This window comes from Pinus tabuliformis, chromosome Q, assembly GCF_031772625.1.
Source record: "Pinus tabuliformis cultivar Carrire ecotype Pingquan chromosome Q, CPIR1, whole genome shotgun sequence".
Taxonomy (NCBI): Eukaryota; Viridiplantae; Streptophyta; class Pinopsida; order Pinales; family Pinaceae; genus Pinus; species Pinus tabuliformis.
The window spans coordinates 7,503,998-7,576,086 of NC_142296.1; positions in this window are offsets into that span (position 1 = coordinate 7,503,998).

A 72,089-nucleotide genomic window follows, 5' to 3' on the forward strand; every position below is an offset into this window, starting at 1 on the left:
ACACCAGTTTCGCCGCCTCCAAACCCTCGGCCGCCGACGGGGCTCTGATCGTCCAAGCAACGAAGAGACTCGAGAGATCTAGGCTGAGAACCAAAAACGTCCATTCCGCTGCAAGATGGCAAGACGGTCACACTTGGCTTGACGGCGCCGCAGGCACAAAAGCACTCGCAGAACTCTCGGCTGAGAGATCTAAGGCAGCATGGTCCCGATCCCCTGCTTCCACAACGCCTTCACACAGCCCTCGTCGGATCCACGGAGCAGAGACCAAGATTGTCAATACAGACCCCTTAGTTATTTTTCCTCAGGCCGTAGCGCGCGGGAAAGAAGGGCTTGTACAGAATGGCTGCATCAATCAATGCATTCGTCGGCCCTCTCCTCAGATCTACAGGGGAAAGGGGCTTTCGGCACCCTCCTCATCATTCCAGATACAAGTCAAGCCCATTACAGGCAAAACTCTGTTACTATGGGTAAGCCAGATGGATCTAGTGCAGCATCTTAAGCAGACACTGAATATCAAGCTGGGTATCCCCTCTGCAGCGCAACGGCTTCTCCACGAAGGTAAACATCTTGAGGATCTCTACCCCATTTCTTTTTACGGCATTAAGAAAGATGCAACTATTATTTTGACCCTTCGTTTGAGAGGTGGAGCTGCTGGAGAGCCATCCTCAGCTAAAGCTTTCTCATATAAAGATGCAGTCCATGCTAATAAGCCTGACAAGACAGAGCCAACAGCTCAGGCTTTACCCAAGCCTTTCTTGGTTGACAAAGTGGAGGAGGTTCCCTCGGTTGAGGTCTCCTACCCTAAGCTAGCAGACGAAACCCAAAAGTTCGCTGAAAGGGCCATCATATGCAGATTCAATGGGCTTTGGCCACGCTCAAAAGATCTTCAGGACTGGATCCATGACAACTGGACACACAGTTGCAAGATCTACTTCTGTGCAAAAGGGTACTTTATAGTGTTGTTTGATAATCTCGAGCACTACGAAACGGCGTTAGAGGAAGGCCCTTGGTTCATGGGGACGGCAGGCCTCTTCCTAACTCCATGGTTCCCAGACTTTGACCCAGCCTCTGCTGTTATTACGAAAGCCCCGGTTTGGATCAGACTTCCAAATCTCCCAATACATCTGTGGAGAACAGAAGTATACAGGCAAATAGGCAACGCTTTGGGCAGCTTTCTGATGGGAGATTATCGGAGGGAAATACAAGGCCTCTACACATACGCCAGAATTTGTGTAGAGCTAGATCTAAGCAAGGGTCTGCCAGAGCAAATCAATCTCAAGAACAATGACACTATCTGGACCCAGTTTCTAGATTACGAGAATACTGCCTTCCGATGCCGTCACTGTCACCTAACAGGGCACCTTCAGTCCTCCTGCCCATCGCTGACAGCAAGAGCGAAAAAAGGAATCTTTGCAAAGTCCAAACCCAAGCGTTGGGCTCCATGTACTCCGCAGCCAGCTCGAAACTCCAGCCCTCCAAGTTCGGAGGACGGGGAAAGTGATTCAGAACCGGAACAGGTGCCTCAGCCGGTGGATTCTCCCATAAACACTGTGGGGCGCTCCTTCGACTCAGCTACAGTCCAGAAACGTGCCCATGAGACCTCCTCAGAATCAGAAAAGGAACTCCCGTTGAAAGAAAATTCCAGTCTTCAAGTTGTCCTAGCCCATTCCCCCGAGGATGGCTGGACAAAAGTTAGCAAAAGGAAAGGGAAAAAACAATGTGTTGTAGTTTCTGCCCCAATGGGGTAATCAGGCAATCTGTGATTTCTAGTCTTCTGATGTGACTATGAGTTTGTTTCTTTCTTCCGGAACCGAGGTTGATGGGTCCATCATTTCCGGTCTGCCGGTTTTTTTGCTTATCCTGATTGTACCATATATTTCACCTAATAGAATTAGTCTTTACCGAGAAAAAATATTTTCCAACATGGGAAGGGTAGAGTTTTTAAGGTAACCTATTTTATTTCTTCCTATGATCCTCTTAACCCAAGTTTTATTTTTGATTTAATTAGCTCGGTTTCTAACCTCATCTACCCTTGATGTAAATTTACCTAGTTTTCATTTCTTGATTATATTTATCAATTAATTTATTTTTAATGATTCCAAGGTTGCCAAGTTTTGTTGTGCCCTTCAAGAACTTCCCTTGAAATTCCAAGGGTGCCACGCCTAATCATTTATTTGTGATGCCAAGGGTGCCAAGTTGGTCATGCCCTTCAAGAAATTTCCTTGAAGTTCCAAGGGTGCCACACCACTTGCCCTTCAAGCATTCAGTGACTACAAGGGGAAAGTATAGGTGCAACGTCATAGACCACTATCATCTCTTATGTTTCCTGCTATAGTGAGACTAATGGTGTCAGGGATCAAGGAATCCACCTTGATGCTTGCCCCCCAGTAAAATCCTCATGAGTGACCCAAATTTGGGACTTGCCCTCATGACATCGTGATCTTCGAGGCGAAGGTGTTTCAACCTTTCCAGCCCAAGTCACAGCGCGAGTGCTAGTGGGTGAGATCAAGGACACTATCCCACCCCTCCCATGTAGTTCCATCCACTTGTACAACCCATCACCCATATGTGAGTCATTTGGCCATGCAACTAACATGTGCCTGCAACCACTAACATCTCATCAGAATATAGATAAACATATATAGCAGGTTTCAAAATTGACTTTGAATTTCAAAGATAAAATAATATTATTATTTTTCATCAAACCAGTTGTCATCAACTCGTCATATGTGAGTGCATCTGGTGGTTTCCTGCCATACTCGATAATCATCAGTAACAAGGTTTCTCAGTGTTAGTCATTGTCATAATAGCATCATTAACAACACCTAGTCACTCACATCATTGTTCATAGTAAGCCTGAACTAATGAAAGTAGGTAACATAGGGGACACATCCATCATAGCTATCATCATCAAAACATCAATGGAAACATACCTATCCATCAAGATATCAACATCGTAACATTGATAGAAATATGCCTATTTATCAAATTAATCATCATCATGATTTGAATATAGAGCATACATATCCTTTACTGCCATCATCATCATAAATTCAATAAAGACCAAACTTAACCATTTGATGTTACAATCATCATAATACCAATAGGTAATATACATAAACATCACAACCATGAATATCTCAATCCCTAATAATAATAGCGTCATGTGCCCGGATCCTCAACCTGAGGTCCTCAAAGAATAATGTGTGGGCCTTAGGGCTAAATAACTATTAGTGTCATATCACTGTCAGTCAACTAGAGTGGGCACTACAATGAGGGTAAAATCTAATTCGAACTGAGAGGCCAGTACCTCACCTTTTGATCCTTTCGAGGATCCCTTCTTGGATTTCTTCAATGGAAAATTAGTTGCATAATGGCCCACTTCATGACAATTAAAGAATCTCACTTTAGATTTTTCAATCTTCTTCCCTCCATAGGAAGAACTTGATTTGGAATGGGAAGCCTTCCCTTTCCCTTTCCTTGCCTTACTTGCTAAGGCTAGATTTTCTTCATCATCATGCTTAGATGAAGAACCATCTTTGATGATCCTCCTGATCTCCTCCTGCATCAGATCCGACCACAGTCGTTCCCAATCTGGCAATTTCTCTCTTCCATTCACTGAGTCTTGGTAGCTATGCTATCTCTTAGGAAGACTGAGGAGAGAAATACTCACCATATCATCATTAGCTGTTGTTATTCCTACACTTCCAAGCTCATCTCTGCAGGTGGTGAGCTTGTTCAAATATGTAGAAATCGTGTCACCCTTTTCACACTTGATTTTCCGAAGCTTGTCCTTCAGCGCCAACTTCCTCTAGTCGTTGTTGTTCTGATATAGGTCCTTCAATGTCTTCCACATTGAAAATGGAGTCTCCTTCCCATGGAGACTCGAGACAATATGGTCTTGAACTCCCTCCAGAAGAATCCTCCTCACTTTCACCACACACTTCTTCCATTCAACCAATTCTTGGGCATTAGCTACTGCTGGCTAGCAGATTTCTTGATCAATGAAATCCTTCAAACCATTGTCTTCTAATACCGCTTCCATGAAATCCTTCCATGCTATGTAATTCGAGCTACCGTCCAGGGCATACTCGAGTCTCAAGCCATTAAACGCCATTGGTGAACTTTGAGATGTGATAAGAATTCGATTTTGTACCTGCAATCAAGAACTTCAAACATCAAACTTTTCCCTTCTCAATATGTTGTTCATAGCTCTAATCACCTTTTCTCTGATACCATGTAGAAATTATCACCATAGATTAATCTGATTATGCAATGTACTTAAGGAAAATACTTAATCTACTTCTACAATCAAACTTGCGGAAGCTTAATCGATTTGAGAAAGATCAAACAGAACACATATAATAGAGGAGAAGAATCAACACACATGAAACACAGAAGAATACTCTGGGGAAAGCCTCAGCTAAAAACCCCGATATTTGTATTATCATACAAGTGGAAAAATATCAGGATTACACAAAGCTTTAGCTCTCAAGCCATCCATCTCTCAGTACAATCCCTCACTACTGCCCATAGGTAAACAAAGCTTCTCACAAACCTTCTCCTCTGCCCTCCAAGCCTCATATTTCCTTGCGATGTTCCTCTGGGATGATTCACCTTCAACCAAGTGGAACACTGCTCTCACACACTGTAAAAATGCATAATCCTCAAGGAATGAATTCCTTCTACATGCAAGAGATTTTCTCATAGGAATATTCTTGCAACTGATAGCACATTGTCCCTACCTTTAATCTCAATTGGGTCTTTGTCTGAACTGACATGCATGAATTATTTATGATAGAATATTCAGTTATCTGGAGAACACTAGTTGCATGCATGCATGCATTAACTGACTAAACTCACAATTAGTTCCACAAACTGTTTGGAACTAATTTAACCGGACTTAACTCAGTTAACTAACCTAACTAATTACAAGTCAAATAAAACTCATCCTTACCTCCTTAATTAAGGGATAACTTCCTCAATCAAAGGGATAACTGTTGCATGACTTCACAAAGACTTCATGTTTGAATTTCTCCAACTAATTAACTCAAGATGAATTAATTAATTATTTTTCAAACAGCTGGTGAGACTAAATTCGATTTTTAATTCTCAATTTTAATTCAAGGACAAATAAAAATTGGAATATATCCTGAAATGCTATCTATAGCAATGCTATTTTTAGCATTTATTGTTTCTATTTTCAACATAGACCTAGGGATGCCAAGAATGACATCTTTAAAATTCATCAGACTAAAGAAGAAAGGTTATAAGACTACCTAGAAGGTTCCTTTACAACTACCGAAAATCCAAGCAAGTTTCTCTTGACCTAATCACGGTTAGAACCTTTTTTCTAAAGGAGTAAGGGATGACTGCATGGAAGTATTTAATCTCATGAGCTATGGCAATGTTTATCAAAAATCATTTGCTAAAATTGTCGAATACTGCAAGAATTACTCTCGTAGTCAAGCTAAAGTTGGGAAAATCCCAAGAGAACTTACAAGTTGTGTTGGAAAACCCACTACAAGTGGTGTAACCAGAATAGAGTTGGGAAATCTATTGGAAAACCTTAAAACTAATATCCTTAGCACAAACCAGTTAGATACCCTTAATAGTACGAGGAAAACATTGCTTTAGCTATCTTTTGCCCTTGTTGTAGGAAGAAGCATCCTAAAAAAGAATGCCCTTTTAATGCCATAGAGGTCTATGGAATTTGCACAGATAAACACCCAACTAATGAATGCCCATCATTACCTAAGTTGCAAGCCATTTACAAAGGGGTGACAAAACCACAAGATCCATCTTATCCCCCTAGGAGACCATGGAGGCAACAAAACCCCTCCATGTTCCAAGACCCTTCCATGCAGTTTGCAAAACCACAATGGGCCCCTAAAATGCCTTACTCCCAATGGGGGCCTAAACCATCACAAGGAAATGTTTGGCAACAAGGTTGGAGGGGGACTCACTATGGGAATATTCCTCCGTAAACATACCAAACAACTTCTTACCCAATCTGCACACAATATCCTCCAAATATTTCTCAGCTATTTCCAAGGTTTAAACCACCTCTATTACCTTCATTTCTTCAACAACAGTTTCCTATTAACTCAAGTTCACAACAACCCGCTATGCCCATGAATCCAAATCAACAACAACTACCTATGAATTCAATTCCATAAAAACTTTCTCTGGCTATGAATTTGAATCAACAACAAATTCCATCAAACCATAATCCTCCTCGAACTACTCAATTACTTGCACAACTCATTCCAAACTCTAATAATAGGTCAGCTCAACCTATACAGAATATGGAGCTTCAAACCTTCCCTACCTATACTATCACTTCAGTTCTAATCAGTGAAATTCAACTAAGATCCGGGAAGGTCTTAAATAAAATAGGAGTTGTAGTGATCATTCAAGAAAAACAGTCAACAGAATCACCTCCTAAAGATGAGGACATATGGAGTCAAGAGGAAGATTCTCCTCCTGATGAAGAGAAAAACCCTCCCTCAGCACCCATCAATTCTACCATACAACCTGTTGTCGCATCCATTGTCCTTTTAATTTTATTTTCAATTTTATTGCAAAAAGGAAAAAAATCAAATATTATGTTATAACAGAAATAAGAGAAAATGTGGAAATTTAAAAGAAATGAGTTGTTTTATTTTATTGATGGCTTTTGAATGTGAGAAACTTGGTAGAAGGTCTGATTCGTCTGATCGACAGGCAACAGATCCAACGGTGGTCGTGTGGTTAACAAGCACGAGGGTTAATTCTAAATCGGACGCGAGAAATTATAAAATGGAGTTAAAACCTCAATTGATCAGGGTCGTCCGCTTGAAGAATGCAGATCCGACAGTAGTCGCGCGGTTAACATGGACAATGTTTAATTAGGAAAACGAACATGATGGATTATAGAATGTGATTTAATCCGTTAAAGTCCAGATTAATCACAACCGCTCATCAAGAAGCAACGAGATCCGACGGATATCACGTCGAAAATTGTACGAAATTTATTATAAATTTCGAACCCGAGAAATCTTTAAATTATAGTTTTGTTTCCATATCGGGTTTGTGGGGAAGGCAAAGGTCTATGGAAAAGGTGGACACGATAAGTTTATGAACCAGACTCTAAATTCTTTTCAGTTCCGTGGTAAGTCATATTCCGCATAAATCAGTCAATTCCATTGTTTTAGCAGAATAACAAGAATTAGAGGTGGATGACCAAAACTCCAAAGGAACGATGATTGGTCGGGTTTCTTTGTGTTTCCACCAATCGGAGCACTCCCGATATATATATATATATATATATATATATATATATATATATATATATATATATATATATATATATATAGATATATATATATATGTGGGCCATAAGGGTTTATTTATGTTTTAGCCAATCAAAACATTTCCGATACATACGTGGGCCCAAGTCCACGCACGGAGTTTTGTAAAGATGTAGTTTGTTGTGTTAAAACAATTTAATTATTATCAGAACATCTACAGAGAAACTTCATCAGCAGTCAAGCCACAGATCCGAACAACGAGCAACCATCATCAGTTTTCTAATTCCTGTTACTTCTTGTTATATTATTCTCTTGAGAATGAGGTGTCTTTTACCCTTCAATGTAATATTATGTAATGAATTTTACTTTAGATAGTTAGGAGATAGTTAAGCAGTTTGACAGTTTTGGTGATTACCAACTGTCTCGTAATGTATAAAAGAGGAAAAATTATAGAAAAAAGGTTTGAATTTTGAAGAACTTTGGGACTATGCCACTGTACTCTTGATAAAATTGTTGATTAATGAAAGAATCAAAAGTTTTCCACACATTGTTGGGTATGATTTTGTAACTTTTCTTTTATGTGTCATCATATGTCTTCTTTCCTTTAAGTATGGTAATGAAGCTGCAGGTCTTTGTTTGCTTATGTGAATGAAGTTAAATTTCCTTAAAAGAGTGCTCCTATACTTGAAGTTCCTACCTCTGCAATTCTTCTAAGTTACAGATAGTAGTTTCTATGTAAAACATCATATTGACTTTAACTTCCCTAAGTGTCACAAATAATAGTTTATATGTAAAATAGCATATTGTCTTTGACTTCTCCAACCATTCTTCATCCAACATTTATATTCAACAATCAAATGGCATTATGAGACTTTCATATCACCTAAGTATTAAGGGTTTAAAACTAGGTCTTTCAGGTCCTTCATTTGAGAATACAACATACAACTAAGTGACATAAACAATAAACATTAATGTCTTAAGCACAATTTCTACACAGCCAAGAAATTGGTTTCTTAAGGGACAACATTAATTGGCGTCGTTGCTAGGGAGAGAAGTCAAGAAACACTTTTCCCTAGGTTTTTAATTTTTTCCTCTGTTTTTTTTTTAGGAGGAAATATTAGGTTGTATTGAACAGAAAACAATAACTATAGCTTCAAAGAGGCCTCATACGAGGTCAGATACCTCATAGCAAAAATTTCAATCCCTTTTGTTGACATAGATTGTCATTGATGTCAATATGGCAATATTCGAGGAGCCAGAGGAAGCAAAAAGATCCATCGGAGCAATGGAGGAAGCAAACAGAGCTATTCAGAGCTATCGGAGGAGCAAAGATAAAAACAGAGCTATCGGAGAGCATATATGCATGCATTAACTCTATCGGAGGCCAAAACCCATATATATGCATTTAACACTATCGGAGGCAAAAACATATATATATAGGCTATATACACTATCGGTGGCAAAAACCTATACATATATGCAAATACACTATCGAAGCGGAAAGGCAGAGTTTATATATGTGTGCACAGAATACACTATCGGCGGCAAAAACATATATATATAGGCTATATACACTATCGGCAGCAAATACCTATACATATATGCAAATACACAATTGGAGCAGAAAGGCAGAATTTATATATGTGTGCGCAGAATACACTATTGGAAGTGAAAATCACAGTTGCATTGGAATACACTATTGGAGCGGGCATATATATATATATATATATATATATATATATATATCGGCAACAGTGAAATCGGTGGTTCAGCTATGTGCCATCACCCCAAACCCCCGACAGCGACATATATATATATATATATATATATGTCGCTGTCGGGGGTTTGGGGTGATGGCACATAGCTGAACCACCGATTTCACTGTTGCCGATATATATATATATATATATATATATATATATATATATATATATATATATATAGATAGATAGATATATATATATATATATATATATATATATATATATATATATATATATGTATGTATGTATGTATGTATGTATGTATGTATGTATGTATGTATGTATATGTATGTATGTATGTATATATATATAGATGTATGTATATAGATAGATATATATATATATATATATATATATATGTATGTATGTATGTATGTATGTATGTATGTATATATATGTATGTATGTATGTATGTATGTATGTATATATATATACATACATACATACATACATACATACATACATACATACATATATATACATACATACATACATACATACATACATACATATATATATATATATATATATATATATATATATATATATCTATATATATATATATATATATATATATATATATATATATATATATATATATCGGTGATATGACAATCGGCATTTCAGCTATGCGCGATCACCCCAAACCCCCGATTGCGATATATACGTTGCAGACCCGACGACAACACTATGGAAGGTTTAATGTTATATCGCATCCGCAGGAGGATCAGCCGTCGGCCATCGGCGATGCCATGGGCTCGATGTATAAAGGACCCCGAAAGCCTTGATTGCCGATTGTGATATATGTAGTGGACCCGATACAATATAGATGTGGGTGTAATAATTCTTGAAGTCCGCCCTTTAACATTTTCACCTGTTTTTTTCTCATATTTCCTGTGTATTTGAATATTTGCCTTCCATGGGGTTTGGAGGCAAAAATACACTAAGGAATGCTCTCGATAATTTAGGAGGCTGAACTAAAGCCGATTGGGATTGCGATTGGGATGTGGCATGTCCGTTAAACAATGATGTCTCTATGTATGCATGTTATCATTGAAAAAAACGAGGCTCTGTTTACAATTTTAACACATAGCGACCGAAAAGCCAGGAAGTTGAATGGAAAGCCAGCGCAGAGTAAACCAAAAAGCCAAATCAATGGAGAAGAGGGAATCCAAAGGACAAGCCAACGCAGAGGAAGCTAAAGCAAGCATGGAAGAAGCCGAAGAGCCAGTGGAAAGCGAAAACGAACAGTCAGAGGCATCAGGCATACATAAAAACAAAAACAAAAACAAAAACAAGGTGAGATGCGTGTTGGTGTGGATAATCAGAGTGAGAGGAAGTCGAGGTTCAAATAGAGGCAGGAGAAGCAGGAGAAGTAGGAGAAGCAAGAGAACAGGATTGAAGCAGAAGCTTAGCAAGCTTGGGAGTAGAGAACTACAGCAAAACAGCTTATACCAGATTTGGGTTGGAGCCCACGAGGTTGGAGCCTCATAACTAAAAGGTTTGAAATCCTTGGGAGTTGGCGCTCCTAAGTGTAGAACTATTTATTGCCTTGGCAAAATAGAGTTGGTGCTATGGAGGTTGGAGCCTCACAAAAGTCCAAGTTGGAGCTTGGCAACTGACTACAACCAGTTATATATTGTACTTATTTCATTGCTTTGTTTGTGTTAATAAAAGCATTTATTCTAGCTATCTATTTTCTGTGTTCCATATATGTGTGTGTGTGTGTGTGTGTGTGTTTTGGTGATAAAAAGAACAATTAAAAAGGAATACTTATTCACCCCCCCTCAGTATTTCCAACAATTGGTATCGGAACTGGCTTCTTCATACTAGCCTAACAGCTTGAAGAAGGATCCGTAGCCATGATGAGAAATCACGAAGCATCAGGAAGACCTCCTTTGTTCGATGGCACTAATTTTGGGTTCTAGAAAAAGAGAATGTTCCTACTACTTAATGTCCCTTGGACCTGAAGTCTGGCATTCGGTTCTGAATGAGTATCCAATCCCTTCCACTCTTCCAACAGATCAAGACGAGAGGAAAACCTACATTGCTAATGCAAAAGCCCTTAACTCCATCACTAGTGGAATCACTAATTCTGAGTTTACAAAAGTCATGAATTGTAACTTTGCCAAAGAGATGTGGGATAAGCTAGTTAGCTTATATGATGGGGACTCAAAAGTCAAAAAGGAAAAGCTTCAAACTCACAAAAGGCAATTTGAAAGTCTGAAAATGGAAGATGAAGAAGATATTGCAACATACTTTCTTCGAGTAGCTAAAGTGGTCAAATCTCTTAAAGGGTTGGGCGAAAACATTGAAGAAAGTACCATTGTTCAAAAGGTATTAAGATCTCTTCCAGACAGATTTGACTCCAAAATAAGCGCCATAGAAGAAATAAAGGATTTAGATACTCTCAAGATGGATGAACTCCATGGAATCCTCACTGCCTATGAGATGAGAAAAGGTGGCCCAAGCTCCAAAGATGCAACATTCAAGGCTTCAAAATCAAAGAAGGGGAAAGAAAGAAATGACTGTAGTGATGAATCTGATGTGGAATCTGAATTGGCTCAATTCGTATGAAAGCTAAAGAAAGGATCTAAGCTAAAAGGTAAGTACCCTCTTATCTGTTTCAAATGTGGAAAAATAGGTCAGTATGCTGCAAAATGTCCTCATAAACATGACAATGATGATGAAGGGAATTCTAAAAGAATGGTATACAAAAAGAAAGAGATCAATAAGAAGAACTTGTTCTCTAAGCAAGATGAGTCTGATGAGGATGAATTTGTAGTCATCAAAAAGAAATCAGATGAGGAAAGTGACCATGCTGAAAGCCAAGAAACATTATTCATGGCATTCACAAATGATGATGACTCGGGGCTAGAAGGAAATGTAGATGAACTAATAATAAGTGCCATTAAAGAAAATGAAAAATTACGGAATAAAATAACTTCTATCAAGGTAGAAAACGAGGAAACAAGAAGAAGAGAAGAGCTCTTGGAAACAAAGCTAAAAGAAAAAGAAGGAACTTGCAAAGAACTTGAAGCCGAAATAGTATCTCTAAGGAAGGAATTGGAACAAGTTAAAAAGGGTTGGAAAAGCTGTCAAATACTTGAGACTATCCTAAAGGGTCAAAAACCCCAACATGACAAATTTGGAATAGGCTTTAAAGGAGAATCATCAAGCACTAAGAATAGTGCAAAAAGCTAGGCCAATGCACTTTCCAACAACCCAAAAGAAGAAAAAATAAGTCATCAAAGGCGCATCCCAGATCCAAAGAATGAAGAGAGAATAACTCCAAAGAAGAATGTGGATTCGAATCATGGAAACTACATCAAATACAAACCAGTATTCCATCAAAGGCCCATCTCAAATCCAAAGAATGAAGCGGGAGTAATTCCAAGGAAGGAAATTGGCTCAAACTGTGGCTACTACAATAGATACAAAACTATCTTTCTTGGACATTGTTTTCATTGTAAAAACTTTGGTCATCAAGCCAGACATTGCATGGCTCATAAGAGTGAAACACCAAAGCTAAAGGATCAAATAATCAAACCATATGGCCTCAAAGGGCAGGGACAAATCAAAACCTTCAATTCATTTGATCCCTTGACCAAATTTGATCTGATTTTCTCATTATGCTACAATAATGGACACTATGAGCAAAACTGCCCACTCAAAAGAGGAAAATCAAATAGTGATAATCCCAACATGGATAAATGTGGTCTGTCTCTATATGCTCAAAATAAGGAAAATCATTGGTTTATGGACAATGGGTGCTCCAGACACATGACAGGTGGCAAAAGGAAGTTTGTCTCATTGAGAAAAAATGAAGGAAATGTATCCTTTGTAAGTGGATCTACCATAATTGTGGGAAAAGGAATTGTTACTGTTATCAATGGAAAAGGAAAAGCTCAAGATTCTCTACTAGTAGACGGGCTCAAACACAACCTTCTGAGTGTCAGCCAAATCTGTGATCAAGGACATAATGTTGTCTTCAGCACCAAAGACTGTGCAATAAGGAACTCTTCCTCAGGGGAACTTGTGGTGAAAGGGGTTAGAACACCAGACAACATTTACATTCTGAAAAAGATTCAAGAAAATAAATGCTACCTGACTCAGACAAATGAAATTTGGTTGTGGCACAAGCGACTTGGACATACAAGCTTCGAAAATCTGATCAATATCAGCAAGATTGAAGTTGTACGAGACATCCCAAGGCTGTTCAAACCAAATCAAGGAGTATGTTGTCCATGTCAACATGGAAAGAAAATCAGAACCAGCCACAAAACCAAGGAGCTCTCTACATCAAAGCCCTTGGATATCATCCATGCTGATTTATGTGGACCAACTAGAAATCAGGCGCTCCAAGGAGAAAGGTACTTTGTTTTATTTGTTGATGAATGTACTAGAATGATGTGGATACATTTCATAAAATATAAATCCGAAACATTTGAGTGTTTTAAGAATCTAAAATCTCTTATAGAAAATGAAAAGGACTAAAAAATTAAGTGCCTCAGAACAGATAGAGGGGGAGAATTCACATCAAAAGAATTCAATGAGTTTTGTAATATACATGGAATTAAAAGAGAATTCTCTGTTGCAAGAACACCTCGGCAAAATGGGGTAGTTGAAAGAAGAAATCGAACAATTCAAGAAATGGAAAGAACAATGTTATTAGCAGCAAACTTGCAGCCAAATTTCTGGAGAGAAGCAATCGGGACAGTTGTCTATACATTGGATCGAACTCAATTAAGACCAAATTGCGAAAAATTCCTTATGAATTATGGAAAGGAATACCTGCTTCAGTAAAGTACTTCAAGATCTTTGGAAGAAAGTGCTTCATAAAAATCAGTGATGTCTCACTAGGAAAGTTTGATTCTCGGGTTGATGAAGGGATATTCCTTGGATACTCTACATGGAGCAAAGCCTACAAGTGTTATAATTTTCGACTAAGGAAAATAGTGGAAAGCATTGATGTAAATATTGATGAAGACCATCCAGAAAAATAAAATGAAGAACATGAAGATGATCCCCTCAATGAAGAAGAAGAACCTGAAGAAGAGGAAATAGATCAGGAAGAAGAAGAAGAGGAAAAAGAACCACCTCATACCCCTTCAAAGATGAAGTTTCTCCAAGAATATCATCCAAAAGAGCATATTATTGGCAGTAGAGATGAAGGGATGCAAACCCGAAGAAGGATGATAATTACACCAAAGAGAAACGTTATTTCTCTTCTATCCATGATAGAACTAGAAACATTTGCACAAGCAAGGATCCCCATTGGGTAAAAGCCATGGAAGAAGAAATGTCCCAAATTGAGAAGAATGAGACATGGGAGCTGGTACCTCGTCCAAAGGACAAAAACATTATAGGAACCAAGTGGGTATTCAAAAACAAAATGAATGAAGATGGACAAGTCATCAAAAACAAGGCAAGGCTTGTTTGTAAAGGCTATTCACAAATTGAAGGAATTGACTTTGAAGAAACATTTGCACCAGTGGCTCGTGTGGAAGCTATCAAGATGTTCTTGGAATTTGCTTGCTCAAAAGGATTCAAAATCTATCAAATGGATGTAAAATCAGCATTTCTGAATGGGGAACTCAAGGAAGAAGTCTACATGGAGCAACCAGAAGGGTTTGATCTAACAGAAGGAAAAGACTTAGTCTGTAAGTTGAAAAAGGCATTATATGGGTTGAAACAAGCTCCTAGAGCGTGGTATGCAAGACCGGATCACTATCTACAACAACAAGGCTTCAACAAGGGAGTGGCAGGAAGTAATCTCTACATAAAGATGGATGAAGGTAAGTTACTACTCACACTTGTTTATGTTGATGATCTGATTTTTGCTAGCAATATTGATGAGATGAGCCTTGAATTTTCTCAAAACATGTCAAAAGAGTTTGAGATGTCGATGATAGGAGAGTTATCTCACTTCCTTGGACTACAAGTATCTCAAACCAGAGCATGATTGTTTATATCTCAAGCCAAATACCTTAAAGACATGCTTAAAAGATATGGAATGGAAGACTGTGCACCCATGAGCACACCTATGACCACAAATTGAAAATTGAGCAAAAATGATGACTCCCCTCTAGTAGATGCAACTCATTATAGGTCAATAATTGGAGCCCTTCTATACTTAACATCTACAAGACCCGACATAATGCAGGCAGTAGGAATGGTGGGAAGATTTCAATCTGCTCCTAAACAATCCCATTTGTTAGCTGTAAAAAGAATTCTCAGATATCTGAAAGGAACTCCTGATTTCGGTCTTTGGTACCCTAAGAGCTCAACACTGACTGTAACTGCATACACCGATGTTGATTGGGCCAGAAGTGTAGATGATCGGAAAAGTACTAGTGGAAATGCATTCTTCCTAGGAGACTGTTTAGTATCCTAGCTCAGTGAAAAAACAGACATCCATTTCATTATCCACAACCGAAGTCGAGTATATAGCTGCAGCAAACTGTTGTACTCAAATACTATGGATGAAGGAAGCTCTAAAATATGTCAACATAGGTACAGATCAACCAATTACCATCTATTGTGATAACACAAGTGCCATCAGTCTCAGCAAAAATCCATTGATGCACTTAAAGACCAAACATATACCAATCAAGTATCATTTCCTTCATGAACAAGTAGCTGAACAAAACATCACTTTGGAATATCTCAATACTAAGGAGCAGATAGCTGATATTTTCACAAAACCTCTTCCACAAGAAGCATTTGAACATCTTCGTCAAAAGATGGGGGTTATCTCTTTAACATCACTCAAGTTCATTCATAAAGATGTTGCAGGAGAGGGGGAGCAGTTCGACAGGGGGAGTTATGCATTCCTTTTCCATTGATGTCAAAGGGGGAGAGCAGAGGAATATTTCCATCAATAACAAAGGGGAAGATTATTGACATAGATTGTCATTGATGTCAATATGGCAATATTCGAGGAGCCATAGGAAGCAAACAGAGCCATCGGAGAAATGGAGGAAGCAAACAAAGCTATCGGAGAGCATATATGCATGCATTAACTCTATCGGAGGCCAAAACCCATATCTCTCTCTCTCTCTCTCTCTCTCTCTCTCTCTCTCTCTCTCTCTCTCTATATATATATATATATATATATATATATATATATATATATATATATATATATATGCATTTAACACTATCGATGGCAAAGACATATATATATATATATATGCTATATACACTATCGGAGGCAAAACTCACATATATATGCCAGTTACACTATCGGAGGCGAAAATCACAGTTGCATTGGAATACACTATCGGAGCGGGCATATATATAGATATATATATATATATATATATATATATATATATATATATATATATATATATATATATATATATATATATATATATATATATATATATATATATATATATATATATATATATATATATATATATATATATATATATCGGCGACAGTGAAATCGGCGGTTCGACTATGTGCCATCACCCCAAACCCCCGACAGCGACATATATATATATATATATATATATATATATATATATATATATATCGGCGATATGACAATTGGCGGTTCAGCTATGTGCCATCACCTCAAACCCCCGATTGTGATATATACGTTTCGAGCCCGACGACAACACTATGGAAGGTTTAATGTTATATTGCATCCGCAAGAGGATCGGCCGTCGGTCATCGGCGATGCCATGGGCTCGATGTATAAAGGACCCCGGAAGCCTTAATTGCCGATTGCGATATATGTAGCGGACCCGATACAGTATAGATGCGGGTGTAATAATTCTTGAAGTCCGCCCTTTAACGTTTTCGCTTGTTTTTTCTCATATTTCCTGTGTATTTGAATATTTTCCTTGCGCGGGGTTTGGAGGCAAAAATACATTAAGGAATGCTCCCGATAGTTCAGGAGGCTAAACTAAAGCCGATTGCGATTGCAATTGGGACATGGCATGTCTGTTAAACAATGTTGTCTCTGTGTATGTCTGTTATCACTGAAAAAAAATGGGGCTCTGTTACAATTTTAACACACAACGACCGAAAAGCCAGGAATCTTAATGGAAAGCCAGCGCAGAGGAAACCAAAAAGCCAAATCAATGGAGAATAGGGAAGTCGAAGGACAAGCCAGTGTAGAGGAAGCTGAAGAAAGCATGGAAAAAGCCGGAGAGCCAATGGAAAGCGAAAACGAACAGTCAGAGGCATCAGGCATACATAAAAATAAAAAACAAAAAGGTGAGATGCATGTTGGTGTGGATAATTAGAGCGAGAGGAAGCTAAGGTTTAGGCAGAGGCAGGAGAGGCAGGAGAGGCAGGAGAAGCAGGAGAAGCAGGAGAATAGAAGTGAAGCAGAAGCTCAGCAGGTTTGGGAGTAGAGAACTACAATAAAACAGTTTATACCAAATTTGGGTTGTTGCCCATGGGGTTGGAGCCTCAGAACTGAAAGGATTGAAATCCTTGGGAGTTGGTGCTCCTAAGTGCACAACTATTTATTGCCTTGGAAAAACAGAGTTGGTGCTCTGGAGGTTGGAGCCTCACAAAAGTCAAAGTTGGAGCTTGGCAACTGATTACAACCAGTTATATATTGTACTTATTTCATTGCACTGTTTGTGTTAATAAAAGCATTTATTCCATCTATCTATTTTCTGTGTTCCATATATGTGTGTGTGTGTGTGTGTGTGTGTGTGTGTGATAAAAAGAACAATTAAAAAGGAATACTGATTCACCCCCCCTCCCTCTCAGTATTTCCAACACCTTTCAGACCCTGAGAGGCTAGTTTCCAAGAGGTTTGGAAGGCCTAAAATTCCATTTACACCAGGTCCTACACTATCTGCACCGGCAGTAGTTCAGCACATCTTTCATCCAAACATTCACTTTTGTTTGACCAAGAGTCACCTTTTACATCCACTTCATTTCAAGAACCCAACTGTCAAGAGCAGTCCTTAGACTCTGTTTCTTTTTCAGTATCTACTATAGTTATTTAACCTGAACCTGTAACTACATTGCCACCTTCTCATACTACATTTACTCCTCAAACAGGTTCTACACCTACTAGTAATCAAGGTTCAATAAGTTCAGGAGAAAACATGGCAACACCTGCATTCTTGATGAATAGGTATGCACCTATTCAATTTCCACAACATTTGAATCAAATGCCACAAGAATACTTGAATATTCTTCCTCATTTCACAGGGGAGGATGAACAAACAACAAAGAATCATATAGCAATATTTTGTAATTTTGTAGAAAATCTAAATGTTGAACATCTGGATGTTGTTTTAAGACTTTTTGTGAAATCCTTGGATGGAGAAGCAAGAAAATGGTTTAAAGGCTTCCTAATAACTCTATTCCTACATGGGAAGAGATGGAGCGCCTGTTAACCCAGAGATGGGGAGGGAAAAGAGACCATGGGTATTCATTCACAGAGTTTAATGCTATTAAGAAGAAATTTGATGAAAGTGTTGTTGAATTTATCAAATGGTTTAATAAATTGTACAATAGTATTCCAGTGGAGATTAAACCCCCTCCTGCTGGTGAAAAATTAACTTTTGCAGGGGCTTGTGAATCAGGTTTTGGGTTCACATTGAGGGAGAGAAGATCCACAACCCTTGATCAAATCCAAACTGATGCATTAGAAATAGAAGAAAATCTGGTGGCTGCAGGTAAAGCACCAGAGACATAGCCGATCCAAGATAAGGAAAAGGCTAAAGTGGAATCCTCTCAAAGTCAAACATTAGAGGATATGAATAATGTAATTAAAACTTTGTCTTGTAAATTGATTAAATTTGAATTGGAGAGTAAGAATTATCAAAGGCAAGCACAACATAAGAGAAACGTTAATCCTCAATATAGAAGACAACCTCTGCAAATCTTGCAAAAGAAGAGGAAAGACCAAGATCAGGTTCAAGCACCACCATATTTAGAGGCAAATCCTGATGAAGTACCAGAGCATTCTAGGGATCATCATGATCAGATTTCCACATTGTATGCAGTAGATGAATATGAACTAGGTTTTGAGGGAGAAGAATATGAATATGCTGAAACATATGCCATTTATGATGAGAATGAAATTAATGAGTATTGGAAGTAGTTTTCTAATTTTATGCAGGCAGAATTACATAAGAAATATGACTTGAGATCAAGGAACAGATCTAGAATTCAAGAAAATGAAGGTGAGCAACAAGTTCTAGCTCCCTTACAGAAGGCGACTCCATAAGAACCACAACCTGCAAAACAATTGAATAAAGGAAAGCAGCAGCAGAATACAAATAGCAAGACTCAAATACTTCAAGGTGAGTCTTCTCAAGATAGAAGTGAAAAAATTCCTTTAGAAAAACTTGTTTCCATTCCACAAGAGGTTTTAGTGATGAAGAGAAGTGAAGATGAAAATGAAAGGAATACTAAACAGGTTCATGTGTTTAGTCTTACTAAAGAATTAGAAAAAATCAAAATTCAAGTGCGCCTCACAAAGTTGGTCAAAACACTAGTTTATCAGATAGACATTGCTAAGTTTATCAATCTAAGAGAGAATGTGAATGTAAATGACACTGTGAATCTGCAAGAAGATAAACCTATAGTGGTTTTTGGTCCACATGTGGAGGAGGTAGATTCTTCAACACCTCCTTTCTACATTTCTTTATTGATTCATGATTTCCTCTTGCATAATTGTATGTTTGATTCAGGAGCTTCACATAACCTTATGCCATTATCAGTGATGAAACAACTAAACCTACAAGTTACTAAACCTTACAAAGACTTGTATTCTTTTGATTCAAATAAATTCAAGTGTTTGGGGCTCATTAAAGATATGGTGGTGTCACTAGCCGAGATCCCAACTAGAAGTTTGGTAATGGATGTAGTGGTAGCAGATATCCCTTCTAGGTTTGGAATGTTGCTATCTAGGTCATGGGAGGCTAAATTGGGTGGTGTTTTGAAACTAGATTTTACTTATGTTGTCATACCAATTTTTGGTGGAGAAGAAAGGAGGTTGTACAGAGAAACCAGATTTGTAAAAACAATCACAAAGAATGGAGCAAGTAATTCACATGTATATAGCCAAGAGAAAGATGACTTTGCTTGCTTCATGCTGCATGACAATGCAGAGTTGGCTGAAGATAACCAGAGGTAGCTTACTTTAGCCAGTGTAAATACAGAGCTGTAAATAGAAGGGGTGTGGAAGTGCTTCTTTGATGGAGCCTATTCTAAAGAAGGAAAAGGTTTTGTTTTCCTTCTAATCACACCTGGAGGTAATATGTTCCCTTTTTCTTTTAAATTGGAGTTCGAAGCAACAAATAATGTCGCAGAATATGAATCCTTGATCCTTGCTCTGCAAGTAGCAAAACAAATGGGAATCTAGTCAATTTTTGTTTTTGGGGATTCAGAGCTAATTATAAAGAAAATAAAGAATCATTGTCAGACAAAACACCCTAGGCTTAGGGCATACAAAAATTCTTTGGGATTTGGTGGAGAACTTCATTGAAGCTTTCAACATTCAGTTCATTCCAAGAGATGGAAACAGATTAGCAGACTCTTTGGTTGTGGCTACTAGTACTTTTAGGCCTCCTATTAATCCAAAGCTAAGATATGAGGTTGAAATAAGGCATAGGCCTTCTGTTCCTGATAATATAAAACACTGGCAGATTTTTGAGGATGATCAGCAGATTAAGGAATTCTTGACTATGATTGAATATTTTCATGGCACAGAGATTGATCAAGATGAAGATGAAGCAGCAGGAGATGCAGTAGTGAGCAATTTGAAAAATTCCATAGTTAATCAAAAAATTATTCAATTGAAAGATAATACTCTACCAAGGGGGCTTGTCCCTCTTGAAAGACTTTTTAACACCAATGATGTAGCTGTTAGTTTAGAGAAAATTCCACAGGATGAGCAAATTCAAGATAACAATATTGGAACCCAAAAGGAGCCCAGGTTAGTTAAATTATTTAATGGAGTTCCACTTAATTACAAGGAGAGATACATTAAGCTTTTCAAGGACTATAATGATGTTTTTGCTTGGTCCTATGAGGATCTCAAAACATATGATGTAAGTATTATTCAGCGCAAGATTCCCTTGAAAGAGAGGATTAAATCATTTAAGCAAAAACTTAGACAGATAAACCTCTTCTTTTACCTTTGATTGAGAAAGAAGTCAAAAATTTTCTTGATGCCAAGATAATAGTTCCACTCAGGTACTCTAACTGGGTGGCCAATTTAGTGCCTGTGAGGAAGAAAAATGGAGAAATAAGGCTATGTGTGGACTTTAGAAATCTCAATAGGGCTTCCTTAAAAGATAACTATCTGTTACCTAAAATGGATCATGTGTTGCAGAAGGTAACAGGATCATTCAGAATGTCCATGCTGGATGGGTTCTCTGGGTATAACCAAGTGGTTGTTGATAAAGAAGATCAAAAAAATATTGCATTCACAACTCCTTGGGGAACCTTTATGTATGCTTGAATTCCCTTTGGGTTGATGAACTTAGGTTCAACATTTCAAAGGGCTGTGGACATTGAATTTGTAGGGGATAAGTTTGTAGTGATATACTTGGATGACATCACTGTTTTCTCTAAGTCTGATGAGGAGCATCTAGACCATCTTAAAAATACTTTTGAGAAATGTAGAAAATTTTGGCTTTCCTTGAATCCTAAGAAGTCTATTTTTGCTCTAGAAGAGGGAAAACTTCTGGGGCACATTGTTTCTAGAGATGGAGTGAAGATAGATCCAGCAAGGGTGCAAGCTGTGTAGAAAATACCCTGGGAAAAATAAACTTTTTAAGGAGATTTGTGTCTAACTATGCTGAAATTGTAAAAGAAATTACCAATATGTTCAAGAAGGAAAATGAAGTGCGTTGGACTAAGTGTCTAGTCAATTTAACGTCTTAAATTTCTCTACATAAATTATCAATCCAGGTATCGTAAACTGATGAAGTGTGGTGCACCATATGTGCTTAGTTAACCCTTTTTCTTACTTCGTTGTTTTATAGTTTATGTTGTTTTGGGGTTTTATTTTTGTTGGTCTCCTAAAGTATTCTAATGCAATGGAAATCCTAGTTTAAAGTTTTAAGAATACTTTTAAATATCAAGTGTGGATGTATAGTTGAAGACAAGGTTTATGCTTCTTATGATAATTTCCAAACTTAGCACTTCAAAGATCTCAAAACATGCTATCTATAAAATCAGAACTTGAACAAAAGTGTAAACATGCAGCTACTTAAATCAAGCAAAAGATGAAGTACTGATCATGAGGTTATTGTCTCTGTTTTCCATCTAATCACAGAAATAAAATCTAAACTACTGCACTCAAAACCAAAAATAAAGAAGCTGGAAACTAGTCACTGATTTCATCCATAATTCTGATATTTCGTCAATTAACTTCTAAAACGGGGTTAAGCTAAAGACACCGGAAATAACGTCATATGGCATGAAAGAATGACATTTAAACTATCTATTTGTAGACTAATGAAAGAAAAATCAAATTACTTCACTTATAATCCGATAGCTCGCCAATTAACTTCTAGGGTTAAGCCATGGCACCGGAGATAACGTCAAATAACATGAAGAACTGATATCTAAATTATCTACTTGCAGATTAATGAAAGAAAAATCAAATTACTTCACTTATAATTTGATAGCTCACCAATTAACTTCTCAGGTTAAGCCATGGAACCAGAGATAACGTCAAATAACATGAAGAACTTGATATCTAAACTAGCTAATAGCAGCAAACAAATCTCACTGAAATAAAAGCATAACAACTGGAATTAAAAACTAAAGTTCAGCAGAGGAAGCAAGTCTCAAATCACTACTTGATGCAAAAACTACATTAAAGAAATCAAAATAAAATTACTTCACTTATAGTCCGATAGCTCGCCAATTAACTTATAGGGTTAAGCCATGGCACCGGAGATAACGTCAAATAACATGAAGAACTGATATCTAAATTATCTACTTGCAGATTAATGAAAGCAAAATCAAATTACTTCACTTATAATCTGATAGCTCGCCAATTAACTTCTCAGGTTAAGCCATGGAACCAGAGATAACATCAAATAACATGAATAACTTGATATCTAAACTAGCTAATAGCAGCAAACAAATCTCACTGAAATAAAAACATAACAATTGGAATTAAAAACTAAAGTTTAGCAGAGGAAGCAAGTCTCAAATCACTACTTGATGCAAAAACTACATTAAAAAGCTCGAGCAAAAACTAATAAGCAAATACAAGAACATGTAAAGAAAAACTAATCTACAATCAACCGGTTGAACACACTTGCATGAGTTAAAATTTCATGAATGGAAAATTTAAACTATCAAACTTGAAAGCAATAAAATGACATACTTGAATGAAATAAGCAAAACTATAAAGCAAAATCTACTCTACCTTACATTCTAATGTGCTCCATGACATCTATTTCACATCTCCTTCCATGTTGAGAACATCAAAGCTTTATTCAAATTCTTCAAAATTACAAAGTACAACAAAGCTCTCTAAAGCTTTCCAAAGCCATCAAAGAAGAACTACAAGCTCCAAGCTACCAACTCTAAACTCTAAGCTAAAGAACTAAAAATCCAAGCTAAGCTAACAAATGAAGGAGAGAGATCTCCTATTTATACAAAAATATGAGAAGCCATCTCATTAATGAGAGTCCATGAATCTCTCCCTCTACCTCTAGAGTCCTAATCAAAATAGGAACTGATAAGACACATGTCTTCTTAGAGTTTCAATACAATTAAGAGATGTGACACATATCCTCATGATCTCATGATTCTCTCCACAAAAATTCGAATTTGGCCTTAAGGTGCCACATAAAGGTCTTCTAGAAGCCTCATTTTGACCTACACATGTCAACAATCTCAACCCACTTGTTAGGTATAAGCATATGCACATTATTTTCTAATTTTTAACCACAAATTCACTTAAAAAGGCTAAGAATTAGTAAAGTTTGGAAAAACATAAATGTGGCCTAATGATAATGAAAGTGGGATGAATGTAGTGACATATTAGTGAAATGGAGGTGATATAGTGGACATAATAGTGAAATTGTAATGGAAATGAATGACATTTTCAAGACCCAACACTAAGGAAGTCAGAGAGTCATTCTTTGGGATCAAAGAAGCATTACAAGTAGCTCTAGTTTTAATTAGCCCTGATTATCAAAAACCTTTTCAATTTTTTTCATTTGTATCACCTAATTCAATAGCTATTGTTTTGTTACAGAAAAATGATGAAGAAAAGGAGCAACCAGTTGCTTTCTTTAGCAATATTCTCAGAGATGTTGAACTAAAGTACAATATTCTTGAAAAACATGTATATGCTTTGGTAAAATCCCTAAAAGCCTTCAAGATTTATGTGTTGCAGTAACAGATCATTGCTTATATGCCAAATGCTGCAGTAAAGGATGTCTTAGTCCAAAGTGATGTGGAAGGCAAAAGAGGGAAATGGATAGCCAAGATTCAAGAGTATGACCTAGACATAAATCCCACAAAGCTAGTGAAAGGGCAGGGATTGGCAAAGATGTTGACAAAGTCAAATTTTCAAGCATTGGGAATCAACTTGCTAACACCTGCAAATGAGGAGATAATTGAAGAAGGTGAAGAAAAATCAAATCTAGGTATGAAGATCAAATATAAGTTTTTATGTTCAGAATGGTACAAGCACATAGTCCATTATTTATGTTTTCTCTCTTGTCCTCAATCTTTGGATAGAACAAAGTATAGAGCATTAAAGATCAAAGCACAGCCATATGTGATTGTTGAGGGCAGATTGTATTGGAAGGATCCTGTAGGAATTTTATTGTTATGTTTAACAGAGGATGAATTTACAGAGACCATTAAAGATTATCATGAGAAGTCATGTGGTGGACATTATAGTTGGAAAACTACTGCATATAAAATCCTCTAGGCGGGATTTTATTGGCCCACCCTATTTGGTGATACATATAAGTTTGTCAGAAGTGTCAATTTTTCGCTAAGAAGAAGAGGTTAGCTCCCTTGCCTTTGATCCCAGTCTTCATAGAAGAACCATTCAGACAATGGGGACTAGATTTTGTTGGAGAGATTAACCCACCTTCAAGTGGACAGCACAAGTGGGTTCTCACAGCTATTGATTATTTCACCAAGTGGGTAGAAGCTATACCTACTAAAAGGGAAAATGACCAGGTGGTGATGAAGTTCTTAGAGGAAAATATTTTCAATAGATTTGGATGCCCTGTCAAAATCATAAAAAACAATGCTCAAGTCTTCAGTTCAAGTAAGTTTGTTTCTTTTTGTCAAAAGTATAATGTTATTTTATCTCATTCAACAGCTTATCATCCACAAGGAAATGGATTGGTTGAATCTACTAACAAAACATTGATGAAGATCCTTAAGAAAACTATTGCAGAGAATCAGAAAGACTGGGATTCTAAATTAAAGTTTGCTCTATGGGTTGTTCGAGTGACTACAAGAAGGTCTACAGGCAAATCACCTTTTGAGTTAGTGTATGGAACTCAAGCTCTATTCCCTAGTAAGCTTGTGAAGCTTGTGATCGCAATGATTCAGGATGAAAAAGAAGAACCCAATGCTCTAATAAGAAGGATGCATAAGGTAGTGGAATTAAGCAAAATCAGGGATAAGGTAAGAGACAATTTTATTATGTATCAATCAAAGATGAAGAGTATTTTTTATAGAAAAGCCAGAGAAATTGATTTTAAAGTTGGAGACCTGGTATTAAGGTGGGATACTAGAAGAGAAGATAAGGGTAAACATGGAAAGTTTGATCCTCTCTGGTATGGCTCATTCATGATCATAGAAGCAAGGGAAAATAATACATTCTTCCTGGATAATCTTAATGGTGAATCTTTACAGCTGCCTGTCAATAGGCAGTACCTCAAACATTACTTCTAGATCTGAAGCACAAGCATCCTGTCATTGTAGATACCGGAGTGAATTCATTGTACAAATTCCATAGAATTTAAATTGGCTAAGAAATGTATGACTCCATGCCCTAGGTGAAGGCACTGATCTGCGGTTCTTAGTGCTTTTATGGCAAAAGCAGTATCCCCAAGTGGAACCATATGTTGTAGCATCCATTGTCATTTTAATTTTATTTTCAGTTTATCACAAAAAGGAAAAAAAAAAATCAAATATTATGTTATAATAAAAATAAGAGAAAATGCGGAAATTTGAAAGAAATGAGTTGTTTTATTTTATTGGCGGCTTTTGAATGTGAGAAACTCAGTAGAAGGTCTGAGTCATCTGATTGACAAGAAATAGATCTGACAGTGGTTGCGCGGTTAACAAGCACGAGGGTTAATTCTAAATCAGACACAAGAAGTTATAAAATGGAGTTAAAACCTCAGTTGATCAAGGCCATCCGCTTGAAGAATGCAGATCCGACGGTAGTCGCACGGTTAACATAGACGATGTTTAATTCGAAAAAAGGACGTGATGGCTTATAGATGTGATTTAATCCGTTGAAGTCCGAATTAATCACATCTGCTCATCAACAATCGACAAGATCTGATGGATATTGCATCGAAAAGTGCACGAAATTTATTATAAATTTCAGACCCAAGAAATCTTTAAATTACAGTTTTGTTTTCGTATCGGGTTCGTGGGGAAGGCAAAGTTCTGTGGAAAAGGTGGATGTGATAATTTTATGAACCAGAGTCTAAATTATTTTCAGTTCCGTGGTAAGCCATATTCCGCGTAAATCAACCAATTCCGTTGTTTTAGCAGAATAACTAGAATTAGAGGCGAATGACCAAAACTCCAAAGGAACGGTGATTGGTCGGGTTTCTTTGTGTTTCCACCAATCGGAGCACTCCCGATATATATGTGGGCCATAAGGGTTTCTTTATGTTTTAGCCAATTAGAACATTTCTGATACATACGTGGGCCCAAGTCCACGCACGGAGTTTTGTAAAGATGTAGTTTGTTGTGTTAAAACAGTTTAATTATTATCAGAACATCTATAGAGAAACTTATTTAGCAGTCAAGCCACAGATCCGAACAGCGAGCAACCATCATTAGTTTTCTAATTTTTGTTACTTCCTGTTATTTTATTCTCTTGAGAATGAGGTGTCTTTTACCCTTCAATGTAATATTCTGTAATGATTTTTACTTTAGACAGTTAGGAGATAATTAAGCAGTTTGACAATTTTAGTGATTACCAACTGTCTCATAATGTACAAAAGAGGAAAAATTATAGAAAAAAGGTTCGAACTTTGAAGAACCTGGGGACTAGGCCACTGTATTCTTGATAAAATTGTTGATTAATGAAAGAATCAGAATTTTTCCACACATTGTTGGTTATGATTTTGTAACTTTTCTATTATGTGTCGTCATATGTCTTCTTTCCTTTAAGTATGGTAATGAAGCTGCAAGTCTTTGTTTGCTTATATGAATGAAGTTAAATTTCCTTAAAATAGCACTCCTATACTTGAAGTTGCTACCTCTGCAATTCTTCTAAGTTATAGATAGTAGTTTATGTGTAACACAACATATTGTCTTTAACTTCCCTAAGTGTCACAGATAATAGTTTCTGTGTAAAATAGCATATTGTCTCTAACTTCTCCAGGCATTCTTCATTCAGTATTTATATTCAGCAATCAAATGGAATTTTGAGGCTTTCATATCACCTAAGTATTAAGGGTTTAAAACCAGGTCTTTCAGGTCCTTCATTTGAGAATACAACATACAACTAAGTGACAACAATCAACATTAATGTCTTAAGCACAATTTCTACATAGCCAAGAAATTGGTTTCTTAAGGGACAACACAACCTAAACCATCTTAGGAGGTTACTCAACCACCCTATCCAGAGATATTTCTTTTCAAAAACCTAGAGGTCACTCTACAATATGATTTAGAGGCTGAATTGTGAAATATTTATGTAAATATACCATTGCTTCAAGCCATCAAAGATATTACTATCTATTCCAAGATTGTAAGGGATATTTTCATTAAAATTCCAAGAAGAAAAAGGAAGGACCCCCCTATTATAAAAGTAGTTGGCCGATTATCAGAAACCATGTCAAAGATGCGTTCTAAATACACTGATCCTGGGAATATAGTAGTGATCTTATAGATTAATGGAATATCTTTACCAAACATTCTTGTCGACTTAGGTGCAACAATAAATGTCATGACTGTGGATATTATGCAAAAGTTGCAGTTACAAGGCTTGAGGCCAACTCAAACACTATTGGAGTTAGCAAACAAATCCATCCTTGAACCTGCACGAAGCCCGGATGACATAACAGTCGTACTATCTTCTTGGGAATATCCTATAGACTTCTTTGTGATCCATCCAAAATGCTCCAAACCTAGACATCCAGTAGTACTGGTTCGACCTTGGCTAGCCATTGTTGATGCCTTTACTAGAGGCGAGACTAGAGAGATGACAATTTCCAACGGATGTCAAATTCAAAAAATTACCTTATTTCCTCCTACCCAGCCTACTACAGAAATCCCCTTATGGATAGAGAATCCATATGGAGAGGAGGAATGTACTGAATCTTTGTTAAAAATTGAACAGTCTAAAGGCCTTCAAGAACAAACCGAAGATCAAGTTTTGAACTTGTTCTTAATAGGACGTATTGATTTTCCACAATGTGAAGTCTATATGGATGACTTCACAATATATGGGGAATATTTCCAACAAGCTTTAGACAACCTAAAGAAATTTTTAATCAGATGTTAGGAGACCAACCTTTCCCTTAGCAATGAAAAATCTAGAATGATGTGTACAGAAGGTGTTGTGTTAGGCCACCATATTTCTGGGACTAGGATAAGAGTAGATCCCGCTAATATTGAAATAATCGCTCAGATCAAAACTCCCAGCTCTCAAAAAGAAGTTATAATATTTCTAGGACATTCCAGATATTACATAATATTTATTCAAAATTTTACAACAATAGTCACCCCTATGTTCAAACTTTTAACCAAATATGCAGAATTCCAGTGGGATTCTCAGTGTCAAATTTCCCTTGAAACTCTTAAACAAAAACTGTCAACTGCTCTAGTTCTAAGAGGACCAAATTGGTGTTGGCATTTTGGCACAGATGTGGCGCTATGGTACAGGTTTTGTCCTTGATGGCAACTCACTTTGGTGACAGATCTCAGTTCAAGTGCTCAGAATGAAGGAAATCTTGTATATGCAAGTACATCTTGCCGAAGATGCGTATACACGCGGTTTATACATTCCGAAGTCGCGTATGTGTATACACACACTTTTATGCACATAAAAGCGTGTACTTGATGGGAAACTTATTTTTGGTCCGTGGTTGTTAGTCCTTGGAATTTGAACCTTTGGTTGTGGACCATGGTATCTCGGCAGAAGAGTTGAACCCAGGTTTTTGGCCCTTGGTATTGGCTTATTATGGTTTTTGTTGGGTCCCTATAATACTAGTGATTACCCCATTACTATTGTAGTTATACCCCTTATTTATATTGTTGTGCCCCTATTACCCCCATATTGTTATTTCTGTGCCCCATAGAATCCCTCTATTGTTATTTTTGTGGCTTTATATTATTATTGTTAGGTCGGCTGGATTATATTGTGACTCCTTAGACTCCTATATATAGAAAGGAGGTTTTGTCATTTGTATCATCCAAGAATTGTTCATTTATGTAATGTAAAGGAGGTTGCCCCCTCGAAGAGGCTGAATTCTAAGGCGTTGATCTCTCTTTTCTATCTTTTCTTGAGCTGGTTTCATAACATTTGGTATCAGAGCTTTGGATTCTAGGGTTTCGCTGCTCCAAACAGGTCATCGTGGCATTTTCGCTATAACTTTTTTTTCTGTGACGTTTCAGAAGTTGCAAAAAAACCCATTTGAGAAGAAATCGCGCTGAACCTTGGGTCCGAATTTCAGAGCTTTTTGCGCGATATTTTCGGAGATATGATCTGAGGAAGTTGGTCTTTTTGCAGACTCCTGAATTACATTCAAAACAGGTGACCTGGGGAAAATCGTCATAACTTTCTTTCTGAGCATCGGATTGAAATTTCGTAAGAAGGTACAGAAAGAGGACGGACTGTAGTTTTCTTTTATATATGTTTTAGAGTCAAAGGTTGAAACAGTGACACGTGGCACTTCATACAAGTTCGCTCTACTGAACTAGTCTATAATCAGGTCACTGTGGGAGATTGTGCATAACTCTTTCTTGGAGAATCCAATTTGGATCAGACTAGTGGCATTGGAAAGAGGACATAGAAGGCTACTACAAGTCACAATTTCAGAACTGGATGATTCGAAATTACAGAGATACATCAGATTCAATATCAGGCTTCTACAAAGTAAAAAAAGGTGTGTAGTTTTTTTAAATTTTTGCATAAGCTTGGTTTGAAGGAATTCAAAGGGCATAGTAAAGCATTATTATCGGTAACTGATGCCCCGAGGAAAGAAAATGCAAACACCTAGTAAGGAACCTGAAAGCTCTAGCATGACTCATGAAGAAGAGGAAGAAATGCTACATGATATATCAAAATTACAAGAACAAGTGCAACAAATGTCACGCTCACAAAAGCTAACAGATGCTAAGATAAATGGCGTGGAATCTAAGATAAAGGGCATGGAAGCTAAGGTGAATGGCATGGACGCTAAAATTGATGGCATGGATGATAAGATGGAAGAATTGAAGATAAATATGAATAAGTTTCTACAAGAAATGGTCACTAATGGTGAAAGAGTAGTAAAGGAAACTCATGATGAGAACAAAAGAAATGTTAATCATGATTCCATAGACTCTAATGTTGGATCGAAGACTCACCATGTTCCAAAAATCGATATGAGGAAGTTTGATGGCAAGGATCCCGCCACATGGATATTACAGATGGAGCAATTCTTCGATCTCAATAATGTGCAAAACACACAAAAGGTACGTATGGCAACTTTATATTTGGAACCAAATCAGTTTGTATGGTATCAATGGCTTTGTTCTCGTAAACAATTTATCACTTGGGCAATTTTTACGGAAGAATTGATAGCACATTATGAGGATACAAAAAGCAACACTTTTTTTAGCCAATTGATAAGTCTCAAACAAAAGGGTTCAATAATGGAGCACATTGAGGAGTTCCAAAAATTGAACATAAGGGTAAAAGATATTCCAGAGGAGCATAGGATTGATGTGTTCATAGGGTCTTTAAAGGATAATATCCAACATGATGTGCGCCTTTGGGAACCTGATTCATTAGAGAAGGCATTCAGGTTAGCAAGAAAAATGGAAAGCAAAATTATGGCAACTAGGAAGCATACCATTCACAACTATAAAGACGGAAGTGTTGTTGCCCATAGTCTTCCACAACCTACAAGGTTGACACCACAACAATTGGAAGAAAAAAGAGCAAAAGGGCTTTGTTACAATTGTGATAGCAAATACACAAAGGTCATAAGTGTGCTGAGAAGAAATTATTCTACATAGATTGTGAAGAGGAAGAAGAAAAGGAGCAAGAAAGGTCAAAAGAAGAGGATATATTCCAGGAACAAAGCCTAGATGAAGAACAAATAAATCCGACCATATCTTGTAATGCATTGGCGGGAATTACCACTCCTCAAACCATCAAGATAGAAGGACAAATCAAGAAGAAAAAGGTAATAGTGTTGATTGATTCAGGAAGCACCCACAATTTTATTCATTGTAGGGTAGCAAAAGAATTGAATTGCTTCCTATATCCAGCACCAGAGTGTCAAGTGATGATTGCAAATGGAGGAACAATAAATTGTTCTGGAAAGTGCCATAATATCAAGCTATCCATGGGAGAATATGTATTGACTAGCCCAATGCTTTCCATTCCAATGGGAGGTGCTGATGTTGTACTAGGAGTCCAATGGCTACAATCCTTGGGTACAATAGCTTTTAATTTTCAAGAACTTTTCATGAAATTTTCTGTGGAAGGAAAGGAAGTTGAATTAAGGGGTATTGCAGGGAAACCAGGAAAGATAATCAGCTCTAATGGCATGACAAAGCTTCTAAAAAAGGAGCAAAGAGGTGTAATTGCACAATTATGTTCGCTAGATGTTTCCACATTGGAATCATCTATTTCTCCAGATCTCCAAAAAGTCCTGGACAATCATTCCAAGGTATTTGAGACTCCCAAAGGTCTCCCACCTATGCGTGATCATGATCATGCTATTCATCTGATTCCAGGAAGTGTTCCTCCAAACATCAGGCCGTACAGATATCCCTATGTCCAAAAAAGTGAAATTGAACGTATGGTTGCAGAAATGCTAGAGGCTGGTATAATTCAACCGAGTCAAAGTTCTTTCTCAGCTCCAGTAGTATTGGTGCACAAGAAGGATGGATCATGGCGCATGTGTCCAGATTATAGGGAGCTCAACAAGCTCACTATTAAAGATAAGTTCCCCATTCCTGTCATTGATGAATTACTGGATGAATTGCATGGATCAATTTACTTCACCAAGTTGGATCTTCGTTCGGGATATCATCAAATCAGAATGAAGATTGAAGACATTCCGAAAACGGCATTTAGAACTCATGAGGGTCATTATGAATTTTTGGTCATGCCTTTTGGCCTTACCAATGCACCTTCAACATTTCAAGGTTTGATGAATTCAATTTTCAAACCATTCCTTAGAAAATTTGTGTTAGTATTTTTTGATGATATACTAATCTACAGCAAGTCTTGGAAGGATCATGTTGAACATGTTGACAAGGTGCTACAACTATTGGAGGAGAAACAATTATATGCAAAAAGATCCAAATGTTTCTTTGGAGTCCAGGAGGTGGAATATTTGGGTCATATTGTATCTCATGAAGGAGTTAAGGTAGACCCTAGCAAAATTAAAGCCATTAAGGAATGGAAAATCCCCACATCCATAAAGCATCTGCGAGGATTTCTTGGGTTGACAGGGTATTATCGCAAGTTTGTTAAGAATTATGGGAGAATAGCAGCACCTCTAACAACATTATTGAAGAAAGATTCATTTTCATGGACTCCGAAAGCAACAAAGGCCTTTGAACATCTTAAAGAGGCAATGTGCCAAGCACCGGTCTTAGCTACACCGGACTTCACAAAAACCTTTATTGTGGAATGTGATGCTTCAGGAAATGGAATTGGTGCTGTTCTAATGCAAGATGAAAGACCCATTGCTTTTGAAAGTCGTCCAATCAAGGGAAAGTTTTTAAGCAAAGCTATTTATGAGAAGGAAATGTTGGCAATACTCCATGCACTTAAGAAATGGCGACCCTACCTAATGGGAAGACACTTCAAGGTAAAAACGGATCATGATAGCCTTAAATACTTTTTAGAACAAAGATTATCCTCTGAAGAGCAACAAAAGTGGGTCACAAAGATGTTGGGTTATGACTTTGAAATCATCTACAAAAAAGGGAAGCAAAATGTGGTGGCAGATGCACTCTCAAGAAAGGATGAGGATGTGGAAGCATTGTTGTGTGCCATTTCTATTATCCAACCAGATTGGATAAACGAAGCAAGGGAGGAATGGAAGAATGACGAAGAAGTGTGGGCACTTATTCGAAAGCTACAACAAGATTCCAGTACTTCTGATACATTTAGCTGGAAAAATGATTCGTTATGGTACAAAGATCGCTTATACCTCTGTAAGAATTCCCAGCTAAAACAAAAGATTCTTATGGAATTGCACACTTCTCCCTTAGGAGGGCACTCAGGATTTTTAAAAACTTACCACAGGGTTAAGAAGGAATTTTTTTGGGATGGCCTTAAATCAGATATTCAAAAGTTTGTGGCGGAATGTTTGGTTTGCCAACAAAATAAAGTTGAAACAATTAAGACACCGGGTCTATTACAACCTTTATCCATTCCAAGCCAACGTTGGGAGGAGGTTTCAATGGATTTTATCACAGGTTTACCCAAGTCTGAGGGAAAGAGTGTCATCATGGTGGTAGTTGACAGACTTACCAAGTATGCACACTTTTGTGCATTATCACATCCATTTAAAGCCAGTACAGTTTCTACTGCATTTATGGAAACAGTTCAAAAGCTACATGGAAACCCAAAGATTATTGTAAGTGACAGAGATCCCATTTTCACTGGAAATTTTTGGACAGAATTATTTTCTTGTCTTGGTACTCAGTTAGCTCATAGCTCATCTTATCATCCTCAATCTGATGGGCAAACTGAGATAGTAAACAAATGTTTGGAAGGATATCTTCGTTGCTTTGTATCTGATAAACAGACACAATGGGTCAAATGGTTGCCTCTGGCTGAATGGTGGTATAACACTTCCTTCCATACAGCAACAAAAATGACCCCATTTATGGCACTTTATGGGTATCAACCACCATCCATCACATCATATTTAAGAGAAAATTCTAAGGTTCAGGCAGTGGAACATCACATCGAACATCAACAACAAGTCCTCCAACTCTTAAAGGATAACCTCGTGTTGGCACAAAATAGAATGAAACAACAGGCAGATCAACATCGCAGTGAAAGAAGTTTTGATGTAGGTGATTGGGTATTCCTACGGCTACAACCATATAAGCAAATGTCCCTAAAGCAAGCTAAGAAGGATAATAAATTATCACCAAAGTATTATGGTCCGTACAAGGTGTTGGAAAAGATTGGTACTATGGCATACAAATTGGAGCTTCCTGCAGCTTCTCGATTGCACCCAGTTTTCCATGTTTCATGTTTAAAGAAGGTTATAGGCGACAAGCTCCCAGTTCAAAAAATATTGCCAGAACTTGACGAGGAAGGAAAAATTATATTGGAACCGGAAGCAGTCACAGAAACAAGAACTCGACAGCTACGAAATCGATCAATTTCAGAGTATCTTATCAAGTGGAAGAACTTATCCGCTGAAGATTCCACATGGGAGGATGAGAATTTTATGCAGAAGTATCCAGAACTACTCAAGCGTTGAGGACAACACTTTTTTGAAGGAGAGGGGCATGTTGGGTCCCTATAATACTAGTGATTACCCCATTACTATTGTAGTTATACCCCTTATTTATATTGTTGTGCCCCTATTACCCCCATATTGTTATTTCTGTGCCCCATAGAATCCCTCTATTGTTATTTTTGTGGCTTTATATTATTATTGTTAGGTCGGCTAGATTATATTGTGACTCCTTAGACTCTTATATATAGAAAGGAGGTTTTGTCATTTGTATCATCCAATAATTTTTGATTTATGTAATGTAAAGGAGGTTGCCCCCTCGAAGAGGCTGAATTCTAAGGCGTTGATCTCTCTTTTCTATCTTTTCTTGAGCTGGTTTCATAACAGTTTTGGACCGTGGTATTGAGGAAGGCCTAAAACTAGAGGAAGTAGATCATGTGGCAAGGAATCATCTGAATTATTGAATATCTGATATTGTGATAGATTTGGAATACGGGTGATTGGGTTATGGTGCAGATCTAGATCTGAATGAAAGTGGAACCTGAGCGCAAGAAGGATAAGGACTATTGACGGATCTAAATCTCAAGGCTTGAACATTGGTATCTCTGTATGATTTTGATCTATTATATGTGGCGCACTCTTGATCTATAAATCTGGGTTAACTAATGTCTGAATGCTTAAAAGAATAAATTATCTTTTATAGATCTGTACGCAGGTTCAATGAATTGAAGGTACGTATATACGCGTTTTCTGTGAATGAAAGACGCGTATACGCGGGTTGGTTGTGGTACAGAAGCGTATACTCGCAGGTTGAGGAATAGTGAAGTAGCGTATATGTCTTGATTTATGTTCTAGCTGCTTCTGTTTTATTGCTGCAGTGTTCTGGGTTCAGAATTGGTGTTTGATTACAGTTACTATGTTCTGGGTTCAGTGGTCAGAGGAGTGCTTAGTTGTTTCAGCTTTTGATTGGTGAAAAGGAGTTTGGGTTATGCAGAAATTCTTGATGTTTGATTGATGTTACTTGTGGATCCAGTCTGAAAATTAATGAAACGAGGTCCCTGAAAGCAAAGAGAAGGTTGCAGCCTTCTGCAGGTAGGAGCCTGCGTACTAGTATCTCAAGCTAGTACAAGAACTAAGGGGGTTGAAGCTCCCTTCCAGGGAAGCTGGAAAACGAGAGAGAGAGTTGTAGCTCTCTGCAGGTTGCAGCCTGCGTACTAGCAAAGTCTACTCCAGTACAAGACATTGTAAAGAGAAGTTTCTAATTAAAAAGAAGATAGAGACGAATTGCAGCAGGGGGTTTTCACCCACATTGGGTTTCCTCCTTATATCTTGTGTTCTTGTGTGTGAATGTCTTCTGCTCTGTTTCACTGTTTCTGGTACTGTTTATGTGCATCTGAATCACAGATTAATAACTAACATCTGAAAGATAATTCAAATTATAAGTCTGATTTATATACGCGGGTTTCTTTATCTGTAGTTGCGTATATACGCGGGTTGTATTAACTGAAGTAGCATATATCATCTGGAATTTAAAAAGGAAATATTTGGCTTGATAATACTGATTCACCCCCTCCCTCTCAGTATTATTTCCAACAATTGGTATCAGAGCAGGTCCTTCAGAGAAGCTTGATCGCTTGAAGGAAGATCATTCATCATGAGCAACTACGAGAGGGAAGCATCAATCAGGCCTCCAATTTTTGATGGGACAAACTTCAATTATTGGAAGGTAATAGTTACTGCCTATCTTCAATCTCTTGGTACAGAAGTTTGGGATATCATAGATACAGGCTACACTTTTCCTTCAGCTACTCCTACAGATGCGGCCGAGAAGAAGGAATATGAAACAAATGCTAAAGCAGTCAATACTCTGCTAGGATGCTTATCTCAAACAGAATTCGTGAAGGTTATGCAATATAAATCTGCAAAAGAAATATGGGACAAGATTGTCTTGAGCTACGAAGGAGATGAACAGGAAAAGCGTGCTAAACTTCAAACTCTCAGAATTCAATATGAGAATCTCAGAATGTATAATGATGAAAGTGTGGCTAACTATTTCCTTCGGGTAGATGAGATTGTTAATTGCATGAAAAACTTGGGTGAAGAAATAAAAGAGGCTATTGTGGTTGAAAAATTTCTAAGATCATTGTCCCCCAAGTTTGAATCTAAAGTGTCTGCTATAGAAGAAAAAGAAAATCTACGAACGCTTACTATGTCTCAGCTACACGGAATTCTAGCTGCTTATGAAATGAGGAAAGGAGGTCCATCTGACAGGAGAGAAGCTGCCTTCAAGGCTTTAGGCAAAGGAGAGTACTATGAATCAGGACATGGGTCAGAAGAAGAAGAAGAATCAAATTTTGTCAGAAATCTTCAACGGGGTGCTGGACGGTTCAGAGGTAAGTTGCCCTTCAAATGCTTTGCTTGTGGAAGAGTAGGTCACTATGCTGCCAAATGTCCACATTAGGATAAGATCGACAAGGGAAAGGAACCTATTAGATGGAACAAGAAACAGAACGCAAATAAGAAGAGCTACTACACTCATGAAGACAGTGATGGTCTATCAAATAGTGATGAAGATGAACGAGGTAATGACTATAAACTTTTAATGGCCTTTGAAGATGATGACTACATGGATGCTATAGATGTGGATAGCTTTTATGATGAAATTTCTAGACTCAAGACATGTATAGAAGAAAATAATATGATCATTGATACTCTACAATTACAAATAGATGAAAAGGATAAATATCTTGAAAAGTTAGAAGGGGAAATTGTTGGCCTTAGAAAAGAGATTGAGAAAACAAAGGCTATTAATCTTAAATTTGTCAAAGGATCTAAAACTCTAGATGAGATCATCAATGTACAGCGTTCTCCACTAAACAAGACAGGTTTGGCGTATAATGGAGAAACTTCGCAAGCATCCACCTCAAAGAGTTATCTTGATGCAGCAAGAAGAAATGAGCAAAATCACAATGGAGATCACCAAGTAAAGCAGGGACGAATTACATAAAGAACAAACAAATACTATCAGGTAAACCAGGGGCAATCCTTCTTAAGGGTGAACAAAAGGTACAACCAGCCACAGGTAAAATCTTCTCAACAAAACAAATGTCCGGGTGAACAGCACTCAAACCCCTCATGAGCTCTGGTGTGGAGAGACTCCTTCGGTAAAGCACTTCAAAATCTTTGGGAGCAAATGTTATATTAAGAATACTGATGAGCAACTTGGCAAACTTGAATCTAGAGCAGATGAAGGCATTCTTCTTGGTTATTCTCCACATAGCAAAGCATACAAGTGCTACAATAAAAGACTTGGCAGAATTGTTGACAGCATTGATGTAGTGGTTGATGAGAAGGGATACATTCCTAGGCAAGTACATCATGAAGACATCGAAGAAGATGAAGGCTACCCTCAAATACATAATGATGAAGAAGAAGAACCTCAAGAAGAACCAGAGGAGCAGACAAGAATAGAAGAGAAGACTCCATCCGGATATGTTCAGAAGAATCATCCAGAATCTCAGATTGTGGGGCAGAAAGAAGCAAGTGTACAAACAAGAAGAACAGTTGCAGAAGCTTCAAGCTATTTGGCATTACTCTCCTCCACTGGACCACAAAATGTGAAAGAGGCATGCAAAGATGAATGTTGGGTGAAAGCAATGGATGAAGAACTTGAGCAGATCGAAAAGAACAACACTTGGGAGCTGGTTCCTAGACCAAAGGATAAGAATGTTATCGGAACAAAATGGGTCTTCAAAAATAAATTGAATGAAAATGGAGAAGTAATTAGAAACAAGGCCAGACTTGTTTGTAAAGGGTATGCACAGCAAGAAGGAATAGACTTTGAAGAAACCTTTGCTCCTGTTGCAAGACTTGAGGCCATCCGAATGTTCCTTGCCCTCTCTAGCTTTCAAAAATTCAAAGTATTTCAAATGGACGTGAAGTCAACCTTTTTGAATGGAGACTTAGAAGAAGAAGTGTACATTGAGCAACCAGATGGCTTTATCCTTGGAAATGATCCAAATCTTGTATGCAAACTTAAAAAGGCTCTCTATGGGCTTAAACAAGCTCCAAGGGCTTGGTACTATCGGTTGGACAAATACCTTCATCAACAAGGATTTTCAAAAGGATCAGCAGATAGCAATCTATATATAAAAATTGAAAATAACAAATTGCTAATACTTGTTGTGTATGTAGATGATATTATCTTTGGGAGCAATGAAGAAGCTATGAATCAAAGCTTTGCCTTGGTAATGCAGAAAGAATTTGAAATGTCATTACTTGGAGAATTGACATATTTTCTTGGATTGCAAATCCAACAAAATGAAGGCGGTATTTTCTTGTCTCAAACCAAGTACCTCAAGCAGATCTTGAAGAAATATGGCATGGAAGATTCGAAACCAGTATGTACCCCCATGGTTACAGGATGCAGCCTTAGTGCAAATGATGAATCAGCAGCAGTGCATCAACCAACCTATAGATCCATGATTGGGAGCTTGCTTTATTTGACAGGTACACGACCAGATATTATGCATGCAGTGGGAATAGTTGGAAGGTTTCAAGCCAACCCAAAGGAAACTCATCTTCAGGCAGTCAAAAGAATCTTCAAGTACCTTCAAGGAACTCAAAACTATGGCCTATGGTATCCTAGAGATACAGATCTCACTCTTCATGCTTACACAGATGCAGATTGGGCCGGAAGCGTGGATGACAGGAAGAGCACAAGTGGCGGTGCATTCTTTATGGGTTCCAGATTAGTATCTTGGTTCAGCAAGAAACAGAGTTCGATTGCTTTATCTACAGCTGAAGCAGAATATGTGGCTGCTGCATCCTGTTGCACACAACTCCTTTGGATGATGCAAACCTTGCAGGACTTTCAAATCACTTGTAATCCACCTGTCTCTATCTTATGTGATAATACAAGTGCAATAAGCATTTCAAAGAACCCAGTCATGCATTCAAAAACCAAGCACATACCGATCAAGTATCACTTTCTCCGGGAACAAGTGTTGGAACAAAAGGTCAAATTGGAGTATGTTCCTTCTAAGGAACAAGTTGTTGATATACTCACCAAACCACTGCCCAGGGAAACGTTTGAATATCTCAGATGGAAGCTGGGAGTCGTTGATGCTTCATCCTGTTGTTGAAGCTTGTCTGTTCCAAGAAAAGTTGGTGTACGCGAGTTGGATGAGGGGTATCCGCGTACATACGCCGTTTTATTCAGGTGCAGTCGCGTATATGGAGTTCTGAAGAAAATCAGCAAGGGTAGACTCTGGTTGGAGAGAGTCTGAGATGGGTCTGTCAGAGACCATCAGGAACAGATTCAGGGGGAGCAGATAATTTTCTAATAATGCATTGTTGGCATTACCTTAGAAGCTCTTGGGTCTAGTACTCAAGTTTTTTTTGGCTCAGGTGGATCAGCTGCAGAAAGAAGGTCAGAAGGTGAACATGATTGCTGATATGTACAGTGATTGTCAGATGCTGCTGATAGTAGTTATTGGTCATAAGTCTTGATATTTCATCTCTATGACATGTATATTTGCTTATCAAGGTCATGTAACGGCCTATTTTGGTTTTCCCACTATGCCTGGGATGATTGTTGTGATCTGTTGTCATATGTAAATTTCTGATGTATCCCCACTTGGTTGGGTGATGGTTGTATGTATCGAGTCTTTTTGGATAGGAAGGTCTTTTATGATGTATAAGCCATGGTTCTTCTTGAAGAACATCTTTTTGCAGATCTTGCCTACAGTCAAGGGGCGCATGTTCAGCACAGCAGAGCAGAGATATCAGCATGTACTCAGGGGGAACACAACCCTTTGTCCTTGATGACAAAGGGGGAGAATGACTTTGAGGATCTTGGGGTTGCCATCAAGTCCAAAGGGGGAGATTGTTGGCATTTTGGCACAGATGTGGCGCTATGGTACAGGTGTTGTCCTTGATGGCAACTCACTTTGGTGACAGATCTCAGTTCAAGTGCTCAGAATGAAGGAAATCTTGTATACGCAGGTACATCTTGCCGAAGACGCGTATACACGCGGTTTATACGTTCCGAAATCGCGTATGCGTATACACGCATTTTTATGCACATAAAAGCACGTACATGATGGGAAACTTATTTTTGGTCCGTGGTTGTTAGTCCTTGGAATTTGAACCTTTGGTTGTGGACCATGGTATCTCGGCAGAAGAGTTGAACCCAGGTTTTTGGCCCTTGGTATTGGCTTATTATGGTTTTGGACCGTGGTATTGAGGAAGGCCTAAAACTATAAAAGAGGAAGTAGATCATGTGGCAAGGAATCATCTGAATTATTGAATATCTGATATTGTGATAGATCTGGAATACGGGTGATTGGGTTATGGTGCAGATCTAGATCTGAATGAAAGTGGAACCTGAGCGCAAGAAGGATAAGGACTATTGACGGATCTAAATCTCAAGGCTTGAACATTGGTATCTCTGTATGATTTTGATCTGTTATATGTGGCACACTCTTGATCTATAAATCTGGGTTGACTAATGTCTGAATGCTTAAAATAATAAATTATCCTTTATAGATCTGTACGCAGGTTCAGTGAATTGAAGGTGCGTATATACGCGTTTTCTGTGAATGAAAGACGTGTATACGCAGGTTGGTTGTGGTACAGAAGCGTATACTCGCAGGTTGAGGAACAGTGAAGTAGCGTATATGTCTTGATTCATGTTCTAGCTGCTTCTGTTTTATTGCTGTAGTGTTTTGGGTTCAGAATTGGTGTTTGATTACAGTTACTATGTTCTGGGTTCAGTGGTCAGAGGAGTGCTTAGTTGTTTCAGCTTTTGATTGGTGAAAAGGAGTTTGGGTTATGCAGAAATTCTTGATGTTTGATTGATGTTACTTGTGGATCCAGTCTGAAAATTAATGAAACAAGGTCCCTGAAAGCAAAGAGAAGGTTGCAGCCTTCTGCAAGTAGGAGCCTGCGTACTAGTATCTCAAGCTAGTACAAGAACTAAGGGGGTTGAAGCTCCCTTCCAGGGAAGCTGGAAAACGAGAGAGAGAGTTGTAGCTCTCTGCAGGTTGCAGCCTGCGTACTGGCAAAGTCTACTCCAGTACAAGACATTGTAAAGAGAAGTTTCTAATTAAAAAGAAGATAGAGACGAATTGCAGCAGGGAGTTTTCACCCACATTGGGTTTCCTCCTTATATCTTGTGTTCTAGTGTGTGAATGTCTTCTGCTCTGTTTCACTGTTTCTGGTACTGTTTATGTGCATCTGAATCACAGATTAATAACTGACATCTGAAAGATAATTCAAATTATAAGTCTAATTTATATATGCGGGTTTCTTTATCTGTAGTTGCGTATATACGCGGGTTGTATTAACTGAAGTAGCGTATATCATCTGGAATTTAAAAAGGAAATATTTGGCTTGATAATATTGATTCACCCCCCCCCCCCCCTCTCAGTATTATTTCCAACAATTGGGCCCTCCATTTTCACATCTGTATCGATGCCTTAGACACAGCTTTGGGGGTTGTTTTAGGCCAAAGAGAGAATCAAATTCCCTATGCCATCTATTTTGTTAGCAAAAATCTCTCTCCTACAGAACTAAATTACACGGTCACTAAAAAATAATTCTTATCAGTAGTTCATGCCATTAATAAATTTAGACATTATATAACCGGGTATGAATTTTTTGTACATACAGACCATTCGGCTATTAAATTTCTAATGAATAAATCTATTACCAATGCTCGTGTTACTAGATGGTTGTTACTACTACAACAATTTAATATTACTATCATTGACAGACCATGAAAAGATAATCTTGTCGTTGATTTTCTATCTAGACTTGTCCACACAAGTGATAGTGCACCAGTTACTAATGATTTTCCGGATGAGAATTTATTTTCTATTTCTACTTATACTCCTTGGTATGCAGATGTAGCTAATTACTTAGTTACAAGAAATTTGCCACAAAATTTGTCCTCAAGGGAAAAACAGAGAATCATACATCTTAGCGCTAATTATATGTGGCATTAGGATTGTTTATACCATATTGGACCAAATCTAATGATCAGAATATGTGTACGAGAAAATGAGATGCAAGACATTCTAAAAGCTTTCCATAATGAGCCATGTGGTGGACATTTCGCCGACAAAAGAACTGCATATAAAGTGTTACAATCCGGGTATTATTGGCCCACCATTTTCAAGGACGCAAATAAATATGTGGCCAGCTGTGATGATTGTCAAAGGATGGGGAAACCTATCCCAGCAAATGAAATGCCTCTTCAAGCACAGGTAGTCATCGAACCTTTTGATAAATGGGCATTAGATTTTGTAGGACCAATTTCTCCTATGTCCAAAAAGAAGAAATATATTCTGGTATGTACGGATTATGTAACCAAATGGGTAGAGGCTAAATCACTATATTCTACTAATGAATAATTCATTGCTGACTTGTTATTTGAAGAGATATTTACTTGTTTTGGTGTACCAAGGGAAATAGTAACTGATCAAGGTACTCAATTCACTTCCAAATTGGTCAAAGCTATTACAGAGCAGTATAAAATCAGACACCAGAAATATACACCTTACCACCCCCAAGTGAATGGACATGTAGAGTCTACCAATAAATTAATCGAGACCATTCTCACCAAGACAATACAATTACATCATAAAGACTGGGCTGGAAGGTTACTATAATCTTTGTGGGCCTATAGGACAACCTGGAGAAACACAGCAGAACATTCTCCATATGAGTTTGCTTATGGAAAACATGTTTTTCTTCCTATAGAATTCCAAGTTAAAACCTTCAGAATTTTCGTGCAGCTGGGAATGGATTTAGATGAGGCACAGAAAAAAAGGCTAATGGAATTGAATGCATTGGATGAGATTAGACAAGATGTTCTTCAAAGGACGATGCTTGTTCAGGATCAGAGAACCAAATGGCACGATAAGTTTATTAAAAAGAAACTTTTTCAACCAGGTGACTAGGCTCTGTTGTATGACAACATATTTAAGGATTTCAAAGGAAAATTGACAACACGGTGGCTTGGACCTTATGAGGTAGATACATTCTATGAAAATGGCTTGGTCAAGATAAAAACTATCGATGTAGATCAAACTTCCTTTGTCATGAATGGACATCGATTGAAAGTTTATCATAAGCCACTGTCCAAAGAGGATTTCACCAAACATGTTCTTCAAAATCTTGAAATGCAGTTGGTTAGAAAGGGGAGTTCTCCTCTTGTTGATCCACCACTATAAGTTTTTTGTATAATTTAATTTAACTTTGTACATATGTATATAAGTGTGTTATTGGATAATGATTTTGGTATTACTAATTATGCTTCCTTCCCTATAGATAGACAATAAAGAACAACATTTACCAGGTGTAAGTTTATTCCTTTAACCAGCCCTGGTAAAGTATCTATGGAAAAGGAACCTATGGAGTTTTATTTAAGTTTTTCAGTCTCCCTAAAATTGAAAACACTGGCGAGCACGAACTAGCCTGGGCTCAAGAAAAATCCACAAGTAAGTGAAATGGAGTTTTCTTTAACTTTTTCGAACTCCTAAAAATTGAAAATACCAGTGAACATTAACTGATCTGGGCTTAAGAAAAATCCATAGAACAGTAGTGGTTAGGTTTATTTTTCAATAAAAATGAAGTGGCAATAGGAGCAGTGGTTATTTTGGTTCCAAAAATAGGAGACTGTCTAAATATTGAATACCTTCCTATTACAGAGCTTGGAGCCCAATCATTGAATTCTTTTGCCTCATTGTCTGACAATTCCACTACACTTTCAAAGTTCTTGTACTAGTTTGTTGTTTGTAGTTTTTCCAATGTAATCCTTCCAACAGAATAAATTCACAAAGTAGCATCAATAATCACTAGCACCTACTCCATATTGACCCTCAGAACATGCTAAGCTACAAGGAGAAACCTACAGGATTCCAATTTGAAGACTATGCATCTAGGTATCTTATTAAAACTTCACTGAATAAAAACTCCCTTTGTTCATCTAGTATTTGCAGGAAGTCTCCTGTCTTCATCTGGTACTAGAAAGCAGTTTCCTGTATTCATCTGGTACTGCAAAAAAAAATTCATCTAGTACTAAAATCTTTCATGTGTTAATCTAGCAATAGAGGTATGAGGTCAGTGTTTTATTTTCTGTTATTAAGATTCATATTAATCATGTGATGAATATATAATTACCCTGATAAGCCACTGTCCAAAGAGGATTTCACCAAACATGTTCTTCAAAATCTTGAAATGCAGTTGGTTAGAAAGGGGAGTTCTCCTCTTGTTGATCCACCACTATAAGTTTTTTGTATAATTTAATTTAACTTTGTACATATGTATATAAGTGTGCTATTGGATAATGATTTTGGTATTACTAAATATGCTTCCTTCCCTATAGATAGACAATAAAGAACAACATTTACCAGGTGTAAGTTTATTCCTTTAACCAGCCCTGGTAAAGTATCTATGGAAAAGGAACCTATGGAGTTTTATTTAAGTTTTTCAGTCTCCTTAAAATTGAAAACACTAGCGAGCACGAACTAGCCTGGGCTCAAGAAAAATCCACAAGTAAGTGAAATGGAGTTTTCTTTAACTTTTTCAGACTCCTAAAAATTGAAAATACCAGTGAACATTAACTGATCTGGGCTTAGAAAAATCCATAGAACCGTAGTGGTTAGGTTTATTTTTCAATAAAAATGAAGTGGCAATAGGAGCAGTGGTTAGTTTGGTTCCAAAAATAGGAGATTGTCTAAATATTGAATACCTTCCTGTTACAGAGCTTGGAGCCCAATCATTGAATTCTTTTGCCTCATTTTCTGACAATTCCACTACAATTTCAAAGTTCTTGTACTCATGTGTTGTTTGTAGTTTTTCCAATGTAATCCTTCCAGCAGAATAAATTCACAAAATAGCATCAATAATCACTAGCACCTACTCCATATTAACCCTCTTAACATGCTAAGCTATAAGGAGAAACCTACAGGATTCCAATTTGAAGACTATGCATCTAGGTATCTTATTAAAACTTCACTGAAGAAAAACTCCCTTTGTTCATCCAGTATTGGCAAGAAGTCTCCTGTCTTCATCTGGTACTAGAAAGAAATTTCCTGTATTCATCTAGTGCTGCAAAACATTTTTCATCTAGTACTAAAATCTTTCATGTGTTAATCTAACAATAGAGGTATGAGGTCAGTGTTTTATTTTCTGTTATTAAGATTCATATTAATCATGTGATGAATATATAATTACCCTCATAAAATTTTATTACCATCAGTTGTTAAGCCCCTATCCTAATCCTAAAGCACTCACCTTTATTCCCCTGTTTTCTAAGAAGAAAAAAAAAATTATATGATCGAATTGGATAATCATGAGTGTGATTGGGCGAATTCCAATCATAATTTGAGCAAATGTATTATATGTTGAATATCTCATGATAGATATTCTACCTCTGTGGGTTGTTTAAACAATAATTTTACCACTACCCCATAACCATAAACTAAATGATTGTGATGAATGATCAATGAAACCATGACATTGACTGTCCCATACCGATGTATTGGTCCAATCAACCACGTTCTCTCCATCATGTCTAACCTGCACTTGAATGAAATTTGGCATCATTAATGGAGATGAACATCTAAATAATCTTTGCATGTGACTTATTATCATCATCTTGTATACGCTCACCTTGTAATTATGGAAACCACTTGACCGTTACCATCTCCTCTCAAATTATAAATGCTCTTTTGGATGGCTTCATCATCCAGATGAGAATCATTTCCCTCTTGCATACCATTCATCCTTCATTCCACTCATCCATCCAGTGCTAGCTCCATCACATTGTTACCATAACCCAACTTCCGGTACTCTACTATTTTCGGTACCCTGCTACTTCCAGTACTCAACCCTTTCTACGCTTTATCCCTAGAAATTGTCCAAGACCCATTTTTAAAGTTGGCATGAGGGTAGATCAACATAAACCAGTGTTCCAATTTTATCAAGAAACAGAGGAATGCCAGTTGTGAAAACAGAAATTCGAGCAAGCTGGATGGATTCCATTCCTGGAGAATTTTAAGGGATACCATGAGGGTATTTCTCACACCTTCACTCAAAGTTATGATGGCCAATATGTTCAGCTAGGTGGTCTGCAATTAGAGATCAAAAAATCTACTATAGAGGAAGCTATAGGATTACCAACTGTAGGGGATAAATACTTCAAGGGTGTAAATATCAACAAAGATCTATGTCGAAAGTTCTTGGAACCCGGACATGTGAACCCTGACTAGTCTAAGGGTATTCCTAGGAACTGGATCAAAGAGGAATATAGGCTAATAATTAACAGCTTGCAGATATTTTTAACATGTGAAGGAAGGTATGCAGTCATTTTTCTTTACCATTTGAGACTTTTATTACATTTTGAAGGTGGGACGCAAATAAACTTTCCTTATTTCCTTTGGATGAGTTTGAACAAGATGGTAAGAGGGGTTAAATCTGTTTCCAAAAAATTTAAGGCTGGAATTTATCATCATGGATTGATAAAACTTTTAGTTACTCATGAGATAAGGAAGCAGGGTAGCAGTTGGAAAATTTTACTCAGACATAATTTTGCTTGAGAAGGCAGTTCCAAATCCATAGAATGGAACAATCCAGTGGATAGTAATAAGGATTTGGACAGTAGGCAAGAGAGTAGTAAGAATAAAATAAATAATTCATGAACTAAAGAAGACATTGCTAGCCCTACTTCACCAAAATCCATGAATCAGTCAGACAAGGGTAAAGTGATAGAGGAAGAGGAATCTCCTACACCAACAAGGTGATCATTAAAAGGTAAAAGCCCTTCTCTTGGTTCAACAACTCAAAGTAAATCCTCTAAGGTTGATAACAAGAAAAGGAAGAAATTTGACTGTGTCTGTGTTGGGCCTCCAAAATTTCATGCACTTTCACCTTCATTTCCATCATTTTACCCTCATTCCGTAACTATATATCCCCATAACCCTACATCAAATAAATATTTTCATAATTATATGGTTTTATCCTTATTATTTTCCAATTCGTTGATTTTAAGTATTATAAGTGAATTTATGATTAAATATTAGGAAATTAACATGTTTTCATATATATCTAAAAGTGTTATGAGTTGTGTGATATTGTAGGCCTACTTGGAGATTCTAGAAGGGTCCTACTTGGCCACCTAGCCACAAATTTGTTGGGTTGTGTTATATTATTTCCACGACTAACCCATGTAGTTAACCGGGGGGTTAGAAGGGGGGTCACATGGCGTTTGAGGCATAAAATTTTGGTTTTGGAACCTATGTTAGGTTGGGCGGACCCACCTATGGTTTTGTGCATGATTTTCACACATGTTTTTTGGACGCGTTGGTTTTTAGTCCTTGGTATTGGATGCTTCAGCATGTATAAATATGTATTGTAACATTGAAAGGAACATAATGAAAAATCAAGCTGGTAGTCCTAATTTTGGGATCCAGGGGAAATCTCTCTGTATATGTGTTTTATGTGTTATGCTCTCGCATTCTTTATTTTCTGTGTTTTAGTATTTGTATGCAGGAAATTTCTGTACGGGGTTAAAACTTACATTTGGTATCAGAGCTATGTTTTGGCTTCAAGGGGACGCCTTTGTTACTGAGGGGTTTCACTCGAGCCTGTGGTAGACCCTGTTCAATGGGATATCGGCGAGATCGATTCTGGTGGTGAAAGAAGACGGCGAGTAGTGGAAAGATAGAGATCGAGAAATTTAATGGTCAGAGTTTTGATTTGTGGAAACTCTAGATGGAGGATCTGTTGGTGGATAAAGATCAGTGGATCGCGATAGATCCGGGTACTAAACCAATGGGAGTGTCCGATGAAGAATGGAAGAAGTTGGATCGGAAGGCAAAGAGCACAATACGATTGTGTGTCTCAAATTTAGTATTGCTGAATGTATCAAAGGAAGCTACGGAGAAGGCTTTGTAGGACAAGTTAGGGATTTTGTACCAATCTAAGTCTCTAGTGAATAAACTGTTGATGCAGAAAAAGCTGTATAACCTGAGGATGAAATATGGAGACTCGGTGACAGAGCATCTGAATGCATTTAATACTGTGGTAAGTCAGTTAACATCTGTTGATATTAAAATTTCAGATGAAGATAAGTGCATTAGTTTTTTGTGTTCTCTACCAGATTCGTGGGATAGTCTGGTTATTGCAATAGGTAGCAATGTAACTACCTTGCAGTTTGATGAAATAGTCTCATCCTTGCTGATGGAGGAGATAAGACGGAAAAATATGGAGAGCCAGAATGGTGATGCCTTGTCTGTACGAGGACGGTCCCAGAATAGGAATAAAAATAAGTCATCGAGTGGGAGATCAAAATCTCCAGGAAAACCTGTAAAGATGGTGTGCTAGCGGAAAGGAAGGGCACTACAAAAGGGACTGTAAATCTAAAGCTCCTGATAAAGGAAAGGGATCTGATGATGCTCCTTATATAGAGGCGAAAACCACCTCAGATGAAGGTGGGGATGTGTACTTGGCTTCTTCAAGTACACATGTGGATCATGAGGCATGGTTGATTGACTCAGGTGCATCCTTTCACTTCACTCCCCATAGAGAGTGGTTCTGCGAGTATGAGAAATACGATGGTGGTGATGTCTTCTTAGGGGATGATAGGAAGGCTAGAATCATTGGTCACGGAAAAGTAAAGTTGAAGTTGCAAGGTGGAAGGTGGAAGAGTTAGAACACTTCCAGGTGTTCTACATGCTCCTGCATTGGCCAGAAATCTAATTTTTGTAAGCAAGCTAGATGATGCAGGTGTAAAAACAGTGTTCAAGAAGGATACCTGCAAGATGGTTCGGGGAGCACTAGTATTGATGCGGGGAGTTTGGATTGGAACTTTGTACAAGCTGCAAGGTAGTATGGTTGTTGATGGGTGCAACAGTTCTGTGGTTCTTGAAAGTGGAGCAGAAAATCTAGTGGTCTCTGGAGAGAAGACCATGTTGTGGCATCAAAGGCTTGGACATATTGGAGAGAAAGGCCTTCGAATACTTCATGGTAAAGGTATGGTAGAAGGTATGAGTAATAGCTCTCTTGATTTTGATTTCTGTGAAAATTGTGTATATGGGAAGTAGAATCGGGTGAGTTTCCCCTCTGGTAGTAAGAGGGCGAAACAGATATTAGAGCTTGTGCACAATGATGTGTTTGGACCTGTGAAGGTTCCATCACTGGGTAATTCTGTGTACTATGTATCATTTATAGATGACTTCTCAAGGAATACATGGATATATTTCCTTAAGAAGAAATCTAAAGTCTTTGACAGGTTTAAAGAATTTAAGGCTCTCATGGAAAATCAAACAAAGAAGAAGATAAAGGTGTTGAGGATAGATAATGGTGGAGATTTTTGTAACAAGGAATTTGAAGAATCATGTAAGAAGTGTGGTATATCACAGCAGAAGACTACTCCATATACACCTCAGCACAATGGAGTTGCAGAAAGAATGAACAAGACGTTGATGGAAAGGGCAAGAAGCATGCTCAGTGGTGTCGGGTTAGGACAAGAATTCTGGGTAGAGGCGGTGGATACTGCATGTTACCTGATCAATAGGTCACCTTCATCACCATTGGAGGATAAGACTCCAAAAGAGGTATGAACATTTAAGAAACCCTCTCTTTCACATCTGAGGGTATTTGGATGTGATGCATATGTACATGTTCCAAAGGAGAAATGAACCAAGTTGGATAGTAAATCTGAAGAGTGCATCTTTATTGGGTATAAGGATGGTTTAAAGGGTTATAAGCTTTAGAACCTAGTAACAAGGAAGGTTGTGTACAGTCGAGATGTGGTGTTCAAAGAGGTGAAAGATGTTATTAAACATGAAGTCCAACCAAAGGAACCTGAGAAGATAAAGTTTGAGCTAAAGGAGGAAAAATTAGACTCTACAGCAGAGGAGGAATCAGAAGATGAAGAGCCACAAACTCTGGCTCTGAGAAGATCAGTTCGAGAAAGAAGGCAGCCAGAAAGGTATAGTCCATCTGCTTTCTGTTCAAATTTTTCTTTATCTATTACTGACAATGATCCCAGAACTGTGAAGGAAGCAGTAGCTTCAGAGGATGGCAAACTTTGGAAAGAGGCCATGGTTGATGAAATGGCATCTTTGCACAAAAATGAGGCTTGGGATCTAGTGGAGTTGTCGGTTGGAAGGAAACCCATTGGCAGCAAATGGGTGTTCAAGAAGAAGACAAATGCAGAAGGAAAGGTGGAGAAATACAAAGCTTGGTTGGTATCAAAAGGTTATTCCTAGGTGTCGAGAATTGATTTTTGTGATATTTTTTCTCATGTTGCCAAGGTAACTTCTATTAGATTACTTTTATCTGTTGTTGCTGCTTTTGATTTTGAGGTAGAACAAAGGGATGTGAAGACAGCATTTCTTCACAGGGATTTGGAAGAGGAAATATACATGAAGCAACATGAAGGCTTTGCGGTGAATGGTAAGAAATAACTGGTATGCAAGTTAAAGAAGTCTCTATATGGGTTAAAATAGTCACCAAGGATGTGGTATCAGAAATTTGATACATTTATACGGGGAATTGGCTTCACCAGAAGCAAAGCAGATCACTGTGTGTATTTGAAATTAATTGGTGACCGTGTTATTTATCTGGTCTTCTATGTGGATGATATGTTGCTGGTTGGAAATGACAAAGAAATTATCTAGGATTTGAAGACCCAATTGTCCTCCAAATTCAACATGAAAGATCTTGGTGCTGCAAACTGTATTTTGGGCATGGAAATTAAAAGAGATCGGGCAAAGAGGAAGCTCTGGTTAAACGAGAGGAATTATGTCGAGACAATACTGCAGAGGTTTAATATGCAGGATAGTAAACCAATGAAGGTTCCTATTCCTATAGGTGTGAGGTTATCTGTTGAACAGTGTCCCAAGACACAAGAAGAGGAAAAGGACATGTCTCGTGTTCCATATGCAAGTGCAGTCGATAGCCTGATGTATGCAATGGTCTGTACTAGACCAGACATTGCACATGCAGTGGGAGTATTGAGCAGGTTTATGTCAAAACCAGGGAAGGAGCACTGGACAGCAGTGAAGCGGGTTTTCAGGTATTTGTGTGGCACTAGTGATTATGGTTTGTGCTACCAAGGAAGACCAGGATTGGACAGAGTGTTGGATATTCATGGCTTTTTTGATGTAGACTGGGCTGGAGATCTGGATCAGAGAAGATCTACAAGCGGGTATGTGTTTAACCTATTTGGAGGTGCAGTTAGTTGGATGAGTAAGAAACAATCTGTAGTGGCACTATCAACTATAGAGGCAGAATACATGGCAACCACTCATGCAAACAAGGAAGTGGTTTGGTTGTAGATATTGTGTTCAAGTATGGGGTTAATACAGGAAGCTATAAGGATAGACTGTGACAGCCAAAGTGCAATTTTCTTGGCAAAGAACCCCGCATATCATTCAAAGACAAAGCACATTGATGTTCAATATCACTTTGTGACGGATATGATAGAAGACAAAAAGGTGTTGCTGGTAAAGGTGGACACTTTGAAGAATATTACAGATGCATTGACAAAATCTGTGAGCTCTGAGAAGTTCTCTTGGTGTAGAGAGACAATGGGCATTTCAGGGCTAGAAAAATGACTAAGCTCTCTTGTGGCCCCCTGTGGAAAGAAAACAACAAGTGGGAGAATGTTGGGTTGTTTTATATTCTTTCCGCGACTAGCCCATGTAGTTAATCGATTTGAGGCGTACGCGTAACCCCACTTTATGGGGTCCAGGGCAGCGCCAGAAAATTTTGGTTTTGGAACCTATGTTAGGTTGGGCGGACCCACCTATGGTTTTGTGCATGATTTTCGCACATGTTTTTTGGATGCGATGGTTTTCGGTCCATGATATTGGATGCTTCGGCATGTATAAATATGTATTGTAACATTGAAAGGAACATAATGAAAAATCAAGCTGGTAGTCCCGGTTTTGGGATCCAGGGGAAAATCTCTGTGTATATGTGTTTTATGTGTTATGCTCTCGCATTGTTTATTTTCTATGTTTTAGAATTCGTATGCAAGTAATTTCTATATGGGGTTAAAACCTACAAAATTCGAATTTCAAATTCCAACCCATGAAGATCTGTGGAATAATTGTAGAAGATGTGGATCATCAACTAAGCATATTCAAAGGAAAAGAATCATGGATGAGAGGATTTTGAGAGGATTTGTATATTACATTTTTAGGAGATTGGTTGTAACCACAAGAGATAAATTTGGATTTAGAAGAGATTTAAGGATCTATATTTATTGAATATTTATCCTTAATTTTTGTATAAATAGGAGTGCACCAAGGGTTGTTAAGTAGTTAGTGGTTAAGTATTAGCATTAGTGTCAGTTTCTAGTTGGAGGTTCCAAGTTCCATCCAAGATGTGATTTGTAAAGTGAGGAGAGATAATTCTTGTAATACCTTGTAACTTCATTTTATGAAATACATACTTCCACTTTGATCTCCAAGATGTGATAGTTGTTCAGTGTGCTTGCTGAGGAATCGAGGGCCCCCATCAACCACAATTTGCACACCTTTGTACATATTGGTAACATAGTGTAGTTTGTTTTTATTTCATTTGTTTTTAGCAAGTGCGTTTTCATTTTATGCAAGTGTGTTTTTCCTTTCAGCAAGTGTGATTTCATTTTAGCAGGTGTGAGTGTGATTTCAATTAACCATGCGTGATTTCAATTATGCAAGTGTGGTGTGATTTCAATTCAGCAAGTGTGATTTCAATTCTGCAAGTGTGATTTCATTTATGCAAGTGTGGTGTGATTTAAATTCTGCAAGTGTGATTTTCATTTATGCAAGTGTGGTATGATTTCAATTCTGCAAGTATGATTTCAATTTTAGGCAAGAGTGATTTCCTTTATGCAAGTGCAATTTCAATTTCTTTATGTTTGGTTTGATTTGGATTAGATTGATTTAATTAACTTTGTAATTGGTTTTAATTTCATTAAAACTAATATATTCTGATAAATAACCACCTAGTAAATATAATATAGGTATACCTCGTCAGTTCACAATTAATGACAAGGATTTAAATTACAATTAAATCACCCAATAGTTGGAGAAGAAATCACAGGTATTGTTTCATAGGTAGTTGTTGAATTGCCTCAAGAGGACACTCCTGAGCCAAGGGTTAAAAAGATGAAAAATCCTAAGACAAGTGAGAAGGGTGACATAGCACAAACTGTTGAAAGAAAGAAGAAACATGCACAAAAGGGAGAAATGTCAAAGTCCATGTCATAGACCAAAAGGAAGAAGAGGAGATTGTTTCAAGACCCTATCCTCACTCCTAAAAACAAATATGGTGAGTCATCAACACCTACACGACGAACTACCAGGAGCATGGCACATCAAGTAATGGCCACTCATACCCCTTCTTTTCCAGAAAATCCAATAGATGTCTCTGCTTCACCTGAAAAAGGAACATGCACAGGTTGAAACACTTAGTGAAATAGAGGAATTAGTCACAGAAACCTTGAAATAATTGAGGAAATAAGTTAAGGCTAGTGAAAAATAAATGAAGTCTAGTAAAGAAACCACTAAGCATGCAACAGTTGAATCTACTAGTTTTCTAACTAGTGATCAAATGACAATTGAGAAACTTCAAATGGAAAATGAAAAACTAAAGGAAAAAGTGAAAGAGTATAAGTTGTTGGACAAGTATATTAAGAAAGAGAATGAGCAATTAAAGGAGAATAGCCAGAAGTTGCAAGATGAGTATGATGAGGTCTCCACTAAGCTCAAGAAGGTTCTTCACCTCATACATTATACCAGGGTTATTAAAAGGGAACTCAAAGAAGAAGCTTCAGGTGTGAACATATTAGATCCAAACAGATGATGTTTAGGCAAGTTGAAAGAAGACTCCATTTTTGAAATTTTGAGGAATGGTTCAATACTTTTTTCATGAGGACATGCAATGACTTAGGCATGGGGGAATGTTGAGTCTCCTTTTTGATGCCTTTCATACCCCATATTGTCCTCTATTTTTGACCAACTTTACCTCGAAACCTACTCACCACTTTCCTACCTTCTTTAAGAACATGACTTTTAGCCTCCTTCTTCATATATGAGGTCATTTATATTTTATGTTGGGAAACATTCTGAGAGGGGCGGTGTATCAATATTTTCAAATCAATAACTTTTTACATTTCATATTCAAATTTCTATACACGACTGTTCTTAAGACAATTAGTATATATCCAATGAACTTATGATTCAGTTAATTCATCATACGTTTGTCTTCATCCAGTGCATCAGTACTTTATTAAACATTAGATAAATAGTAACCATGTGTTGTAATAAAAAAACCATCACACATAAGAAACACACATGAACACCAAGATTTAAGGTGGAAACCCAATGCGAGAGAAAACCACCTTCTTTTTTTGTCTCTATCTTCTTTTAATATAAAGAAAAAGTTGTTTACAATCTTGTACTGGTGCATACTCATACCAGTATGCAGGCACCCACCTGTAGAAGGCTACAAGCTTCACTCATTCTCCAGCTTCTACTGGAAGGAAGCTACAACCCCCTGGATCTTGTACTAGCGTAAACTTGTACCAGTACATAGGTGTCGGCCTACAAAAGGATAAAACCTTCACTCGTTCTCCATTTGCTACTAGAAGGGAGCTCCAACCCCCTAGAGCTTGTATTGGCTTATATGTTTACTAGTACATAGGCATCGACCTACAAAAGGCTACCACCTTCATTCATTCTCCAGGGACCACATTTCATAAATTTTCAGACTGGATACTCCTAGTACACATTAACACTATATGTAGGCCGCGTTTCATCAAATTTTCAGACTGGACCCATCAGTAAAATTGAAGCTCAAAATCAATCATCAAATACAACTGCATCAACCAATCACTGGAACTCATCAACTCTGAAGCAAAACACAATAGATCATTGTCACTAGAACACAGAGATGAACCCAGAACCAACTGCAACCTCAAAAATCATATGTCAGAATGTATACGCTACTTCAATGACGAAAACCTGCGTGTATACGCTACTTTCTGTAACCCAACCTATGTATACCTATAAATATACTGAATCATAAAACTTATGAACCAAAAATTGTACTAATTAGAGACATTTTGAAGATCTACTATCATATTACAGAGTTCTAAATAGATAGCAGCAAAGATAACCCTTCTTACTCAATTAATCAGTCAACCAGACTCAATCCCCTTATACAATCAGTTTAACTTCAGATCTAATGAAGACATCATTGACAAATAACAGTAAAATAGTAGCATTGATCAGATATATCAGTCATTTATGAACAACAGGCCATTCCTCTGCATACGCTACTTGGAAGTGTCGAATCCACATGTATACGCGCCTTCACCGAGGTGAACTAGCATATAGATCTCCAAATAATGAATTATAACTTCACAGCTTTTCAAGACTTCATATATACCCATATCATAGCATTTAAAGGATAAAACATGAGTTAGCACTCAGATCTAGCCTATCCATTATCATATCATGCAATGATAATTCATTTCAGGTATCATGATCCTGATCCAACATTGTATCCAAGGGTTCACAAGATATTTTAGATCTATATCATAACCATAGCCCTAACAACACAAAATATACTTCAGATAGAAGTATTCATGAAAAACCATTTCACTTGCACACTTAGCCCTTTGATCTTCTCCTCCTTATATACTAGAGCCTTTGTCAATACCATGCACCAAAATAACACTTAGAACCTATGGTATTCTTAGATGGGATCAAGTAACTGTTATTCTACTCAATATTGTGGGCTAATACCATGGTATGGACCCTTGGTATTATTTAACCTTAATTTTCCATCCCATACGCGCTTTTCCTTCTGTGAAACTGCATGCATACGTATATGTGCCTTTTATTCTGTGTACCCGCGTGTATATGTGACTTGGACTAGGTTAAACAACGTATACAACTTAAAACATTATCTTTCCTCAATTTATTGATTCTGGTCTATAATCCTTTGTCCCATCATCCTATTCTTCTATTCCATTATTTTGTTACCTCGGAATTCACATGTTACAATGTGAGTTGCCATCATACATTACTTTATCATTTCTCAATTGACCTGTGGATACAACTGGTTATCATATATGTGAGTTGCCATCAAGGAAAACACATGTACCATAATGCCAACAATCTCCCGTATCAAGCTTATAATTCTGATCTGTAAACCTTTGACCCATTATTATGTTCCATCATTTTGTCACCTCTTATCTAACCTGTAGATTCATCTAATTACCATATACTTGTTCTATTACAAGTGAGTTTCCATCAAGGACAACACATGCATCATAATTTCAAAAATCTCCCCCTTTGGACTTGATGGAAACCATATTGGTATTGATCACTTCAATCTATAGAACCTGTTAGATACATCAAACGACACCAAGATACTCTCCCCCTTTGACATCAAGGGCAAAGGGCGGACCAAGATATTCTCCCCCTTAGTACATGTTGAGTCTGCAGAAATATTTTTATAAAAGAATAACATGACTCTATAACTCAACTATGTGAGTATGACCTTCCTATAACCAATGACTCATACATACATCAGTCACCCAACCAAGTGGGGATACATATTTGACACAACCACCCAACCAAGTGGGATTACATATTTGACATGATCTCAAAATTCGATACATGACTAAATATGACAATTATTACATCATAGATATTTATCTGACCCTTTCATCAAATGATATACATGAAATTTATAACAAAGACTAAAGACATAAACAAGATCATGATAATTATTATCATCTATCATACACCATATATGATCTGCACCATAAACATTTGTCAACAGCATTAAGAGTAACAACTTGTTTATGCCCATCACCAATTTGCAAGATAAGACAATGTAACTTTAATATCATCAACCTGTGACTAAGTTGTTGCATATAGATATCAACTCATCCTCTTGACCTTATCAAGACCAACTTTCTCTTTTTCTTTGTTAGAAAAAGCCTTTATCTATAGCCTTCCATGAATCAACTAAGCATATGCCATATCTCCAAGCAGTGATACCAAATCCATTCACATCATATCATATGTATGTGAAACCACCATAGAATCATCCATGACCATAACATCATCATCGTAGCAAGAACTGCATGATATTTGCACAAGAATCCTCAATACATCAACCACGTATCATCACTAGGGAGTTTTCCAACATCCCACATCTGATAAGCATCAACCATGATAATCAACATATGTGAGAACCAAACTTATCATTATAAAGTAATAAGTCATCGTCATTATGTGACTAAGTGAGCCATGTCTCCAAATATCTATGTCTTCATGAAACCTACAATAACACCATTCTGTTGGCCAATTTTGTTCATACAAGAGGATATTTTATACCAACATCACAACTTAAGTAATCATCCATGTATTCATCATAGTGATAGAAATATGTATCTAGCTTCTCATCAATGTGAAAGGAAAACCATGAGCTCACATCCATTTTGTCAAACTTTCTTGATACCGTCAAGTGCAACAATCCTCAACCATGTGAGAGCCAAGAAGTATAGGAATCCTCATCCATAATTGCACCATATGAAATGTATGCATCTTTGAAGGCATGATGGAAACAGCATAACAGAAATGAGTGACACTTAACATCGTCAAATAATGAAGGTGTGTACTTAAGCTTTGTTCTTCTCCTTGAACTTATGAAGATTACCACGTAAGCAACATGACTATATGCATCATCAAAAAAGTTATCCACAAATCTGATCAGAAGCATCAAAACAACTAAGTGGCTCAAGAACAATATCATCTGTGATTTTGTCATAGGCAATTCATGACTGCAGCATAGTATGATTCATCATTTAAACACTTCAACAACATAAGAATCCTAACCATTGATAAGAATCATTATGTACCAAATAATTCTAAACATAATGCCAACAATGCATTATTAGAAGCATAGCATATTATCCCCCTAAACCTGTGCGAACTGTTCACTATCAGATTTGATCATTGCATGTATCAGTAAGAACCATCAAGGCATCATGATCAACTAGTTATACGTCAAGTCATCAACAACTTATGATGGTCAAAAGCACTTCTAAATAACATCCACAAACTGTAATCATCAACCATCAAAACAGAAAAGACATTGATAATTGTTTGAACCATATCAAACCCTTTTTCTGAGTCTGCCCCACTGCTTCTTCATCAAAACAATATATACGTGATTGTGCAGTTTCGAACTCGCGTATATATGCGACTTTGTCCTCATAAGATCTGCGTATGAAAATTGGAGCACTGAAATTTCATACTTTCAGTTCCCCCTGAGTTTGTTCTGACTGTACCTGGTCCTAGAACTTTTGTTGAAACATCAGTTTCAATAATATCATTATCATGATGGTTCTTCATTAGAGACTTCATTTTACTCTTATCTCCAGTCATGTGATGAGAACATTCATCTTCATATTTGAATGAGCAGACAACAAGACCACACCTTATCTAATCTTACTTTTCTTGATTCTTGGTGGATTCATCCTTTTCAAATTTTATGATATAAATGTGCTTATTTGATTGCTTACCATATTGTCTACAGTGATCCATAGATTTGTTCCTGCATTCATTTTCTACATGCCCAAACTTGTTACACGCATAACATCTTATATGTTTCATATTCCTTCTATGTTAATCAATGGCTTCGTGACCAAACATATTGCAAGAAAAATGATATCCCTTAAAGTACCTGGAAGCGGATGATATTTTTGTGTGACGGTTATTAGCTTGAAACATTCTACTTCTGCACCTAGTTGTGACATGTCAAAAAGTATGGCAGATAGAACATTCAATATTATTCATCAAAGGAAAGAATCGATTAACACTTCCATAGTTAGGAGTAAATGATTTTCTTTGAAGACTTTCTTTCCTTGGTTGTTAATGGGGTTGACCTCTTATCTCCTTGTTGATAATTTACAATTTTGCATTAGAATTCCTTGCCTCAGTTTGTGAGTTAGATTCACCTTTAACAGTTTCATGAAAACCAAGACCAAATTTGATGGAAGGAGACATTTGAGTACTAAGAATATTATCCAAAATCTTAGTACTATCTTGAAATCGTAAAAGTTTATCCTTTTCTTCTAATTTACCTTTTAGGATATTTACCTCAACCTGATATTTCTCTTCCCTTTCCAGATACTACTTCTTCGTGATTTCTTTAACTTTTCTTCCTTCTTCCACTTGTTGTCTTAATTTGAGAACCTCATTTTCTTTTTCTTCAAATGCTTGAAGTAGTTCTTCATTCTGCTTATTTTAATTTTCAAGATCTTTTTTTAGAGAGACGACCACAGCTTCAAGACCTTCACAGTAACTAGTTCTTTCTTTTACTTCCTTGGTTTTTGCATCCTTTTCATTCACTTCATTTCTCAATGATTTTACTTCATCCTGCAACCTTTTACATTGATGTTCCTTTTCCTTGTACTGCTTCCTTATTTTGTTTCCTTCCTCCAACTGACTTTTTAACCTAGTAACCTCTTGTTTGTAGGTACATTCCCTTTTATTAAATAGATCTTGTTGATCTCTAATTTTATCTATGAGCCTTTTAACTTCTATCTCTATTAGATTTCTTTCACTTTCACCCATAAGAGAAAATTCAATTGTTTCACTATCACATTCATTATCTTCAATATTGCATGAATAGAGAAATGTATCACCAGAGGACCAAAAATTAGTACCTGATAATTCTTTTGCTTGTTCATCTTCAATCTGAGGTGATTCTGAATCTGAATAATTGCTTCCACCTAGTAGCCAATTGTCTCTCCTATTGTCATTGTTCCTTTGAGATGTCTTCTTCTTTTGAGGTGATTTCTTCTTTTGCTTCTTTCCCATTGTTACAATGGATCTCCTTCAAGCGATCAAGCTTCTGCCAAAGGACCCGCTCTGATACCAATTGTTGGAAAAAAACTGAGAGGGGGGGGGGGGGGGGGGGGGGGGGGTGTGGGTGAATCAGTGTTTTCAAATCAATAACACTTTGCATTTCATATTCAGCTTTCTATATGCGACTTTACAGAAAGGAACATGCATGTGTATGCGACTTTTATTAAGACAATTAGCGCATATCTGGTGAACTTATGATTCAATTAATTCATCATATGTTTATCTTCAGCCAGTGCATCAATACTTTATTAAACATTATATAAACAATAACGATGTGTTGTAAAAAATAAACCATCACACATAAGCAACACACATGAACACCAAGATTTAAGGTGGAAACCCAATGCAGGAGAAAACCACCTACTACTATCGTCTCTGTCTTCTTTTAATATAAAGAAAAAGTTGTTTACAATCTTGTACTAGCACGGACTCATACCGGTACACAGACACCCACTTACAGAAGGCTACAACCTTCACTCGTTATCCAGCTTCTACTGGAAGGGAGCTACAACCCCCTGGCTCTTGTACTGGCATAAACTTGTGCCAGTACGTAGGCATCGGCCTACATAAGGCTACAACCTTCACTCATTCTCCAACTGCTACTGGAAAGGAGCTCCAAGCCCCTAGCTCTTGTACTAGATGATAAGTTTACCAGTATGTAGGTGCTGGCCTACAGAAGGCTACCACCTTCATTCGTTCTCCAAGGAGCATGTTTCATAAATTTTTAGACTGGATACTCCTGGTACACATCAACGCTATATGTAGGCCACGTTTCATCAAATTTTCAGACTGGGCCCATCAGTAACATTGAAGCTCAAAATCAATCACCACTGCAATACAACCATAAAATACAACTGCATCAACCAATCATTGAAACTCATCAACTCTGAAGTAAAACACAATAGATCATTGTCACCAGAACACAAATCTGAACCCAGAACACTGCGTCAACAACCAGAACCAACTGCAACCTCAAAAATCATATGTCAGAATGTATACACTACTTCAATGAGGACAACCTGCGTGTATACGCTACTTTATGTAAACCAACCTGTATATACCTCTAAATATACTGAATCATAAAACTTCTGAACCAAAAATTTTACTAGCCAGAGACATTTTGAATATCTACTATCATATTACAGAGTTATAAACAAATAGCAGCAAAGATCACCCTTCTTACTCAATTAATCAGTCAACCATACTCAATCTCCTTATACAATCAGTTTAACTTCATATCTAATTAAGACATCATTGACAAATAGCAGTAAAACAGCAGCATTGATAAGATAGATCAGTCATTTATGAATAACAAGCCCTTCCTCTGCATACACTACTCGGAAGTTCCAAATTCGCGTGTATACACGCCTTCACCGAGGCGAACCAGCGTATAGATCTGTAAATAATGACTTATAACTTGATAGCTTTTCAAGACTTTAGATATACCTAGATCATAGCATTTAATGGATAAAACATGCGTTAGCACTCAGATATAGCCTATCCATTATCAGATCATATAATGATAATTCATTTCAGGTCTCATGATCCTGATCCAACATTGTATACAAGGGTGCACAAGATTTTTCAAATCTATATCATAACCATAGCCCTAACGACACAAAATATACTTCAGATAGAAGTATTGATGAAAAACCCTTTCACTTGCACACTTAGCCCTTTGATCTTCTCCTCCTTATATACTAGATCCTTTGTCAATACCATGCGCCAAAACAACACTTAGAACCTATGGTATTTGTTGGTGTCCAAGTGTGAATAAAATTATTCAACCCTTTCCCACATTAATTATCAATCTGGGATCTACTAGTTATTTCAAGGCTAATGCACAAAATATATGTAGGTAACAATTGTACAGCCCAGAATTGACCAAGAATTCATCAATGAATAATAAACAATTGTAACAACAATTTTAAATGACAGTAATAACTAATTTGTAACAACAATGGAAATTATAGCAATAATTAACTATAACAACAATGGAAATGATAGCAATAATTCACTGTAACATCAATCCGATTCACAACAATTACATCAAACCATCACAACAAGGAAAAGAAATACATACATGAAAAAGAAACTAGCACACACTCTCTTAGTAGCACCTGATCATGAGAGTGGGCCCAACTCCCTGATCAGGGTTGTCATGAACTCACAAACTCAAAGAAAGATTAGAAAGCTGTAAATTTCATTAATGTAAAAGTCTCTATTATAAAGCTCGATCCTCTTGTCTCCAACCGCCTATTTCAAACTCTCTATCCTTTCTTATACAAAAACAGTTTCAGAGATTAAGGTAATTGTTGCCTGCGATTTACATGAAGGTTGTAATAAGCCCAAAACTGAATGTAAAATATAGAAAGAGGAAGTCTGGATCAGTTATGTCATTACAGATGCAGTTTGATAATAGCTCTTCCAGCTCGATGTGTAAACTTAGCCATTTGACTTGGAAATCTACACATAAGATGAAGTTTAGCAAGCGCTTTGGTCATAATCCCCTAGACTATGCTTCAATGATTAATTAATTCATAAAGACATGATTAGAGGTATACCTGTGCGATTTAGGATATGAAATGACTTAGTTAGGAGTGAAAATGTGAAGGAAAATATGATAAAAAGGTAAGTAAAAGCATGCAAGTTTAGCTCCCAACATCTCCCCCCAACTGGTCTTTCTGCATGTCCTCATGCAACCCGTCGCCTTCGCAGGTTTGGGTTAAATCGACTATGATTAGCATGTAGTTGAGCAAGATCATATTTTTCATCCATATCTATCCCTGGGGGTTTGTATCCATCTGTTAGTAAGATACCTTTCCACCAATGGTTGTTCACATTATAGGCAGGAGTGTATTGATCTATTGGCAACCAAAGGATGGGAAACTGGAACCTCAAGCCCATCCAATGAACCCCTGAGTACGAATGTAGGCAATATAACATGGCAATCTTTCCAGTGCTCTGGCATAGTTACAGGCCTCGAAATGTTCCTGCACTTTGACAGTTTATGATGACAACCTCCATCTCCTCTAATAGTTATCCAAAGCCTCATCCTAACAAGCAACCACTTGTTTCGTGCATAACCTGTTGCACCATTTCTGAGTTACCAATATCTTTTCTGGATGCTCCTCAATCCTCAAGAAGGTAGCATGCCTATTATAAATGGTGCTAGTTTGTCAATTCTCTCTTCGAATAAGAAGAGGCCTAATGGATTGATTTGCTTCAAATGTATCACTAGCCTTCTTCCACTTGACTTGATTGATGGTGTAGGACGTAAAAGCTATCAGTTGAATATCCCCTACATAGGGGACTTGGTTGAATGCTTAGTCATCTCCCAAGAAATAATCATGCATATACAGTTCACATATTAAGTGTTGGTTCAAGACATCATGAAGCCTTATAATGCAGAGAAACTATACAGGGTCCTCGGTTTCATGGCTGATCTCGAGACGAATACTTTCCAAGCAAAAGGGAAGGTATTGTTCATGAAGAAAAAAAGCATAACTGTGAGCAGGGGGGAGACAATCGATTACCTACTGCATTAAGGTAAACATTTCCTCCTTATTGAATTTCAGCATTCGCACCCATTCTTCCAACTGTCCGATCTTCTTCTGTTGTTTTTCTCGTTTCTGCCTCTCCCTATCCATCTGTTCTACATAATCAATGATGATTTATACAGCCTGGCTGCGAACTTTGTTTACCTCTTCCTGATGATCTTTCACAACAATTGTCCCCTGTTGAAGACGAACAGCCGCAACCTACCATTTCTGAATCTCGGCAGTCAAAATGAATTCCCGAGCCTCCCATAAATGGCCTATAGGTTCTATTTGCACTATAGCAAAAACAGTGGAATTATCCCCGGTCTAAGTTGCTGAGGCGGCAACTCCAGTCTTAAGTATTGCAATTTTTCTCTTGTACCTTCTTGCTCCCCTTTTCAAGTGCAACACCCTTTTCCTCAATCTTAGATTATCTATTTTTAATTGCATAAGTTCATTAAACTGAGACTGATACCTTTCCTTAAGGGGAGGTCTCCTTCATGTGCACTATTCAATGAATTCTTGCTTGACAGTGACCTCCTCCACTTATCTCATAGCTGGTGTGGGGCCTAGTGGGTCATCAGCACAGTCGATCAACTCCACCTTCAACCTCACTTCTTATGTTTGCTTATCGCCTTGAGTGGTGTCCCCTCCATTTCCTTCCGTAATTACCACAGTCAGGGGCTTGGCATTCTCCACTCCTTTTTCTCCCACCTGTTCTCCCATGCGTTCCATAACTGGCACTGGCTCTGGTGGGTCAGTTTCAGCAGGCATTGCATCTTTCAGCAATTCTTGAGTTATCTCGGAAACCTGCGGAATACCATCCTCAACATTTTTCTCCCACGATTTCTCTTCCACCTGGTCATCCATTCTTTTTACAAACATTGGCTCAAACCCTTGTGGGGTAGTTTCAACATAAATGGCTTCCCTTGGTGGTTCTCTAGGGCTATGTTATGAAACCAGCTCAAGAAAAAGATAAAAAAGATAGATCAACGCCTTAAAATTCAGCCTCTTCGAGGGGGAAACCTCCTTTACATTACATAAATGAACAATTCTTGGATGGTTCAAATGAAAAAACCTCATTTCTATATATAGGATTCTAAGGAGTCACAATATAACCCAACCAACCTAACAATAATAATATAAAGCCCCAAAAATAACAATAGAGGGATTCTATGGGGCACAGTAATAACAATATGGGGAAAATAGGGGCACAACAATATTAATAAGGGGTACAACTACAATAGTAATGGGGTAATCACTAGTATTATATGGACCCAACATGCCCCTCTCCCTCAAAAAAGTGTTGTCCTCAACGTTTGAGTAGTTCTGGATGCTTCTTTATAAAATTCTCATCCTCCCATGTGGAATCTTCAGCAGATAAGTTCTTCCACTTGATAAGTGTTAAATTATGGTATTTTCTATGCTTATAACAGTTTACTTCTTTTTCTTATTATATTCCATCGATTAGCAATCACATGTACATAAAGTAAAGTGTAGATAGAACATTAAACGATCGACAGAAAACAAGCCAAGACAAGAGACACAAGATGTGGCGGCTAGCCAGGGACAAACCTTACAATGTGTTGGGAAACCCTTTGATCAAATCTTCTTTTATCTTCAATAATTCAGCAGAGAGAAATAGTACAATAAATCTGATTCATATCAGTAGTAGCAAAACCTAGATCAGTAGCATTAGCATTAGCGGCTTCATTATCAAACTAGGGCAGACCATATCTCACAAACCGACAGTCGGATTGACTTCATTACACCACCAAAAGTTTCGGCTTCCAGAGGAGGTTCAGATGAACCTACAGCGAAGTTCAGATGAGGAGATCTTCTAGGCCACGCAAGTCAATCTTTACTTCTGCAGTTGCAGCTTCAGTTTCAGCAGTTTCCGGCTTCAAACTAGGGCAGTCGATATCTTGCAAACCGTTCGTCGGATTGACTTCATTCCACCACCAAAAGTTGTGGCTTTCAAAGGAGGTTCATATGAACCTACAGCGCAGTTCCAAAGAGGAGATCTTCTATGCCACGCAAGTCAATCTTTACTTCTGCAGTTGCAGCTTCAAATTCAACAGCTTCCGGCTTCACATGTGTGAGAGAGAGAGACCCATTTCAGCGCAGTAGAGAAGAGACTCATATCTGCGCAGTAGAGAGAGAGAGATGTGATGAGATGAGTGAGTCCAAATGAGGAAAATTCCTCTTATATTTATACACAACGTTGGTGGGTGAATAGATGCGACTGTTGGGCTTCTGAGCCTACATGAGTTGTAGGTCGGCTTGATAATAATTCCATAATCAAAATAAATTCATATCTCCATGAATACTTATCGGAATTGGATGATCTTTATATCAATCCTACACCTCTCGACGAGAGGAATCTAATAAAAATATTATTAGCCATGAATAAGATGACCCACATGAAGTTTTTTCTAGTTTCCAATTTTAACACTCCCTCTCAACCATGGATAACTTCATCTGCAATCTGTCTATCGGTCGTTACTATTCATCCATCAAATGCACTACCTTGTACAGCCTGACCCTTGCCCTGCTCTGCTCTATTTTGCCTGTTCTGTTTTGTCTTGTTCTGCCCTGCACTGATTTGTACTGTTTTGTTCTGTTCTGCTCTGCTCTTGCATTGTGTTGTTCTACTCTGCTTTTGTCCGAATTATGAAGAAGAAGAAATGATCGAGGATGTATCATATTGACTCAAAGTCAGTCTCAGAGTATGTACCACTGGTCCTAGACCAGTCTCAACCAACCCAAAGTCAGCGTCATAGTGAGTACAACTCTAATGGTCCCAGACCAATATCATCCTGCACTGACTCAAAGTCAGTCTCAGAGTATGTACCATTGATCCCAGACTAGTCTCAACCGACCCGAAGTCAGCATCATAGTATGGTACAACTCCTACCACTGGTCCCAGACCAGTATCATTGATCCCAAATCAATGGAGGTCATCCTAGCGTAGGGAGTACGGTAGTTACAACGATGCGTCCATCGGTACTACTATGGTCCCTAACTTCATTTCCCTGCTCATTGATCAGATGAGAGGTACTTCCCATGAGTCCCAGACTGCATGGGTAGGATGCCTCGACATGAGAACTAATAAATCCTGTTCTCACAGGAGAACACATCAATCCTGCTACAATTGCCATGAAGAACACATCAATCCTGCTACAATTGCCATGGAGAACACATCAATCCAGGCTGCCATGGAGAACACATCAATCCAGGCCTCACAAGAGAACACATCAATCCTGCTACAATGTTGCCACGAGGTGTACATGTATACCACCAGGGGATAGTGAATAATCCTGTGGTCATATGTTGCTCCAAGAAGCACCCCGCACCCCCCTAGAGCTCTCAGAGCTCAATGCATCATACATGACCTTCATTGGAGGGTCTTTGAACAACTCCAAGTTGTTCATGGAAAGTCAGAAATTTTACCTTCCCAAGGGGTTTTGTCAGAATGTCGGCGACCTGTTCATCTGTACCGATATGATGGAGCCTTATAGTTCCCCGTTGCACCATATCTCGAATATAATGGTATCTGATATCAATATGCTTGGAGCGATCATGGAATACGGGATTCTCTGACAAACGAATCCCACTTTGGTTGTCACAAAGGATCACAATGGTATCCAATGTGAATCCAAACAACTCACTGAAGAGCTTTCGCAACCAAACTGCCTCACAAGAAGCCATGCTAGCAACAATATACTCTGCTTCGGCGGTGCTCAAAGCCACCGACTTTTGTTTCCTGCTCATCCAGGATATCGAAGCAGATCCCAAGGAGAAACAACACCCGGAATTGCTCTTACGGTCCTCCACATTGCCTGCCCAGTCAGCATCTGTGTATCCAAATAATCTCACATCTCTGGCAATGTATCTTAACCCATAAGTGATAGTGCCACGAAGATATCTCAGCAGATTCTTGGCACCAATCCAGTGTATGTGGTGGGGTTCAACCATATGCTGGCTCAACGTGTTGACTGCAAAGCATATATCTAGACGGGAGTTCACTAAGAACATTAATGCTCCGACGAGTTGCCGATACTCGGTAGCATTTCGTAAAACAGGTCCAGCAGCACTACAGCTTAACTTCCTAAAGTCAAGCTCCATCAGAGTAGTTACAGGCTTGCAGTCCACCATTCCGAATCTTTCCAATATCTTCACCACATATTTTCCTTGAGATAGGAAAATTTCTCCTGGATTTCGCCACACTTCAAGTCCTAGGAAGTAGTGCATCAGTCCTAGGTCTTTCATTTCAAATTCAGAGGCCAGCTCCCTCTTACATTTGTGAATGAGAGGGTCTGCACCTGTTAGAAAGAGGTCATCCACATACAACACCAGTATGAGAGGCTTGTCATCTTCAACCTTAAAGTAAAGGTTAGGATCGGCTTCACTCCTAGTGAATCCCAGCTTCATCAAGTAGCTATCGATCCTCTCATACCATGCTCGGGGTGCTTGCTTCAGCCCATAGAGAGCTTTCTTCAACCTGCATACATGAGATTTTCGATAATAAATCTCAAATCCTTCGGGTTGCTCCACGTAGACCTCTTCTTTGATCGAGCATGCAAGAACACAGTCTTGACATCCATCTGATGTAGGTTCCATCCTTGTGAAGCGGCAAGGGCTATGATCGAGCGGATGGTCGTATATCTAGCAACAGGAGAAACCTTGAGCAACAAAATGAGCCTTATACTTTTTCGTGCTTCCATCTGCTGCATGATTTATCTTGTAAAGCCATTTGGAAGTAACAACAGTCTTGTCCTGGGGTCTGGGAACTACTTCCCAAACATCATTCTTTATGATAGACTCATATTCTTCGGTCATAGCATCCTTCCATACTTGATGCTTGACGGCATCTGAGAATGACGAAGGCTCATTTTGTATGATCATGCTCATGATGGTCAGGTATCCTTGATACCTATTAGGTTTCTTACTTTCACGAAAGGTTCCTTGGGGTGCAGCATGTCCTTCAGCATCATCAAGTAACCCCTTAAGCCATGAAGGCCTCTTCCTAGAAGAGGAAGGCTCATATGGAGGAGGATCAATCGGATCCATGGGTTCTTCTACATCAGGCATTGATTCATCATCCTTTTCTTTCGGTTCCCTAGTGTTGGCTTCTTGAGAGCTCCTCAAAGTCGGAAGATTGATCACCTTGCTGAGAGCCATATCTTCGTCAAAGATGACATCATGACTGATTATGACTTCCCTTTGACCGGCTACATAGATTCTATAGCCTTTAGTATTTTCACCATAGCCCATGAAAATTGCCTTCTTTCCAGATGCTCCCAATTTATTTCTTTTCTCTTTCGGCACATGAAAGTATACAGGGCTTCCAAAAATTTTAAAATGAGAAACATCAGGTTTCTTACCGGTGAATTTTTCTTCAGGAGTCTTGGAACCCAATGCTTGATGAGGGCATCGATTTTGTACATATACGGCAGTGTTTGCAGCTTCAGCCCATAGAAACTTAAGAGGACTTTGATCATGTAGCATGGCCCGGACAGCTTCCATAATTGTGCGGTTCTTCCTTTCTGCCACACCATTTTGTTCAGGAGTATATGGTGTAGTAGTCTCCCTCTTGATGCCAACCTCTTTACAAAAATCATGGAATTCATTAGATTCATATTCAGTCCCATTGTCAGTTCTTAAGATCTTGATCTTCTTTTCAGTTTGATTCTCGATTAGGGCTTTGAAGTGTCAGAACCAAGGGAACACTTCATCCTTCTTTTTCAAGAAGTATATCCAGCTCTTTCGAGAATGGTCATCTGTAAAAGTAAGATAATATGAGTATCCTCCCAAGGAGTTCACAGGCATCATACCTGATATGTCTGAGTGAACTAGTTGTAATATATCGGAGGTCTTTCTTTGACTTGAAGGGAATGGTCCCCTTTGGAGCTTTCCTTCGGCACATCCCGGACATACACCTTCTTTCTCTACTTGGAATTCAGGCATCCTTGTTACCATCTATCTTACATCGGGTAGAGCTTTGTAATGAAGGTGGGCAAACCTCCGATGCCAAAGTTCGGACTGAAGCGTTGTGTCACAAGACATGACACCTAGCGGACTTCCACCGACTTGATATAAAGAATCAACTCGAAACCCAAGAGTGAAATCATCTTTAACATTATTTTTCCATATGTGTACCTTACCATCACTGAAGGTTACCTTATAGCCTTTGTCTTCCATTGCCGAGATGGATACCAGGTTCTTTTTTAGATCAGGTACATATAATACATCTTGTAAGTGAATCGTATTACCTTGATTCAGTTTAAGAGAAACATTGCCTACACCTTTCACTGGGTATTTCATGTCATCTCCAAGGATAATTTCCAGGTTAGTTTCTTTCTCTACCAGATTATAGAGTACTTCTTTGTAACCAGTGAAGTGTCTTGAGGCACCACTATCAATGAGCCAAATTCCCATTGAGTCCAAAGGAGCGGAGGTAGATAGAGCAGCTGGTAGATAATATTCAGCCTGCTTATCGTCAACAGTGTTAGATTCATACCTGGAATTTCTAGCCTTCTTGAATGGTTGCCCTCTTCCTTGATTTCCCGCATTCCTTTTTCTTTGTTGTTGAATTTTCCATTCCTTCGATTACCATGAGAGGGATTTTGATCATCGTCACGGTGAGAGTCCTTTCTATCAGGGCATTCCCTTGCATAGTGACCTGCTTTATTGCAAATGAAACATCGTCCTTTTCTTCCACCCTTAAATCCAGCCTTTCTTTTTTATTTAGACCCAAAATTATTTCTTTTCTTAGCATGAGAAGAAAAAGCAGCAGGAGGACCTTTAGGCAAGGGCATTTCCTACTCTTCTACCCTTGTTTGTTCTTGAATGCATCTAGCCATTAATTCCTCAAAACTAGGAATTACATTATTGTTCAGAAGAGTAGTCTTGAACACATACCATTCAGATGGTAATCCTCCGAGAGTTGTGAGTGCCATTTCTCTGTCAGTAATGGTTTCCCCAATAGATAGGAGATCGTTCTTGATCTCGGTGTTTCTTAAGAAGTATGCTTGCATACTTTCATCTTTACCCTTCTTGATTTCCCTCAACTTATTTCTAAGAAACTAAACTTGATTTGCATCATTAACTTTAAATAAACTCACCAGTCTGTCGTAGATTTCCTTGGAGGTTTCTAGATCAAAGATGTAGGCCACAAAGCGCTTGTTGATAGAGTCCCGGATGATCTTCTTTGTTTTGACTTCTCCATTTTTCCATTTGTTCCAGGTAGCAGCAGATGCATTTGATGAAGGCTCAACAATATTGCCTCTTACATGGTCCAGCACTCCTTGATCTTCAAGGGTTAGATCGATAGACATCTTCCATCCGTGATAGTCAGCTTTCTCACGGAGCTTGTCTTCGGCAGGAAAGAGTGTTGAGGACCCCATAGTTCTTTTAGGATAGCCTTGCCAATCTTCTCTTCAATGATTGCTCTTGCTCTTGCTCGGGCTTTGTCTTCACCTCAGCGCTGATACCATGTTAAATTATGGTATGTTCTATGCTTATAACAGTTTACTTCTTTTTCTTATTATATTCCACCGATTAGCAATCACATGTACATAAAGTAAAGTGCAGATAGAACATTAAACGATCGACAGAAAACAAGCCAAGACAAGAGACACAAGATGTGGCGGCTAGCCAGGGACAAACCCCACAATGTGTGGGGAAACCCTTTGATCAAATC